The 72,089-nt window shown below is 36.4% G+C and overlaps 1 protein-coding gene across 1 annotated transcript; it reads left to right on the top strand.

Annotated features, from left to right (window-relative positions):
• Positions 1-34,698: 34,698 nt before the first annotated feature.
• On the top strand, positions 34,699-36,291 carry LOC145076795 (putative 38.1 kDa protein). The gene is made up of 7 exons (XM_079022583.1): positions 34,699-34,869; positions 35,091-35,201; positions 35,273-35,460; positions 35,552-35,608; positions 35,695-35,854; positions 35,928-35,996; positions 36,088-36,291. The coding sequence occupies exons 1-7, from the start codon at positions 34,759-34,761 to the stop codon at positions 36,262-36,264; spliced, it is 873 nt and encodes a 290-aa protein (XP_078878709.1). The 5' UTR covers positions 34,699-34,758; the 3' UTR covers positions 36,265-36,291.
• The last annotated feature ends 35,798 nt before the right edge of the window (positions 36,292-72,089 follow it).

Genomic DNA, 72,089 nt, shown 5'->3' with positions numbered 1-72,089 from the left:
CCATAGGCTTTTGTATAGGACTCCTGATTGAATCCAATATGTACCCAATGCAATTATGAGGGGGAATGACAAAGAGGACTCAATGCTCACTTTTAATGTTTAAGGTATTAGTATAAACTATAAATATGGAGAACATTTAACAATGATTATAGTAACATAAATTACCTTTGATGATATGGAGCGATAAGAAATTGTTTTCCTTGATTAATTCGCATCGCATCGCATCAACAATGTAATTTATGACAGCTTCAGGGTTTTCTTGGCAATCTGCCCAAAGAATCCTATGCGGGTTTAGGAAAAAGCATTTGTTCTTCACACGTGAGATCGAATGCAGATTCCTAAAAATAAGACAAAATCATGTTACGATCATCTAATATCTAAGCACGAGAGAAAAATATTAAGAAATTTAAGTGTACTTACATATGCCAAACCGTTAGAATGGTAACATCAAGTGTTCTTTTGTTCAACAAACGAAGAATTTCTTCTCGTGCAATCCAAAACTCAAATTTCTCGGCTTCTAAAATGCCATAATCAGCTACAACAAGAATTAATGGGTTGTTCTTTAATCGCTCACGTAGTAATTCAATTGGCTTCAATTTGTTCATTGGAGCAAGTGTGTTCTTTTTTGTACAACCCCCTACAATGTTTTGTAGCCAACTTGGAGTTGAATTATGTAGCTTTCTTCCTTGTATCTATATCCACAAACCATTGATTAAACACACTGGTAATGACTTGATGCATATATATATATATATATATATATATATATATATATATATATATATATATATATATATATATATATAGTAACTACAAAAATCAAGGATAAAAAGAATGTACCTCAGTTAGAATAATAGCATTTCGTGGCCATTGAATTATTTGGACAACTGCACTTTGAAGATTACCGACTTCATCAGTCACTACAGGAATCGGAAGACCCTGAAAGTCTTTGTTGATTTTTTCTATCAAAACTTTATGGTGGTTTTCACGCAGAGGGAGTGAGTGTATTAGCCCATTCTCGTAGGGAAAGACCACCCCACTAGCGCAATTCTTGTCCAATGCCCCATATGGTAACACCAATTTACATTGAGTAGGGTTCTGTAAGCAAGCACCTTTTGTATATAAATAACACGAATGTTGAATACCTAATTCAAAGCTAAAATACAGTATCAAGATTAAAACTCAGGCAAATAGGTATACACAATTACCGTTATCGCACCCAAGGCTGGCATTGAGTCACAACTACTATTCGGAACCCCTAGGCTCACATTATCCACAACTTGCTTATTAGACTCATGCATCATTGCCTTTACCTCTGCCACCTGTTTTGTAACCCCTGGGCTCACATTATATACAACTTGCTTGTTAGACTCCTGCATCATTCCCTTTACCTCTGCCACCTATTTTGTAAGGTCATCTATCGTGGCGCGCATCTCATTCATAGATTCTTTCACATGCATTTTCCTCTTCTTTTTATCATTCCCGTGCATGGATTTTCTCAGGCCAACAGTGTGACCAACTGCCCTAGTCCGGCCAAGGTGCTCCCTTCCTAACACCGCTGTTAACGAATCATCTCCGGGTTCAGGCACCCAATCCCCCTGGGACATTTGACTTTCGACCTCTGCCTGTTAACAAAAACAACAGGATTATGTGAATAAATACTATACCAATGTGTAATCTACAAAACCTTACATGTTGTTAAAAATTTTCAATAAGAGCAACCTTAAGTAGGCTAGCTCCTTTGTTTCATGTATTAGATGACTGATTTCATTTATATATATATATATATATATATATATATATATATATATATATATATATATATATATATATATATATATATATATATATATAAAGGTTTAAGACTATGTAATTAATTCATTATCATGAAGGCTAAGTAGATACATATATGGATCTAGGAAATTGCTACCTGATTGATATTCTCAAAAGAAATGCAATTGATGTTGTAGGGATCAATTACAACATCCACATTTTATTGGAACAAAGCTAGCAAGGCATTACCAGATAAAAAAACATTGATGTCCTTAAGCTGTTAGTTGAGACATTGATAATTAGCATTGATCTAGAATTCTATATTTCATGGTTAGCTTAACTTTATCTCACCATGCTTTGTAAATACACTAGAATTCAATTATTTCAATAGAAATTATAACAAAATTTAAAAAGGAAGAAATATCTTACAAGCTTAGTCATTGTTGGTTGTATGCTAGGTGGTGCATAATATGATCTAGACTCAGTTTTAGATAGCCTACCCATGACAATCTCTTGAATGCTGGCTTTTTATCTTGCACAATTCTAATGCCAACTCTTCTGACAACCCTCCAGATGCAATCTCTTTTTCCCACTGAGCTTGTTTACCCCGATACCCATGTGGACCTAATCGTGCAGGATATTTTTGAAGCTTCGCATTGGCTCTCGCTTTCTCACTTATTTCCTGCAAACAGAGGTAACACAATTTAAACATTTGCATTACAATAATTAATTTCATCGAAAGAATCAAATGAACTAAAGTCCAACAAACCCGAAATTCCTTTGAAGATCTCTTTTTTGAAGGTTTTCCATGTATCAGGGTCTATATATGGGTAGATTGGAATTGGATCTCTTCCATTGGCCATGAAATCACGTATGAGCCTCTTCTTGTAGGATTTCCATGCAGTGTTGCAAATTTTAAGCATATCACCTCTGCGTTTATTATTTTGAATATTCCAGCGTCTCTGTTTATGTCAAAGTAAAGATTTTAACCGTTAATAACACATTCTGACTAAATGAAACACATATAATAGGTCTTAGATATCATACTTTCATAGTTAACCACAACATTTCAAGTTCACCTTGCGACACTTTCTTCCAAGTTCGATAATTGATAGAAATCATCGATCGTGTGAGGACTCCACACTCATTGGCGAACTTAATTTCTTTATCCCCACAATGCAAACCAAAATGATTGAAATCAACTTCTTGTGGCTCTTGCTTGTCAATTAGTTGTGTGGCTATTCTCTTTTTTCTCTCTTGTGGTTGCGGTGGCTGTTATGGTTGATCATCCATTGTATACCTCAATAGTTTATTGGCTATGGCAGTGATGAAGCTAAGCATTGATGTTATTTGTGTGTATTGTTGTATTAGGGACTTAACCTAGTGGTTTCTGAGTTTTAGTAGCATAGAGGATCTTAAAAAACGCATAATGGGTCAAATGGCGGGATATCGAAAATTAATGGCAGTAATTTCTCCCCATTACACAACGTGGTTGATTGATGGTAAAAAGTAGAAACCCATTTGTTTTATAAGAAGTAGTTATGGTTAATTTTCGTTATGGAAATTTTTTTTTGATTAATTAATAAATTGTGGTGGAAAATGGTGACGTATAACGTCCATTTACCAGGCTCTCATTGTTGATAAAACTTTATCTCACAAACAAAGTTGTTGCTCATTGTACGGTAAAAAGTATGGTTGTTAGTTGGGGCCTATGACTTCATGAAAAGGGCCATCCAAAGAGTATAAAACCCGGTTACTTGATTTAAACTGGGCCATAAATGAAAAGCCCTTATTTCCCTACTAATAAAACTCGTTTTTTTTTTTTTTTTCAAAACCGGGTCATTTCTACAGGGTCCATGTACTTTTTTTGTAGTAGTGACAAATTTTCGTTTCCTTTAGTTAAACGAACGAACATGAACTATGGTCTCGCTCGTTTAATTATGTTCGTGAACGTTCATTTATATTATTTATTTATGTTTATTTATATTCGTTCATCAATGTTTCCTTTTATGTTGATATATGTTTAATTGTATTTGATTACATTACTATATCATATGTTTATTTATCTTAATATATATTCAAATTATGTTTATTTATCTTTGTTTATTTATGTTCGTTTAGCATATTCATGAAACATAAACGAACGAACATAAACAATGTAATTTATTAAACAAACGAATATAAACAAAAAAACTCGTTCGTATTCATTTATTTGTTCGGCTAACTTAAACGAACGAATATGAACAAACCATGTTCGTGTTCGTTCGATTCGTTTCAGCCTAACAACACGACACCAGGACTAAAAATAGAAAAAGCGAGATCTTCAAAGTTCAAACAAATAATTTCTTCGATGGATTTTTATCATATACTAATAACTATAATATATTATTTCTCTACGCATTTTGTATTAGTTTTATGTATATTTTTTTCGATATTTTAGAATATTTTAGATCAACGTTAACAAACCCAAATCAAATCATATCAAATTTTACAATTTCTAAATTTATTACACATCAATCTATATTTATTACACTTCAATCAATACCAAATTTAACCCTCCAAATTCTATTATAGAGTCCGAAGCTTTCTCTGCGTTAAAAAAGGTACATGTAGTATATATATATATATGAAATATATGGTAAAGCTTTAGAACACATTACATACAGACACATTCCATTTTTTAACGCTCTCTACTTTCTCTCTCAAGTCTCAACTTGATCATCGCTCGATTACGATTAGGGTTTTCCATTGAAAACCCTTTTTTTTTTCACAGATTCACTGTAAGTTTCTTCATACTATCGTTAAATCTTTTACACATACAAATGAATACGAACTGTTCTTGATGATTCATAATCACTTATTTACGTGTTTTGTTCATAGATGGGACGTGCAAAGATAGAGATGAAATACATAACGAAAGAGAAGACCCGAAACACGACTTACGAGAAAAGAAAACAAGGAATGATAAAGAAAGCCCAAGAATTGAAGACTCTGTGCGACATTGACACTGCTATGATCATAATCCCTCCAAACTCCAACAAGCCGGAGATTTGGCCACAAGACCCTGATCAAGTCAAGAAATCCATCGCTTCTTACAAATCAAAAGAAGAAAACAGGAAGAAACATTATGGCCTCAAAGAGTACTTTGAAGAACGAAAGAAAAAGGTCGAAGGTGAACTTGAGAAAGCACGAAAAAGAAACATGGAAGTTAAGTACCCGACTTGGTTTGATGAACTCGATGGGTTATCTGAAGTGCAGTTGAGACATTTCGCTATGGGATTGGAGAACAAGGAGAAGAGTGTGAGAGATTATCTTGAATTACAGAAAAGAATGAAGTTCGAGCATGTTGATTATTATCAGTATGGAAGTTCGACACATTCTCACATGGGTTTTAATCAGGTTCAAATGGTGAATCAGAACCACTACTTTATGAACCATGGTGTTGGGTGGTTCGATGGTGCATCAACGACGTCGTTTGTTCCATTGAAAAGTGAAGTGGGTGGGTTTGGTTATCCGATGTTTGAAGGGGGTATGGTTATTGGTAACTCTAATCAATGGTTGTTTCAGACGCCGGTGGTGGTGCAAGGTGGTGTGATGCCGTTAATGCCGGAGTTGGCAGTGCCAGAATACGATTCACAAGTGAATGTTGGTGTTGGGGATAATTTTGTGATGGATGATTATCAAGGAAGGTATCTAGGTTAATCCGTAGATATTTTTATGATTTAATTCTTAGAACTTTTGGACATATAAACTTGTGAGAAATTTCGTTTTCTTTATTTGATTCCAGTGATTTATATATAGTTTTTTTATATGTTTTTGTTATGGATATTTGTTTTCACGAAACAATCTATATGGATTAGTTTAATGTATTTATTTGGATTGTGGTAACTGTTAATACATATGCTTCTTCTTCGTTCTTCAAATATGGCATGCAAATTAACACGTCGAGTTTTTGTGTGATGAATATTTATTCAATTTCTTTATTGAATTTGAGAGTCAACTTTATGACATTTTTGTATTATCAGTTAAAATATGGTTAATTAAATGCAAGAAACCGTATTATAGTTTGAACAAATTACTGATAAATTGCCTTTGTGTTTTGTTCAAAATTGCTTATTTCGTCTCTATTTAGGCCGCAAAGGAAAGAAAAACACAACAAAATCATATCATTATCATGAGGACGGTCCGAATGCACAAATAAATAAGGGACCGAACACACAACACTGACTAATTTCATTAATTTGGTTTTATATTTTTAACTACAATATTATACTTTTATTTATTTATTATGTAACATTATATTTATAATTTAAGAATTTTAACTAATTATAACAATATTATTCAAATATAAAACTACTTTGATAAAAAAGCTTGCGATAAAAAGATGATAAAAATGTAATACGCGCTATCAATCTAAACCTAAATACGTTAATATAATTGTAATTTTCATATATTCGAATCCATATTGAACAATATCAAACGGGTGGGTTCAACTAGCACCGATTTTATATTTATTTTTGAATCGGAATAAATTAGCCAGCTTTTACAAAAATCCGGTTGAATCGATTAAATTAAATAAAAACATATGAAAATGAATCGTTTTCATAACAAGCTTTAGTTTTTTTTTTCGCATCTATTTTGGATTTCTTTGAATAAAAACTTGTAGTGTATGTTATAAAGTTTTTTACTGCGTTTGTGTTCATCTAAAACTATATTTTGTTTGTGTATTATACTTTATTTTATTTTTGATCTGATTATGTAAAACTTACTATTATGTGTTTTTAAGGTATTTGGATTAATATTCAACTTGTATTTATGTGTATTTTTAATGTTTAAACTTGTGGATGTCTATGTGTGTAGGAAAATAGGAAAACATATGAAAATTATAGAAACCGGTTGAACCGACGATTGAACCGTGAATTGGTCACCATGTCGGTTCAATTAAAAAACCGATTTTTTAAATATTGGTATAGCCATACTTCATTAATCATATATTTATGTTCATCACAATCAAAGTTAGATTATTAATTAGAAATCGAAAAAAAAAATTCTCACAATGAAAACAAGATACTTATGAGAAGAAGATAAGTTGTAATCATTAGACAAAATTGCAAGAATGGTCCTTGTGGTATGTCAAAACTAGCAAGTGTGGTCCAAAATGGGTTTGGCCTGCAAGGATGGTCCAATAGTTTCGTTTTGTTGCGAGTTTGGTCCAAAAATTTTAAAACTTTTTATAATGACAAATTTGCCCTTGGTATTTCCCCTTTTCAATTTTTTTATTACAGAAATAAAAAGAAAAAAGAAAAAGAAAAAAGAAAGTCTCTGTGTGTGTGTGTGTGTGTGTGCGCGCGCCCTTGTATGTTCTTAACAAATCAAGACTCAACCTCGATTTCATGAACTAAATAACGAACTTCAAGAACTCAAGAACAATCTTCAAGCTGTAAACCTAGATGAAATTGACTTTTAAGGTCAAAGTAGATGCGAAATCTTTCAAGATCGAACTATGTGTGTAACTCTTCTTATCCCTCTGATGAACATTTTTCAGTGAGTGTAGAACACAACACACACATAAACACACAATGGGTGTTACGCGTTCTTGATTTTGGATCTGAAATAAAACCCAAATCCAAAAGTCGAAGGTGAGTATGTTCTTGGTTCCAAATCTGAAACGAAGATGAAGAAGGGTAGATTTGAAACAAAAACCGCACACAAAACCCTACCCAAAATGAAAACCCACCATCAATTCGAACGAAAGGTAGATCGACGAGAGCTCCGATGCAGCTGAGAAATCGCGATGAAGTGCAAGGGGGTCCGTCAAGAACGACAACCCTCTGTGGGTTTACTCTTCGTCTTCGCTGATCGGGAGAGGGAAGAAGTAATACGAATGGAAGTAGTCAAAATGGTGGTCTGGTGGTCAAACAAATCATGAGAAGGGATTCGATTTCCGGCGATCTCCTATCTCTCTACTCTCTTCGTTAGCGTCCACAAATCAAGGGGGAAAGGGAAACGACTGGATCGAAGGGAGAAGGAAGAAGAATGAAATCAGAATAGAGGTGTTTGGTTGAGGGAAAGAAATGGCAAAGTAGCAGCTGAGAGAAGCGGCGATCTTCATGGGGTTCTTTCCGATCGACAACAAGGAGGGGTGGAGAAGGGTTGTCGGTGCACCTTTTTGTCATCGGTGGTGTATAGAGAGAGAGAGAGAGAGAGAGAGAGAGAAAAGAGAGAGAGAGATTATTTTATTTTTGTTTTATTTCTAATTAATTTTTAATTGTTGGTACTAAAATAAAAATGAAAAAAATAAATAATAAGGGGTAAAATCGTCTTTACAAAAAAGTTCAAACCCAATTGGACCAAACTCGCAACAAAACGAAACTATTAGACCATCCTTGCAAACCAAACCCATTTTGGACCAAACTTGCTAGTTTTGACATACCATAGGGACCATTCTTGCAATTTTGTCTAATCATTAACCCTACGATACCTAAATCAAAACTCAAAGACTAAATTTCAAATTTGGTCCCTATGGTTATCAAAAAATTGTGGATAGAGTCCAAAATCTTTTCAACTTGCACCATTGGTCCAAAATCGAATTCTTTTTGTGGTCTTAGTCCCTAGAAAAGTTGAATTGACTTTTTTGCCCTTTTAATTTTATTTTTGAATTTCTTTACTCTTTTTTAATATTTAAAAAAATGAAAAAGAAAAAAGAAAGTGGCCCACCCACACCATATGTACCCTCATGTGTATTTCTCTCTCTCTCTCTCTCTCTCTCCCTCTCTTTCTCTTCCCTATCTATCCTGTTTTTTCTGCCTTGTATCCCCAATTTGGAACATGATAACTCATCAAACTCCTTCACTTTACCACTTCTTCACCTAATCAAAATCCAAAAAACACTAAAATCAGAACCAACAAGAAAGCTGAGATTCCAGCACCGACCCATTTCGTTGTCCCCAAGGGATGTACATGATGCAAATGAGGGAGGATCTGGTGGTGTTTTCCAAGGAGCATATAACAAAGGCAATCGATCGAAAAGAATACGGATCAAATGGCGATTGACCAGAGCCCGCAACTAGTAGGTATGTAGAGGCCGAAAACGAAGATTGTTTCTACTTTATTACCTGCATCTTGATCAGTTCCAATGCTTGAGAAGTTGTTGACAAAAACCTAATTTTTCTATTTTGGGTTTCTTGATTATGTTAATCATAAGTGGGGCTTGCTTCAACTATTATCTCCGTTGAAGAAATCTCATTTTTACCTGATTAGGTTATGTGTGGCATCTTCAATTTGGGGATTCTTGAGGAACCAATTCTCTTCAGTTGGTTGTTGGTGTTTGGGTAACCAACAACGGGAGAGTAGAGGAGGGAATGGAGGAGGCAGGGACAAGAACAGGCTGGGGGTGGGAATCAGTTTGTTTACTTCTTCCCCATTGTTCTGATACATCTCATAGTTTTTTTTTGTGCTTCATATCTTAGAGATCAGTTTCTACCATTTTCCGGAGAGGTTGAATAGCTACGAAAAATGTTATAGGTTGGTTTCTAGCATGGATAGTTTATATTAACCTCCCACCGTTCCATGATATTTTGGTGTAGTCATCGATCATATTAATTGTGTTGTAAAAGAGATTTTGCAGATCTAAGAGAGAGAGGGAGATACAGGGCAGGGTGGGTTTTATTTTAAGTTGTAGGTAGGTGTATCTACATGTGAAGTGTTTTTTGTGTTTTGATATTTCATCAGTGGTTGTGAAGAACGTGAACAACATTGGTAAGTTTTGCAAGTTAATGTGCTTAACATAGAGAAAGTGAAGGGATGAAGACAACAATAGCGGTGGTAGGAAGGAGAAGAGGGGGGGGGGGGGAGTCAAAGAGATGAAGAATGTAAAAATGAGAGCAGGGTTACGGGTGGGTAGAATATTGGCCACTTTATTTTTTCTTTTTCTTTTTTTAAATGTTAAAAAAATTGTAATGAAATTCAAAAATAAAAGTAAAAGGGCAAAAAAGTCATTTCAGCTTTTATAGGGACCAAAACCACAAAAAGAATTCAATTTTGGACCAATGGTGCAAGTTGAAATTTTTTTGAACCCTATCCACATTTTTTTGATAACCACAGGAACCAAATTTGCAGTTTAGTCAAACTCAAAATAAAAAGTTGTTAGGCCAATAAAAAAACGTTTTGAAAACCTTAAAAGATCTCGAATGACCGAAAAGCATCATACATCATCATATTTTCATTCCTTCTAGTGCTGATATCATTAAATCGTGCATCAACATTTGTAACACTTTATCGTATTTTTTTTAAATAGAATATTTAAATATAATAATAACCAAACATTTTATTAAATAAAAAATTGAAATACTTTTTAGAAAAATATTAACCAAATTAACTCGTGTCATGTCATTCTTTATTGATTCTTGTGCTAGTTTAAATATTTCTGGTTTATCGATTGTTTGGATAAGCAAATGATAAACACACGTAAATCTGAACTCGACAAGTGCATCCATTTGTAAAGTGTATTGAGAAGGTTGTATATATTAAGAAAAGTATGTGTAGTTTAAAGATGTAAAATGTATTTATACACTACAATAAATCTCGTTATTGCCGACGACGTCTTTATCGGCGACAAAGGCTTTCAGCAGTGACCGTAGCTTGTGTTGCCGCTAAAAGTCTTTGTTGGCAGTAAAGACTTGGAGACCAAATCCGTGTGAGCCTTTCTGGCAAACCCCAACCGTTCGATCGATATTCTAATCCAACGGATGAGACTCCTTTTCCCCTAAACCTAATTGCGGCGACATCAATACAAATGATTTTTGTTGTTGCTAAAGGTTGTCGATCAATCTTTATTTGGATGGTGGTTTATTTTTTGTGTCTAATTCTAAGGTCTTGAAGTCATAAGGGTTTTGAAATTTCAATGGTGATATCATTTATTTGTCTTAATAAACTATTCATTCATTCCTAATTTTCGTTTTTAATGAGAAATCATCTGACTATCTTAATAAACTATTCCCTCATTCCTAATTTTCGTTTTTAATGAGAAATCATCTGACTATAAGCAGTTTCTATTTCCTTTTTTTAGGAAAGAAATCTATAATGTGAAACATCTTTGTTATAACGATTCCTTCTTTTTATATTCATCATCAACAAAGACCCTCTTGGTTTGTTTTCTGATATCATTTTGGTGTTTTCTGTCTCTAAAACATATTGTTAATGGTTCCAAAAATTAGATTTTAATTTTACTTCATTTCATAAAAGGAAAAAAGAAAAAAATTATACTTCTTTGAATTTTTGTGTTGTTGCATCTTCTTACCCCAACTAGCTTTTTAGTTTTAGTCTTTTTCCACCTTATAAAATTAACTAGATGAATCCCCACGCGTTATGCAGAAACACCTATATAGTTGAAATCTTTACAAATATATGTTTTTTTTAATATAATAATAACATTATTGTTAAATTTGATATAATAATTCGTATACTAAATTGATATAATATATTGATTATTTTGAATTATACGATAATATATATACATTTATTATAACTGCATAATCTCAATCGTTTGAATGACTTCTACCCGCGAGTTACACATGTATAAAATTAAATATAATATATGGTTTAATGTTATTTATAGTTGTTGTCATTGTTAATTAATTTTTTAAAATTTATTTTCTTAATGTTTTAATTTCTATCATTATAATTATTTAAAACATCAAATATTGTTTTTTGATTTTAAAGGTAACAATATAATCACTTATATAGAGTTACTTTTAAGTATTGTTATTGTAAGTTATTTTAAGCTATTTACTTGAAAACTTTTAACGATTATAAAAATATCTTTAGGAAATATTTTAGTTAAATTGAGATTACAATTTAGTTTTTGCATTTATCACTACACTTTATCACTTTTAACTCTTTACAAAATATTCTTTGGTTTTTTAAGTGGAACTGAAATTTATATTTAAGTTGACATTGTAATGTTATATTTAAATTAATAATTTAAGCATTTTGTCTAAATTGTTCAAAGGTTGTAGTTTTAAACTGATAATGGTTTACATACAACAACATTTTAAATATAATAAATTAAGTATAATTTGTTAAAAGTTAAATACATAACTTTATAAGTAGAAGTAAAATATTATTTTGAAATTAAAATTTAGTTTATTTATGATTACACGTTAGGTTTGATATTTATTTAACCTTATTAACCAATTTATAATTATTATTAGAAAAACACTACAATTTATCACTTTTAACTATTTACAAAATATTTTTTAGGTTGTTTAAGTTAAACTAAAATTTATATTTAAGTTGACCATGTAATGTTATATTTAAATTAATAATTTAAGTATTTTATACAAATTATTCCAAAACTATATCTTTAAAATGATAATGGTTTATATCCAACAATATATTAAAACTAATAAATTAAGTATAATATGTTAAAAATTAAAAAATATAACTTTATAAGTAGAAATGAAGATATTATTTTAATATGTAAATTTAGATTATATATGATTACACTTTAGGTTTGATATTTATTTAACCTTATTAACCAACTTATAATTATTATTAGAAAAAAATTGAAAAGTAATGAGAGTTTCAAATGAATGTGGTAAAAGGAAAAATACATGGGAGTTTCAAATGAATGTGATGAAAAGAATAATATTTCTTATGTAAGTATCTATAGATATGGGGGACCGTTCTGTTATTTGGGTAGAAAACGAGGCCCTCTAGGTTTAACTGTTAGATATGGAAGAAGCATAAATCCATGATTATGCTCAACTCACAAGAAGAACTAATGAATGACAAAACTGAAAATAAAAATATTGTCTTAGGAGATGTATACCACCGAAAGCTGTATAGAAGAGAAGCCATTATAAGATGGAGGGAAAAGAGAGGTAAATGTCATATGCTATCTTCTGATTTTGTTGACAAGAGGTGGTATAAGAGAGATGCTATTATAATATGGAATTTAAAAAGAAATAATCATACAAGTGCATTGAAGTTTACCATTTCTATTTCGGGTGAGGCCTTAAAAGTATTTTTTGATGTTTTAATGGACATCATGGCTTAAAATTGAGATAAATAGAGAGAGATAGTGGGGCTTCACAATTTAGCAAGTATTTTTGGGTGATTTTTGCGGAATTTCGATTGAATTTTAATTGAACTTTCCTTGTTAAGTCGGCGTGTATTTTACTTGGGCTTTTCTTGGCGCTTGAAAAAGACCTGAAGTCTTTCGTGAAGTATAATCCCTGCTTCACCACCTTCTCTACCAATACGTCTCTTCCCCAAGATACCACCATCTATACCCTCTCAATTCTCTCTCTCTCTCTCTCTAAAAAAAAACGACCGCCTATAAATTATCATCTTCTTCTGGTATGAATAAATTATCTCTCTGTACCCACCACTTCTTTGCTCTTTCCTTGTAGAAATCAATCTGAGATGGTATGTATCACACAAATATGTAATGGATGCAATCGATTCTTTCTTAACCCGTTCCCAAGTTGTAGCAAGGAAAAGAAGAGAAGAGAAAAGAAAGTAAGGAGAGAAAAGAAGAGAAAAGCAAAGAAAATAAATTTGTCTTTTGTGTTTCCGAGTTGGAGAAAAGTAGAAGGAAAGTTAAACATTTTGTTCTTTCTCTCCAAATTCTTCCAAATTAGAAGGAAAGTGATCCTTCAATTTCTTTCCACTTTCTTCCTTTAATGAAACTCGGGAACACCAATTTCTTTTACTTTCCTCTTACTTTCACCAATTTCCTTTCTTTTTTCTTCTTAAATTGAACTCGGGAATGGGGTGTAAAAACTATGGATTTATGTATGATGATATTATTTCTTTCTCATTATTAGGTTAAAAACATTACCTGCTTTATAGGTTTTGTCGATAACTCAATCTAAACTGGTCAAGTCTCTATTTGACTCTTAATTTCTCTCGCCAGAAAACATTCAACTCCAGGAGCCATTTTATCCATAATTTTTCTCCACCGCTCTATCTTTCATCGTTGATTTTGTTCATATAGGCAGTGTTTGGTATGTGGGATTAGATTGGACACAACATAACTGAATTGGATTGGACAGAACTGAACAGAACAGAACAAACTTTTTTCATAGTGTTTGGTAAACATAGAACATAACAACAAAATGTCAAAATTACTAGATTGTCCTTGATCTCAGTTAATAAAATACAAGCAATCTAACTTAATAATTAAATGATTAAGTAAGAACATAAACCCTAAATCGTTATCCAGCGAATATGAGATTCGATTATGAAGAATATTCAATACTACGTCAAATTTAATCCAACAATGAAAACTCTCAATAGCCACCGGTAGTCTCATTAGTCACTGAATCATGGTAACTAAGGGGCTGTTTAGCAGGATCTGAATTTTTAAGATCTGAATTTTTAAGATGTCTGAATTTCTAAGAGGGTCTGAATTTTTAAGATCTGAATTTTTAAAATGTTGTTTGTTTGGAACATCTGAATTTTTGTGTCAAATAATAAAAATGACCATTTTACCCTCTTAACAAAAACAACTTGAAATACATATAAAATTGACATGTTCTAAAATCTAATAATATATATAAGCAATTTTTTGTCAATTAAAACTAAAATTAATATCAAAGCATACACAAAAATCATATCCATATGTATAGTTATAATTTCTTCACCATAACATAAATAACTTCTCTCGAGCATTCCATCGAACACCTCATGTGCATAATTCATTATATAAAATCGAATAGTCCTACATACACAATCAACAAACCAAATACCTTCAAAAAATTATGTGAACACTAAACACCTTTATAAAAAACAATTTACAGATTGTATCCTTTAATCTTTGGATAATGGAAATAATAAACAACATTTGTATAACGAAATTCATCTATAACGGAATGATAGTTTGGGAACCTTGCTATCTCATGTTTTCTACCTGGAAATTTACATCAAAATTAAGAAACAATATGAATGAACGAAATCATCAGAAATTGTTATATGTTAAAAATGGTTCCACATTTTTGTAGAATAAACAGTAAAAATTTTACTGCAATTGAGGGGAAGGAGTAGGCAGCGGCGGTCGGTGTGCGAGGGGAAGAAAGGCGGCGTCTCTAGCCGGAGGGAGGCAGAACGGAGTGGGGGTGAGTGGGAGGAGAAGGGGGCGGTGGTGTCGACGGTGACCTACGACAGAGGTGGTGTGTGCGCCGGCCGACAATGGTCCTCTGTGAAGTGCAACGGAGAGGATGAAGGCGAGTCTTTTTGAGGGCTGCAAGAAAAAGAAAGGAGGGTGAAGACTGAAGAGGATAGGTTAGGAAAAGTGAAATACGCGTGCCTCTTTTTTCTTTTCAGATGCATACTCATATCTGAAATATTAAGAGCCTTTTGAAAAATTAAGAGGCAAAAAATAAGATGCTGCCAAACACTCTTAATTGAAAAAATTCAGATATCTCTATTTTTAAGAGGCATTAAGAGGTAAACAAACAACCCCTAAGTAATTATATTGTTGAATGGTGGAGGAGGTAGACGACGCACCAACGGTGCTCAATAAAAAACAATCTTACATGCTTTATAGATTTCCTAAACCAACCTCAGGGGGACGTTCTTAAACTCGAAAGAACCCTCTTGTATTGCTATCTACTTTAGGTGGTCCAATATATATAAATTTCCACAAGATGGTTAACACGTAAGCATTTTATATCTAAATTTAAGTCTATTATTTTGGGTATTTCACATGGCTAAGTCATCCACAAGAATCAATATTAGAGCAAATTCCAAACCAAAGGACCCTCTTGTGACAAAAAAAATTAGGTTTGCCTTAAAACTGTTGATTTTTATAAACCAAAAGGACTATCATTGTAATTTACTCTTTAAAAAATAATCATATGTCACAAAAAACATTTTTCTTTGCATTGCAATGCTATTTATCCACAAAGTCGTGTTTGTGTTCAAAATTTGACACAATTTTAACATGAGTTTTCATGTCTTTTATTATTCTTTATGAATTAAATAAGCTAGAGATTTGTTTTATTTTATCTTTTTGTGTTACTTGTGTTTATAGTCTTTTAACTGAGTTATTTTTGTGTCGATAAAACAAAACACGTCATCATGCCATGTTATTTAACAAATTATCATGTTGTGTTAACTAAAATGGTGGTGTCAACTAGAATCTAGATGATGTGATGGTGTGAAATGTAATGCAAGTAATATTTGGAAACTTGATTAGACAACAACGAATGTTGAAGAAAGGACTTGCATGTCATTACACTGCCTATGGGCCATGAAAAACGCTCGTAATTAGAGAAGAGAAAATTAGTTCTATGATTTTGTTAAGAAAATAATAAGGCTTTTTGTGTTATGAAATTGTGGACTGTGTTTGATGATATTAGTGGGAGAAAGATGGCGAGAGGCAAGATGATTAGGTTGCGGGCTTCATTTAATCCTAAATGCCATGGGTATGTAAGAAGAATCAAAGAGATAGGTGTCATAAGTTATGTTTGTTCATTTTGTTAGGGTATGTTCGTTAGGGATTATTTTCTCTTTATGTCAATAGAAAAAGAGAAAATTGCAAAAATAACAACATACTTGTCTCTCTCTGAGCATAATTTAGTTAAATTTTTAGCTATAATATCAACTTACTGTTTTCTTTCAATTATAACTATTAGTTCCAATTAGTATGAAAAGATTGAAGAAGGTAAGGAGGACGGATGAATATGTTTTTAAACCCAAAATTTTCAATCCGAAAACAAATTGACGAACACAATTGTTGGGAGAAAACTTAAGATAGATAACTTTAAATTTCACGGGTTTTATAAAAACGAAATGTAAAAAACCCTCACGTTGATTTCTTTATCAACGCTTGACGAAATGAACCTTAAGATCTAATACTATGTAAGCCTCACAATGAATAATACAATATTTGTCTCTTTTCACACAAGCAAATGAACACGTGCGGAGTATTTTACTCTTCTAAAAACAAATTTGGTTATAACCAAAAATATTCATGCCAAGTCACTTTTGTGCTGCCAACACTTGCCGAGTCAATACCTAAATTGAACACAAATTGGTCACATACATATTGTGATCAAACAATCAGGTTCTTTGCTTGAGCTGATATACATTGCTTGTTAGCTTTTCTTGAACACAAGTTTCCCTAGTAGCTTGAGTTTTATCTTAAGAATGCTAGAGGACGATTTGTACAATTTGGTATACAATTCACACAAACATAAACCGATATGGATACAAATTATGATCGAAAAATATGAATATATTTTCCTAACATAGAAAAAGAAAAAGATGGCCAAAACTCTTTGTTACAAAAGTCGATATGGGAAGTAATAGACTTACAAGGTAGTTAGTTTTATGCTTTGTACTATTTTTGGAAAACATACTATTTGAATTGTCTTCAAGTCGCCAACAAACTAAACGTGCTATAAAAGTTAACGAGCTATAAGTTTTTGTTTTTCCACATGTTATATTAGGGCATATAATATCCATTCAACTCTCCTAAAAGTTGAATTTGAATGGACTGCCAACCAGGAGAAATAACTCCAAAATTTCTTTAAACTCCACCATTTTACACTAGAATATCTCATGATGCGTTCAATACATACACATTGAACTTTATATTTTCTCTCTTCTATATTATATTCAATTATATTCTATTCAAACCATTTTGAACCTTCATTATAATGCCCTATAGCAGGTCAAATGTTCACTTTTATACTTTTGACGAAAATTTTAAATTTTATTATTGTTACACCCCAAAACCAAGAACGCCGGAAACGTTCAGGGGTGGAGGACGACATGTGAAGTATCATAACAGTGTAAAGTAGTAAAGAAGCAACAACATCATCCATTGCATCAAAAGTAAAGTTTTAATACATGTGTGTTTTTTCATTGTAATAAGACACCAAAATATGTAATCAAAATAAAAGACGAGTCTTGTCTGTGCTCCGTCTTCTTGAAACCTGGTCATTGTACCTGTCTACTGGTGACCTGAGAATACAAGTTATTTTGAAAGAGTAGATCAGCATAAAGCTGGTGAATTCATAAGTATTTAAGCGTCATTACTCTGTTTTGGAAAGCTGTTATGAATGTCATGTAAACCTTTGAATGAAACATTTGATATAAGTGTGAAAACCCTAGAAAATCCCATATTTCCTAATGCCCTAAAAGTAGTCTTCTACCAAGACCCGAATGTTTTGAAAGTAGTCTTCTACCAAGACTTGAATGTTTTGCTGTAACAAAGATGGTTTTTCCCCTGTATGACTACTATTAACAATATATAGTCTACCTCATCGTTTATGTGAACGTATCACAAAATAAAAGTAATAGGGAAAATATAGCCATATAAGTATTATCCTTTTGTATTAGGATAAACACGACATCGCGACTGCCGAAAACTATTAACCTTGAACCTCCGTAGATGTTCATTTTCCTCTGTAGCTAACAGCAGGTCGAAGGAATGGTTAGTCCCATAAAGGTACCCCTAGTATAAGTATTAACCGTAGGCATCCGTAGATGTTCATTACCTCTATTGCTAACACTTGGGTGTCGGAATGGTTAGTCCCGCATAGTATCCTTTTGTACTAGGATAGACAGAACTAATCTACACGTATAGTATGTAATAGTATCTCATCATATAGTATCTAGGCACAAGTACCCATGTATGTGTATCCATGTAAGTGTATCCATGTAAGAGGATCCAGGTAAGTGTATCTCCTCATATAGCATTTAGTATAGACTCATGAATGAACTAAGTCCGGTGTGATTCCTTGTAATAGGAGTAATGTTTTGTATCCCCTAAACTAACCCTATAATAGTTTACTGGAATGTATTTGTGGTCCAAGAAGGTTTATACACCCTTGCTACTCAAGAGTGTGGGAACTGAATGAAGAATGAAAGTTTTCATATCAATACATATATATATATATATATATATATATATATATATATATATATATATATATATATATATATATATATATATGAACATAAGTGTATAGATATAGATTTGATCAAGGACATGAAAGAGGTTTTGTAAAACATTTAAGAGTTTTGAACAATAAATAACAATGACTTGATGTCATATAATAAAACATTTCAAAAGTAATTCATTTGATAACCAAATATTTTAAGACAGAAAACCATTTCATGTATCACATTTTGAAGTATGTGAGATCAGTTGGTTGAAAACACAGTTATAAATCACATGTGATTGATTCTATAACATATTGTTTTCTACTTGTATTCCCCCCACCCCCCCCCCCCCATTAAAGAATTTAAAATCATTTAAAACATTGATTAAGGGGTATGAACTCACCTGTAGATGGTGGTTTGGATGAACTGAATGATGTAGGATTGCTAGGTGTCAAGTGAATACTTGTACACACTCAAAGATCCTAGTTAACATATAATAACACATGTATGTATCCAATTAGTCTTTAAACTACTAATTGAAAAATTTAAGACATCCTAAGACATGTAAAACTCCTTATATAAGTGTTATAAGTCCCAAGGAGTGCATCTAAGTGTTGTAGGATAAAGCTTTTGAGCTTAGGGTTCAAGGGAACCCCTTAAATGAGTTTACGCTTTCTTGACCATAACTCAATGAGTTTACGGTCATAAACCCATGAGTTTACGGCCGTAAACTCATACCTCTTTGACCATTTGTTTATTTGAAGGTTTCTAAGTCCTTAGAAGTGTTTCCTCTTGAAGTATAAGTCTATAGAAGAAGTTAGGGCACCATTTCACTCCTAAATGGAGTTTACGGCCCTAAGACCATTTCCCTTTGGGTTTACGGTCGTAAACCCCTATGGAATATGGTATTTTGGTGTTTTCAAGTCCTTAACATATCAATGAAGGGATCCATGATAGTTACTAAGGCATAGGAAGGGACTAGGGTCACTTTGGCCCCTAAAGAAAGGTTTACGGTCCAAGGTGTTCTTGGACCGTAAACACCTTTGATCATGGTGTTTCCTTGTGTTTTCTAGATGTAAAGAAGTGTATCAAGCCTCAACATACTCTAGGATAGAAGTACTTACAATATAAGAAGCTCGAAATGAGCCAAAAGTCCAAGAACACTAGTGTGTTCTTGGTGAAACTTGAAGATTCACCCTTTTGGAAAGATCTAACGGATAGAAGTGTGTTAAATCACTAGATTAAGTGATATACTAACTTGAAAGGGTTAGAAACACTTACTAGATGAAGATTTGGAAGAAATATTTGGATGATACTTGAGAGAGTTTGAGATTTGATCTTGAAAAGGTGGAAAAATGCTAAAAATGGCTAAGTGCCACTTTTGTACCCCTCCCCTTTAGGGTTTACGGACGTAAACACCAATTTTAGGCCGAAAACTCTAAACTTTTAAAGTGTCGGGACTTTATTGTTGCACAATAAACCCTAGGGCATCCTCTCTCCTGATATCTCCTAAAGTGTTACCTAAAGTACTCAAACTTATTCTAAAAAGTCTGAAAATTAACAGTACTTGTTTTGACTTCTATTGACTTGAAATGTTGTATAGAATAGAAATTTTGGGTTGTCACATCATCCCCCCGTTAGAAGGAATTTTGTCCCGAAGGTAGAATTTAAGCAAATAAGTAGTTACAATTAACTAAGCAAAAAGATGAGGATATTTCAGTTTCATCTAATCCTCTCGCTCCCAAGTGAATTCTGGTCCTCGCTTGGCGTTCCAACGAACCATCATTATCGGGATACGACTTTTCTTAGTTTGCTTGACCTCTCGGTCCATGATCTCTACCGGTTCTTCCACGAAGTTGAGGCTATCGTTGATCTCGATCTCGTCGAGTGGGATAACAAGAGTCTCATCGGACAAACACTTTTTCTAGTTCGAGACGTGGAAGGTAGAATGTACGTTACTGAGCTCGCGCGGTAGATTGAGTTTGTAAGCTACTGGGCCGATTCGGGCAAGAATTTCGAAAGGCCCTATGTATCTTGGATTGAGCTTCCCACGCTTTCCGAAGCGTATCAAGCCCTTCCAGGGTGAGACCTTCAGTAGAACGCGGTCGCCCACCTGGAATTCCAATGATTTCCTTCGCTTGTCAGCGTAGCTTTTATGTCGGTCTCTAGAGGCTTTCAATCGTTCACGAATTTGAATGATCTTCTCTGTCATTTCCCGAATGATCTCCGGACCAGTGAGAGTGCTTTCAGGAACTCGTCCTTTAGCTAACTGGGTATCACCCACCTCAGCCCAACACAGAGGGGATCTGCACTTTTGGCCATAGAGGGCTTCGAAAGGATCTGCCTTTATGCTCGTGTGATAACTGTTGTTATAGGAAAATTCGACAAGGGGTAAATGAGTATCCCAAGCTTTCCGAAAGTCAATCACACAGGCTCGCAACATATCTTCTAAGGTTTGGATAGTTCTCTCACTTTGTCCGTCGGTCTGTGGGTGGTAGGTTGTACTCATGTCTAGCCTAGTTCCTAGGGAACTTTTTAGCGATTGCCAGAACCTAGAAGTGAATCTACTATCTTTGTTTGAGATAATGGATATGGGAACACCGTGCAATCATACAATCTCCCTAATGTAGGTTCTCGTAAGTTTCTCCATTTTGTCAGTTTCTTTGATGGGTAGGAAGTGTGCAGACTTGGTCAATCTGTCGACGATGACCCATATGGAATCAAGTCCACCTGTTGTCTTGGGAAACTTGGTTATGAAGTTCATAGTGATCCACTCCCACTTCCATTCTGGTATCTCCGGTTGCTGCAGAAGACCGGAGGGTTTCTGGTATTCGATCTTTACCTTCATGCAAGTAAGGCATTTACTTACGAAGGTAGCAATATCTGATTTCATGTTAGGCCATCAGTATAACTTTTTAAGATCCAGATACATCTTATCTGAACCTGGGTGGATGGAATAACGAGTGTTGTGTGCCTCGGTCATGACCAAGTCTTTGAAGCCACCGTGCTTCGGTGTCCAGATCCGATCCATGAGGTATAAGGCTCCGCCACCCTTGACTTCTAAGTTCTTATCCATCCCTCTCAGGGATTCACCTGCAACATTTCAGGTTTCAAAGCGTCGAGCTGATCCTCCTTAATTTGCGTGGAGAAGTGTGAATGGATAGCTAGAGTCAAAGATTTGACTCTACGACCAGAGTATTCTTTCCGACTTAGGGCGTCAACCACTACGTTGGCTTTACTCGGATGATAACGAATTTCGCATTCGTAATCACTGAGTAGCTCGACCCATCGTCGTTGTCTCATGTTGAGCTCCTTTTGGTCGAAAATATGTTGTAGACTTTTGTGGTCTGTAAAGATCGTGCTTTTTGTACCATACAGGTAGTGTCTCCAGATCTTCATAGCAAACACAACTGCTCCTAGTTCAAGATCGTAGGTGGTGTAGTTAACCTCATGTGTCTTCAGCTGTCTCGAGGCATAGGCGATGACCTTACCTCGCTGCATCAGAACACATCCGAGTCCTTGATTTGACTCATCGCAATAGACAACGAAGTCTTCTATCCCTTCGGGGAGGGATAGTATTGGTGCGGTGCACTAGGCTCGCTTGAGCGTTTGGAATGCTCTTTCCTGTTTCTCTTCCCAGTCAAAGGCCACGCCCTTCTGGGTCAATGTCGTAACAGGTTTCGCTATGCGGGAGAAGTTCTGAATGAACCTGCGATAGTAGCCAGCGAGACCTAGAAACTGACGAATTTATGTAGGGGTCTTCGGTGCTAATGTCACACCCCAAAACCATGAACGGCGGAAACGTTCTAGGGCGGAGGACGTCATGTACAGTATCACAACAATGAAAAGTAGTAAACAAGCAACAACATCATCCATTGCGTGAATAATATAATTTTAATACAAGTGTGTTCTGTCAATATATAATAGACACTAAAGAGTAAATCAAAATGAAAGATACGTCTTGAACGAGCACCATCTTCCCTGAACCTTGCATCAGTACCTGTCTATGGTTGACCTGAGGATACAAATTATTTTGAAAGAGAGTATCAGCTTTAAAGCTGGTGACATCATAAGTATTTTAGTGTCTTAATTTGTATGTAGGTATTTGTATGTATATGAACTGCAAGTATTGAAAATGTATATGAACTGTAAGTATTGAAAGTGTATATGAACTGTAAGTATGAAAATGTTCTGTATGATCCTAGGAAGCCCTATGTTTCCTATTAATCGTATCCTTCTACCAAGGCATCTAGTGTCTGTGTGTGTGGCTCTTGTAAGAGTGTGTATTTTCCCAAATCTGACTATCATTAACCAAAAATATAGTTTCTACATTACCGTGCGTCGTGTGAATGTTCACGAAGTGAATGTAATGGGAAAAATGAAATAGTACTATGGTGTAGTGTCGAACTACAGTCGTACTAATTACCTTAAGTCTAGGGTAATTCTTATAAGTACTGTAGCATTTGTAATAAATGACTACTTCTGTACTCCTATTGCCTTATTTGAGGGATAAGGTATAATGTGATGGCTAGATCCCAGGCTAGACGCTCCCCTGTCAAAGGGATTTTGAGACCTTTAAACGCCCATGCATATATGCACGCCGTGAACATCCACATTACTATGATCATGTATACCTGATATAACTATCACAATGCTTTGCGATTCATCGGTATAGTTAGATCCTGAACTTGTTCTGTGCTATAGCACCTAGTGACGTCTGTCCTATTATCGTATATGTAAGCGTACCCATGTAAGTGTAATCATGTAAATGTACTCATGTAGATGTATCTATGTAAATGTATAGTAATGTACTGTAATGTTCTACGTGTGCTAGTTGTAATGTGTGTTCTCTCTCTATCTAGCATGTATAGTAATGTACTGTAATGTTCTACGAGTGCTAGCTGTAATGTGTGTTCTCTCTCTATCTAGCATGTATAGTAATGTACTGTGTGTACTAGCTGTAATGTATGTTCTCTCTATATAGCAAGTATTGACTCATGAATGAACTGACTCATTGTATGATATCGCGTTCTAGTAATAGTTCTAGTATCTTCCTAAACTACGCATATGGTAGCTTACTAGTAATATAACTGGTACGTACGAACATGGAAGTATACCCTTGCTACCCAAGGGCATTGGATGAACTGGAAGGACCTTTATGACTATATATGTACATATGATATATAACTAATATTTAAACAACCTTCGGACGGATACCCGATGTCCCACCAGACCACATCTCAAGCGCGAAAAGGAAATAGGGTGGATAGCCTTCCTAAGTCTTTTAAACATTTCTTATATAACTATACATATAGAGGCATGCAATTGATAATATAAAACCATAAAATAAGTTTTGTAAAACCTTTGAACATAATTATTATCTAAGAAAAGATCGACTTGATGTCAATCTATAAAACGGTTTTAAAGCATGGGTTTGATAAAACAGTTTAAGTATAAAGAAACATTTGTTTGAAACACAATTGTAAATAAGTTTGAAATGAAACATACATAGTAAAATGTACAGTTTAATAAGGAGTTTTAAACATATAAAGTATTTATGAAGATCATTTGAAGGAAACTGTTTGGTAAAACGGCTAATGAATAGTAAATCATTTGAATGCTGCTTATTAATCACATGTGATTGATATAATAAGTAGCATGATTCTACTTGGATCCCCCCATAAAGCATTTAAAAACATTTAAAACATTGATTAAGGGGTATGAACTCACCTGTTGTGGGTGATACGGATGAACTGAAGAGGTAGGACTGCTAGGTGTCAAGTGAAGTCTTGAACACACTCTATGATCCTAGTTAACATATAATATCACATATATGTAACAAATTAGTCTATAAACAACTAATAAATAAGTCAAGACACCCTAGGACATGCTAAACACCTTTATCAAGTGTTATTAGCCTCTAGGATTGCATCTAAGTGTTTGTAGGGGAAGCTATTATGTGTAGGGTTCAAGAAAAACTCCATAAGGGAGTTCACGGCCCTAATGGCACTACCAAATGAGTTTAAGGTCGTAAACTCATGAGTTTACGGCCGTAAGCTCATACTTATGTTTCCATTTGATGTTTGATGCATTTTAAGGCCCCAAGAAGCAGTTCTACTTAATGGCTTGGTCTATGGAAGAGTTTAGGGCATTATATAACTCCTTTTAGGAGTTTACGTCACTGGAACCAATTCCCATGGAGATTACGGCCATAATCTCCCTTGGAAGGGTGTTTGTGGTGTTTTCAAGTCCCTAATTTAACTAGGAACTAAACTAGGCTATTGTACAAGGCTTTAGAAGAGGTTATAGCATCAATTGACCTTATTGTTTGGAGTTCACGGCCCTGGAACTTCTTGGGCCATGAACACTTTACTCTTGATGTTCTAATGGTGTTTGCTAGTCCTAAACTCATTAGGTACATGTCTAAACTAGTCTCTTGGCTTAAGGAAGGCTTTTAGGGTGTTTTGGCACCTAAAAATGGAGTTCACGGCCCAAGAACATCCTTGGCCGTGAACTCACTTCTAGCCTTTGTTTCTTTTGATTTTGTGGTCTAAACATGTCATGGTAGTTTCTAGGTTGATTTCTAAGGCTTGGAGGGACATTGGGCACACTTTGGCCCTTTTAAAAGAGTTTACTCCCCAAGGTGTTCTTGGGCGGTAAACTCTCAGATATTAGTGTTTTCCTATGATTTCTAGTGTATTAAGCATATAAGAAGCTTTAAAACAACACTAGATAGAAGTACTCACTTTCCGAAACGAAAGTCCGAAGATTCTTGAGAGAGAATTCGGCTTTTCTCTAGTTGGAAATGTAACTAATGAATAAACATGGTTCAGAATTCTATATATAGTCCTGGGATTTTTGGCAGAAAATATTTTATTCCCGAAATGAACTCTAATATCATAGAGTTTTGGAATAATAGTGTTGCACAAAACCCTAGTGCATCCACTCTCCTAATATCTCCTTAAGTGTAAATCCTGAAATACTCAAACTTATACCCAAAAGTCTGGAAATTCTCTGTAACTATTCTAATCTTCTACTGACTTGATATGGTTTGTATAGAATGGAAATTTCGGGTTTTCACAGTTGACCAGTTCTCAATGGCCTTGATTTTGGAAGGGTCCACGTGTATTCCCTCTTCGCTAACAACGTGGCCCAAGAATTCGACTCTTCGAATCCAAAATTCGCACTTAGAGAACTTCGCGTAGAGCTTCTCCGATCATAATGTTTCTAAGACTCTGCGGAGATGTTGACTATGCTCTTCCTTACTTCGGGAGTAGATGAGTATGTCATCAATGAAGACAATGACGAACTGATCCAAGTAAGGACGACACACCCTATTCATCAGATCCATGAATACTACGGGCACGTTAGTTAATCGGAATGGCATCACTACAAACTCGTAGTGTTCATAACGAGTTCGGAAGGCTGTCTTGGGAACATCCTCCTCTAGCACTCGTAGTTGGTGATATCCGGATCGTAGATCTATCTTCGAGAAGTAGTTGGCTCCTTGAAGTTGATCAAATAAATCGTCTATGTGGGGCAAGGGATAACGATTTTTAATGGTAAGCTTGTTGAGTTCCCTGTAGTCGATGCACATACGAAATGATCCATCATTCTTCTTGAAGAACAAGACCGGTGCTCCCCATGGTGAGAAGCTTGGCCTAATGAATCCCTTCTTGAGAAGTTCATTAAGCTGACTGGAAAGTTCCTGCATCTCTGCCGGCGCCAAACGGTAAGGAGATTTGGCTACAAGAGTAGCCCCTGGCACTAAGTCGATTCTGAACTCGACTTGGCGTTGTGGTGGTAATCTGGGAAGTTCTTCTGGAAAGATGTCGGGAAAGACGCATACTTCGGGGATGTTCTGAATGTCTTTTACTTCTTGACTTGTATCGACGATGTGTGCGAGGAATGCATGATATTCCTTTTGTAAGCACTTCTGGGCTTGAATGCACGAAATGATGTGAAGGCTCGTACTAGGTTTGTCGCCATAGATAACTAAGGTTTCGTTGTTAGGAAGGTTAAGACGAACTGGTTTTTCAAAGCACATGATGTCGGTGCGAAGAAGACTCAACAATTCCATGCCGATAATAACGTTGAAACATTTAATTGGGACCGGCATGAGGTCTATCTCAAAAGTATGACCATCTAAAGTTAAAGTACAACCTACGTATATGCAATTAGTACTTTCTGTTTTCCCGTTTTCCATTTCTATCGTGAATGATTTATCTAATGCACATGGTTTTTGTTTAAGTAGGTGTGCAAATTTATGGCTTACGAAACTTTTCTCTGCTCCACTGTCGAAAAGTATGCAAGCATAAGAGTTATCAAGGAGAAACGTACCAGTAACTATCATAGGATCAGCTACGGCTTCCTCGTGGCCTATGGCCATAACTCTTCCTACTCTGCCAACCATCCCCGCCTTAGGGCAGTTCCTCTTGTAGTGGCCCACCTCGCCACAACCGTAGCAAGCTTGGCCCACACCGGCTTTAGGAACTTGGGCGGTCGGCCCTGCTGGAGTTTTGCAGAAACGAGCTGTATGCCCCTTCCTTTTGCAGTTAGAGCACTGCATTTCCTTGCAAGGTCCGTGGTGATGGAAGTTGCATTTGTTGCACCTCGGAAGATTTCCAGCATAAGTTTTTGCTGGTATGGGGTTTGCAGGGACAACAGGGGCTACCATGGCAGCATTGATTGCCACAAGTTGTTGTCTCTTTGAGGATTCTTGCGAAGCTCCTCTTTTCCTCTTGTTCCACCTCTTCTTCTTGTTGTCGTTGTTGTTTCCCTTTTATAGCTGGGGTGTAGGGATTGTTGGGTTCTGGTGTTTCCCGTGATCTATGAGAGATTGTGCCAGCTCCTTTACCCTGTCAAAAGTGACAGACTTGGATGCTAACACACTTGAATGGATCTGGGGCGACAGTCCCCAGATATATCTCTATTTTCTTACTCTCGAGAGCAACCATATCATGGCATAGAATTGCCAGATCACAGAATCTATTCGTATAGGTTGATATGTCGGAACCAACAATTTCTAGACCCCAGAGTTCCTGTTCGAGTTTTTGGATTTCCCCTCGAGGGCAGTACTCCCTCATCAGCATGGTTTTCAAGTTTTCCCAGCTGATAGAATTTGCCACCACAATAGTCAGAGACTTAACATGGCCATTCCACCAAGTTAGCGCTCTGTCTGAAAAGGTACAAGTAGCAAACTTGACCTTATTGCCCCCCGGGCAGGCGCAGATTTCAAAGACCGCTTCCGTCTTTTCAATCCATTTCCTTAAAACCATAACCCACCAGTTCCATTAAAGTTTCGGGGTTTAGCATTTGTAAAGTCCTTGTAGGTGCATTCCCTGGGATGGCCATGGCTCTCGCCATGGCTGGAAGGATGTGCACCTGTTCCCGATCCACTAGGGACAGGAGTATTGATGGCTGACACGGTAGCTGCTACGGCTGTTGTGAAGGCTGCCTAGAACATAGTAGCGTTGAAAGGAGGAGGTGGTTGAGGTGGTGGTATCGACGTTTCGTTATTTGGGTTACGCCTTGGATTTCTACGCGGCGACATCTTTTAACTGTAGATTTAAAAAGATGACAACATGGATAAGAATAAATGAATAATGAGAGAGACTCATGGACTAACTCTCCATAGTCCAACAGCATAATGAATAGTATGTTTGAATGAATATGATTGCATTTGGATAATAACTTCCATATGATTAGATATCTGTCAACAATACTGGAATTACAAATGTAATAAGTTTGGGAAAAACGTGGCCTAGAAGTAGGCCTTACATCAACCAAGATAGGAAAATTTTGACAGATCTATGACTAGATCAAGACCTAACGGGTCTAATATTTACAAGGATAGGAAATTAGACCAAAGTTTTTACATAAATATTTCTCATTTTGTATACATTTAGTCCTTAATATTCTTTTTGTTGCAAAATAAGTCATTTTTATTTTTGTGCTCGTTTCGGTACTTATAAATGATTTTTTTTAATTTTTCTTATGACATCTAATGAGGTGTTTGTGGGTTTTGATGCTTATGTCTATCAAGATCTCGACTACTTGGTTGCTTAGGTCATGGATTCTGAACGTCATGACTTCTTCATACGATCTCAGATTTTAACGATCTTTATATCCATGTGTTCGTATTTTAGTTTAGGACAACATTTGTTTAGATTACTACCGTTAAAACATAATATATTTTTTTACTCACGATCTTTATATCCATACGTTTTTTATGAATGCATGTATTAATGTTTTTTTTCCTATAAAATCGTAAGTAAAAATTTATTACATTTTAACGAGAATAATCTTAACGAAAGTTGTAGTATACTCAAAAAACGAACATGTAGATATAAAGGTCGTTAAAATTTGATATCATATGAAGAAGTTACGATGTTTAAAACACAAGATCTACGCAACTAAACAGTTGAGATCGTGATGGACATAAACATCAACAGTTTAAAGAAATAATTCATAAGTACTGAATGAGTACAAAAATAAAAAAGACTTCATTTGAAACAAAACAATATTAAAGACTAAATGTGTACAAAAATATTAAGGACTAAATGTGTATAAAATGAGAAATATATTACCATATTAAGTCATTTTTCCAGCTAACTTGGAGTAACCGGTCATAAGGACTGGATGTGTACAATTTAACAATTTAAAGGGTAAATGTGGACGAAAAAAAATTCAACGATTAAATACGTATAAATCGAAAAATATATTATATTTTTAAATCATTATCCCTAAAAAATGCATATAGGTGCATGATAGCTGTTCTAGGAAACTAATTATTTTACGAAAATACAAAAATTAAAATTATTTTTTTTTGGTGAATACCACATATTTTCGTTCGTTCCCATGTGCGGCAAGAGAACCACACAACTTACCATAAACGGATCTCACATTGACATATTTTTCATAAAAAAGTTATTTGTTTATAAAGATGAAATATTTTATAACCGCAAGTTCTAGTAAGATGCTAGAAAAGTGATGTTATTTGCACTATATATATATATATATATATATATATATATATATATATATATATATATATATATATATATATATATATATATATATATATATATATATATATATATAGAGAGAGAGAGAGAGAGAGAGAGAGAGAGAGAGAGAGAGAGAGAGAGTTCAATTGAGAAAAAAAAAGTTGAGAATGGGGGAATCATTCTCAGCCAATCATTTAATTAGCACCTTAACATAAAATACACGGTGGCAAACTTGTAAATATGATATGATGAATTACTACTCGATTGTTCATCATCCAAATTTCTTCCCAAACTTCAACGATCATCCAGATTTCTTTAATTAAATCCTCGATCAACATCATCCAATGTTAATCAATCATCCATCTTTGTCAAAAACACGTTCATCAACGTCATTCAACAATAGACAAAAAAAATTCGTTTTTGGTTCTTTCAATCCAACCTTCAATTTTGCTTGAATACGAGCATATCTTCAACATCTACGCTTAATTATACTCCCAGTGTCATTAGATCAACATCATCGATAATCAACAACAGCTTCACTTCATATCATTCATTCAACATCGATCATCAAACAAAAATTCGAAATTAAGGTTAGAAAAACATCAAATCATTTTTTTTTGAAAAAATTCATATAATTCTCTATCAATCTACTATTTTGTAAGTTTTAAATAGTCAAAGTATCATGTTTTTAGCATTTTTGAAAAAGCTTACTTGTATGCATTCCAACTGTTTGATGAAATGCATAGACTAAATTACCACGTTATATTCACATATGAATATGTTTTCGCACCTTAATCAGTATATGATTATTAAAACACAAAACAAATATATAATTTTATATGTTATTCATATGTGAATAACATATAAAAATTATATATATTTGTGAATATACCTTGTAATATTCATATGTTAATATCTTGTGTAATATTCATATGTGAATAAACTGTGTAATATTCACATATGAATATATCATCTAATATTCATAAGTGAATATATTATATAATACTTACAATTGATAATACTATGTAATATTCACAAGTGAATGCATCGTTTAATATTTAAATATGAATATATTGTATCATATTCACAAGTGTATATATTATCTATTATTCATATGTGAATATACTGTGTAATATTCATGAATGAATATACCATGCAATATTTAGATGTGACTAGAATGTGTAATATTCACAAGTAAATATACTATATATTATTCACATGTAAATCTACCATATAATATTCATATGTGAATATACTATGTAATATTCATTTGTGAATATACCATGTAATATCACATGTAAATATACAATATAAACAACATATATCATATAATATTCACATATGATTATACATTCATGTGTGAATATATCATGTGATAATTAAAATGTGATAAATCGCTATTATTATGAACTAAAAGTATATTTTTAACATTTTTTTATGTGTATTCACATGTTTTTCAGGTATCGTTATAACTCAATAAAAGAATACATTTCAATCAATGGTTTGTTCATATCCTGGTGGTTAACAATTGGTTGACGTAATTGAGAAGATATCATTGACGAAGACAATATGTTTTTATATTCATGTGTAAATGTTATACAATTTAATATATTCTTCATTTTGATCGTGTTAAATTCAAATTCAAATGCAAATGATATTCATTAACCAATACAATGTTGTTTGTCTTAGTATAATGTTGATTTTACATGTAAATAATACTGTTACAATATACAAAAAAAAAACTATTCACAAACCAATTCTTATAGTGTATTGTTTATTTTTATATATAAAGGTTGTATTCACAAAATAAATAAATATACATGTATAGTTTACTCACATAAATACAAATAACAGATTACAATGATGTTTTTACTAGTGGGATGGAAGTTAGTAACATCAACAGTAAATATGTCGTAATGATTTCTAAATTTTATTCATATATGAATACATAGCATGTCATGATGATGTCATCACTAGTAGGAATGAAAATTTAGTGACATCATCAAAACAATTTGCCGCAATGAAGTTTAGTCTCGGAATTTGACGAAATTCGCATATTTGATGTAAAATGGTGCGATTTACCAAACTCACTGATTCGCTGTGACGTGCGGTGTTTTTCGGCCATTCGGGACTGTTTAGGGCCTCAAAATGACGTTTTTCTATTTTTATAATTTTTCGAAAAAAAAAGTTATCATTTATTCACAAATGAATATAACATTAATAAAATATATATTCACATTTGATTATTACATATATATTCATTTGTGAATATTACATATGTTCACACACAGATATAATTTTTATATGTTATTCACATATGAATTACAAACTTGTTTAGGACCTCAAAACAATGTTTTTTTTTTTCGAAAAAAATACATTATCATTTATGAATATTACTTGTATTCATTTGTGAATATTACATGTATTCGCATTTGAAAATAATTTTTATATGTTATTCACATATGAATTACATAGTTACTCTGTATTTTTAAAAGACATACATTGATTCTCGTGTAAAGACATATTCACTTGTGAATATTACGTGATATATTTAGTTTATGCATTTCATCGAACAGTTGGCGTGCAAATAAATTAACTTATATAATTATGGTAAAAAAATTAACAATTGAAGCCAATAATTACAACACAAATCAAATCCTATCAAAATTTATCAATAATCAGTAGGTTTAGATCAAAAATTGTGAAATTTTTTATGAAAAACAAAGTTTTTGAAAATCGATTTAAAAAGAAAATCTTCAAATATATGGTTATCTTGATGCACTTTCGATTGCTATCTGTTTTTTGATATTGGTGAAGGTTCGATTGATGAAGTTTCGATGACTGGTGATCGCAAAATGATGTGACATCGATAAATATGGATTATGTTTATCGATTTTGCTTGACATCAATGAAACTGGACAAGATTGAATCACGACTTACACTTAATAGTACAAATAAATGTTTTTGATGATGAATCACAACATTTTGAAGAAATAACGAAGATATTTGATGAAGAATTGATGTTTTATAAAGTGTCGATGTTTTTTGATGATGAACAGGTGACGTTGATGTTTTTTTGATGAAGAACAGATGACGTTGATGAAGAACAGATGATGTTGATTGAGAAGATATGATGTTGATGAAGAACAGAGGAACGATCCAGATGAATGAATAACAGATGTTGTTGATGAAGAACAAATGAATGATTCAGAAAAACAACGTGTCTTTAATGACTTAATCTAAATGTGTTTTACATATATAAAATGATTGGCTGAGAATGATTCCCCCATTCTTAACCTTTTATTTTTTTCTCAATTGAATAGTTTCTTTCAAGCAATTTATTCCATTCGAAGACATGTTATATTTCTAAGAACACTTGCACCATTATCGATCGTTTTCACAAAAATAAAAAGTGCAATGCCAAAACCAAAAAATATTTTGGTGGTGGATTCCATGGAGGAAAAGGAGATGAATATTTGAATTAGTCTCCAGTCAACTATATTTTATGCAAAAAATTAGGGAACTCCAATTTGAATGAGCTTTTAAATTTCAAACAATTTGTCGAAAAGAAGTGTTTCAGATTTTGAATGCACCAGATACCAGAGAAGATATATTTTAGGAGTACAAGTTGGGTCAAAATTGATGAAAATAATAATTCAATCCCTAAAAATAAGGAAATACTAATTTAAATGTGTTTTTAATACATGTATCCCTAGCATTATCATTTGTAAGATATATATATATATATATATATATATATATATATATATATATATATTATAATATTATTATATTAATAGTTGGTTGTACTTTAAACTTAAAGACTTGAACGTCTTATAAAAATATTATTATTATATTGATTCTATTTATAGAAATAGTAAAGTGAGATTTCTTTTATTTATATATATATATATATATATATATATATATATATATATATATATATATATATATATATATATATATATATATATATATATTTCAAATGCCTAAAATAATCACTAGCGCAAGAAATATTTTTTGAATTCCAATGCAAATGGGCAACAAGTGACAAGTACCCACAATAATTTTCTTTACGGCCAATGCTGTCCTGAACCACCAACCGCCACCACTATCGGTGGCGACACTGGTGATCAACCACTTAGCCACCACGGCGTTTCTTCATCCACTGTCGGTGTCTCCGCCCTTGCCCAACACCTCTATCACTTTGAAATCACCTCCCAGGTTCACTTCACTTTCACGCCTTTCTTAACTGGATCTATCAAAACCAACCCTTTTTATTCGTGCATGGGTAGAAAAACTCGATTCACTCGTTTGATTTATGATTTATAGTTTCCTGAAGATCTGAGTAAGCATGTGAAAGCCCAGTCCCATTAGTAAATAATAAATTTCCCAACTATTACTACCTCTTTACTACACCTTTTTACCTTCTCAAAGTCAAAATTGTCGAAATCAAAACTCAAATAGCATTGAGTTTCCATTGTTGTTGATTGATCTTGTTGAACTAAGACCATCTCCAATGCATTGAACTCTTAAGAGTTTAATGGATTGCCACATCAGCATTCCACTAACTATATCATTTTATCCATTAAACTCTACACTCCATTAAACCCTTAAGAGTTTAATGAATTTCCACATCAACATTTAATTATATCTTTTTATAAATAATATTGTAAAACTGTAATATTACATTGATTAGAAATTAAAAGTTACAAATTGTAAATTATTAATTAATGATTGTTGTATATGTTATTGTTTTAAAATATTTTGAAGATTTAAATATTTTTTGTTTAGAATATTATAATATAAATTACCTTGATGATTTAAATTATTCAATATAACATAAAGTAAACTACAAATATTATAAATAAGAAAATAATGACATATACCTTATGTATATATATGTAGGGTATAATTATTTAAATAAAAAGTTTTATTGATGAAATGATTTTAAAAAACAAAAAAAAAATACATACCAACATTCAATGGGATTAAACCCCACCTCATTGAACTCCACCACAATGTCCATTAAACTCACCGTTAAATCCCAATGAATGGCCTAATGAATTGAAGGTATATGAAACTATCAAAAGCATGGAGGGAATCAAAGCCTCCACCAAAGACACCTGAAGAGGCTTCCATGCTTGTAATTCACACTCTACACAGACCTCAAACAGCTGATCTTCAGGTTCTTTCTCTACCAAACAACTTTTCTTGAAGAATGATGCGAATTAAAGCTCCATTAACAAAACCTCGGGACCCGGACCCGGACCCTTTCTGGATCCTTCTCATTAGCCCTATAAATCTTGACCCGGGTTTAACCTAAAGGAACAAATAGGTCACATAATGCATCGACTAACTTATGTAAAAAAGATTTGTAATTTATGTGTTGTGTTTTTCGTTTTAAAGGGATTATTATCATTCTATGGTTTCCCATTTCTTGATTCGCTAGCTGAAGCCACCGCCGGTGAAACTCCGCCGCTTTCCGACGGTTTCAAGTTCGAGTTGCACACGCTTCCGGTAAGAACAACTCCCCTCTACACCGACAAATTCAATTTATTACTGATTTTTCACTCTTGCGATTGAAAAAGGTGGATCCAAGGGCAGTAGCAGATGGCGATGGTGTAACAGTGTATGTTAGAACGTCAGATGCTCGGGAGTCGACACGTGTCCCCCCGGAGATACAAATGGCAGCAGTTGAACGCAAGGAAGCACGTGCTAAAAGGAACTACGCTAAAGCAGACGCACTATACACCGTAATCAAAGATGCAGGCTATGGGTAAATAAGTAAATGTCACACAAATCTAGCTTTTTAACTTTGACAACAATGACAATGTTATTTTTTATGAATTGGGGTATATTATATACAGGGTGCTACATATAAAAAACGAGGAAATTCTAGCCCGAAAGTATAGGATCAGACTAAGGTATTTCATAACTCCATATTTGGATTATAAAAAATTAATTTTGTGAAGCGTTTGTATTTTGGGGTGATATGAGTAAATGGAAACAGGGGAATAGATGCACCTGAAAATGCAATGCCTTATGGGAAAGAGGCGAAGGATGAATTGGTGAAGATAATTGATGGGAAGTGTTTGAAGATTTTGATTTTTGATGAGGATCAATATGGGCGTTTTGTTGGGGATATTTACTGTAATGGCATATTTGTACAGGTGATTTTGATGCTGATTTAGTACCTAAATTTGTAAAGCAACTAATATGGAAACTCGATTCCAATTTCCACAGGAGTTAATGTTGAAGAAAGGACTAGCATGGCACTACACTGCCTATGACAAAAGGCCAGAATTAGAGAAGGTAAGTTTAGTTATATGTGATTGTGTTAAGAAAAATAATTGAGGTTTTGTTTTGAGGTTTTAATTGGTGGAATTGGTTTTGATGATGTTAGTGGGAGAAAAGTGCGAGGGATAAGAGAATTGGGTTGTGGGCTTCATCGAATCCTGAAATGCCATGGGAATGGAGGAAGAATCGAAGAATGTATGTGAACTCGGATAGGTGGCTTAAGTTATGTTTGTTCACTTTGTTAGGGGCTATTTTGTCTTTCTATATTTCGTTAATCAAATAGAAAATGACAAATCGCATGAAATAGTAATATATATTGTGTTTTTTTTTTTTTTTTACGGATACGAGTAATCTACATTGGTTTCTATCCATAACAACAACATAGTTACGATTATAGCAACTTTTAACCTAAATAATGGTTAAGGGTTTACAACCCGACTTTGAAATCTTTTGTGTATGTGGCCATAAACAATGTTGATGTGTTGATTTTGTTAGAAAGAAAATAAATTCAATTACAACTTTTGGACACTATGCTCCCTGAAGAATTATTAATTTAGTCTCGATGATTAATTTGTTGCAAGTTGTAAGGATGGTTCCTATAATGTACAAAGTCAGATCTTTACTGAATGCATATAACGACTAATTTATTCACATCTTCATCTCCTATATATATAGCACGCAGCTATAATAGTTTGGTTAGACGTAAATACAATTCTGGTTTATTGGCTTTCATGATCAGAACACAATGGGATAAAGATTTTAGTCACCAATGATATATCCCTTTTCATGATTACACTAGAAGCAATTTTGATACAAGAGTTCCAAAAACTACAAGTCTGAATAAATTATTACGACATAAACAAATTTTACCTTTTTGAGAAATCAAAATAGATAAGACAAGCGCCTTTTTCGACTTTTGTCTACCGCCTAAGCTCCCCATAAGGTTGGAGTAAATTTTCCGACTTTCAGACATTTTGAGAATAACAAGTTTCCATTAAGTCAAATCAAGCGATATCACAGTTGGTGCGTTGTCATTTCAGCTTTTTATCTACCACCTAAGCTCCACATAAACTTCATCTTGATTTACCATGTAAAGGAAAATAGGAGTGGGCACATTGATATGCCATGGTGAGGAAGAAGAGAGTGAAGAATTATAAGTAAAAGGGAGGAGAGGGACTCAACATACCCTTGTCGTGGAGGATGTCATGATGAAGCAACGGGCAATGTTTGCCAAGCCTACATAGGCCACGGTGCAGGGGCGGAACATGCCTATTATGATTAGGGGGCTGAAACCAAAAAATCAAAAGAAATTTATATAAACAATTTTTTGTACCGATTTACAAACCCTTTAAGAGAATATTGTTTATTTATGTTGATGCGCAATAATACATAACAAAATTAATTAACAAAAGTTTTCAATGTTATATATTCTAAACGTATATTTATAATGTCATAACAAATTGTTTTATTTATTTGCTTTTGTACCTTGACAAAAGGTTTTGATGATAAAAAGAAAACACAATTGTTAATACAACACATGTATATATACACATTCTGATTTTATTCATTTCGCTTTCTAACCAATAAATTGTAATATATTTTAATGATTTTTTATTGTTTACAGAAATCTTATATACACTTAATAATTACCGGAACGAGTTGATTTTTTTATAATAAAGTAATACATGCCTCTTTTAAGTGTTTTGTAGCTTTAAGTCTAGACTATTGTTTTTAAGTGTTTTGCAACTTTTAGTCTAGACTTTTGTATATTTAGGTGCTGTTTGTTTTTTTAAAAAAACCACTTCAGACCACTTATTGCTGCGCCGCGCAGCACACGTGCAACACTTGGTTTTTCGCAACTGTTTGTTTTCCTGAAGACTTCTGACTTAACAATTATTGCGCGACCAACTGCTTCAAACCTCTTCGCGCCTTACTTTAACTTACTGCAGCAGTCTGCAGACGTTAAAAAACAAACATACTTTTTATTAAATGTTGCAGCCTTTTGTTCCACCTTTTCTGCTACAGATGATTGCAGAGGTGGTTCGCAGACTTAAGACATTTTCACTTCGAAAAAACAAACAACACCTTAGTCTTTTCGTATAGATATACGAGATATACCCACTATTACAATCTTATTTAATAACTGTGAGAGAAAGAAAGATATTGAGAGGGAAGAGACAACTTACAACTTCTGATAGAGAGGAGACGGGAGAGAAATTAAAGCGGCCGCAAGCATAGTTTCAAGATTAGTAATCTAGTGAACACTAGATGAGAGAAAGCTCACGAAGAAAGAAATCAATCTGGCGACCGGTGGAGAGGAAGCAGAGAGGGCGCATGGAGAAAGGTCAAGAGATGAACTTTCCGATGACTGTCTTATTCTTCGGGTAGGTTTCAGAAATTCTTTTCCGATGGTACCAATTATTTTTTAGGGTTTACTGATTTATTTAAACTCAAAGCTTGAGTTAATTGTAAACTAGACACGATTATGGTTTTTTGTAGAGTTTAACATTTACATAGTTGAAAGAAGGATTGTTTTGATTTGTTAGTGATTTTCCGATATATTTGTAATTTTGTTAATGAGTTATATTGTCTTCTGCTTTGGTTGATAACTTTCCAAAAAAAAAAAAAAATTAACTTATCTATAGACGCATGTAAAGCTTAAAATCAAGGGGGCCATTAGTCCATTTGATGAATTTTTATTGTTAAATAACCCTATATGTACCTGTTCTAACCCTTAAAATCAGGGTGCCATGGCCCCCTCTGGCCCATAAGAGCATCCGCCACTGCAGGCCACGCCCCAGCCTAAAAAACAACATACCAACATGAGGATTAAAATTCATTAACGAACTTTTAATGAATTTATTAAAGGGTTGTTCCATCTTCCTTCTTAATGAAAGTCACTCCCACCCCACCCCATATATATATATATATATATATATATATATATATATATATATATATATATATATATATTGAAGGTGTTAATTCTATATTTCATTCAGTGGCGGACGCAAACTGTTTTAGTAGGGGTGTCCCTCGTACTTCAAGCCGGTGCACCTAATAGAAAAAAAAATTACACTACGTGCCGGAAATTGAGCTGTGGCCCGGGACCCCAATGCTCCACTAAGGTTCGCCACTGAGATAAGTCATACATGTGTAGATAATTGTTGTTGTAGTTGTTCCAGATCCTAGAGTTACAGCTAAGTAATTGATAGTTTGGTTGAAATCTCTTGTATAAATATGTTCTACTGTAACCTAATTAGAATATATGAAAAACGGAAAACTCTTCCACCAATCTCTCGTATTCTTTTTTCACATGGTATCAGAGCATACCTAATCCATTCGAACAATCTATTGAAACCCTCGAAACCATACCGAATTCGTAGAACATGAGTGACTAAGCAGGAACTTCAAACTCTCCTCAATTCATCGTTCACACTGATGCACCGTTTCCCACTGGAGGAGTTATTCTCGATGACTCGAATTTTCACCTATGGTCGCAATTAATGGAGATGAGAATCGGAGCTCGAAACAAATATAACTACATCACGGGCAAAACAACGAAACACACAGAAGGAGAAAAGGAGATTGAAACCTGGATGATCGAAAATAACAAAGTCAAAAGCTGGTTGATTGATTTGATGTCCCCATCGCTCATTCAGCGGTTCATATGCCTCCAGACTGCAGCAGAAATTTGGGAAGCTGTATCCCAAACTTTTTATGATGGGTCTGATGAAACTCAATTGTTTGAATTGAACAGGAAATCATTCAACATGCGACAAATTGGACGTCCCCTGGCAACATACTACAACGAACTGATAAGCATCTTTCAAGAAATTGATGCTCATTTAACTACTCAGGAAGAAACTGTGGATGAAGCTGTCTCTGCAAACAAAGCCATGTCACGATTCCGGGTCCATATTTTTCTGGCAGGATTGGACTCAGAATTCAACCAGGCACAAAGTGAAGTACTGAGAAAGGATCCACTATTAAGTTTGGAAGCATGTTACGCCTACATACAAAAGGATTGGAATCAAAGACAAACCACAGAAGAAAAGGTACATGAGCCTGATGGTATGGTTCATCTGGCTACTCGAAATCGGCCTAAAAAAGGAAAAACCTCGAACAAAAAATAAACACATTCTCGTGTACCCACTGTGGCGAAGATGGACATTCTAAACTCAAATGCTACGAGATTATCGGTTACCCAAATTGGTGGGACTTTACAAAGAAGCCAAGGAAGAAAATCAGTCGAGCCACGATAGCCACTACAGCCCCGACCAATGAAACGAATATCCCAGTTGTTGCTCACACATCTACTGGTATGTACCCACATAATTTTACAAAGAATGATACTTAGATTATAGATACAGGGGCCACTGATCACATGATTAACGATTTGTCCAAGTTAGCCACTTCACATGTTCCAAAACAACAAAAAATACACACTGCAAATGGTGATGTGACATAGGTAACTGGTGAAGGTCCAGTGAGATTGACAAGGTCAATGGATCTCAATAAATTTCTTGTGGGTCCATCCCTATCCTCAAATTTATTATCAGTTAGTCAGATTACAGAAGCTTTGAATTGTTATGTGATTTTTTGGCCGAATGAATGTGTATTTCAGGATATAGTGACTCATCGGATTCTTGGCTTTGGTACTAGACGTGGGCGGTTATACTACCTTGAAGAGAATCATGAAGGTAAAGCTTTGAATACTAGAGTGAAGCAAGCAAATAAATCTGTGGCATGGTTATCGCACATGAGATTAGGGCATTTGTCTTTTACTTATCTTAAGAAGTTGAAACCTAGTTTATTTTTAAATGTAATGGATCATGAGTTTAAGTTTGGTGTGTGTGAGTTAGCCAAAAGCAAACAGATCTCATATGGTTCTAGTGATAATAAATCTTCTATTCCATTTATGGTGATCCACTCTGATGTATGGGGACCCGCTAAAGTGCGTACACCAAATGGTGCCCAGTACTTTGTTACTTTTATTGACTAATGCACAAGAATGATTTGGGTATCTATTCTAAATACTAAAGATGAGGTTTTTCAGGCTTTTCAAGAATTGCATCATACTGTGAAAACCTTATATCAAAAAGAAACCCGAATACTTCAATCGGATAACGAAGGCAAATATATAAACCACAGGATGCAGCAATTATGTAAAGAAAATAATATCCGACACCAAACCTCATGTGCAAAAACACCTCAGCAAAATGGCTTAGCTGTAACGCCCGTAGATCTGGGCTAGTCAATTTAGAGACGATAAGCGTCAAAAATGACTTTTTGATAAAAGATTATTTAGAATGAATAATCTTAACTAAGTTGTAGTATATGTTACAAGGATTCCGTACATATAAAGAGCGCCGAAATCCGAGTTATAACGAAGAAGTTATGACATGTCGAAGTTTCGTGACAGAACCGGCACGACACAGCGCGACGTAAAAAGTGAATTTACGTTAGAGCGATATTTAGCCTTATCAATCTAAATGAAAGTCGTAGAATACATTAAACCATGAGCGTGCATAAAAAGAACGCCCAAATCTGACTTCGTCTGAGGAAGTTATGATTTTTCGAAGTTTCGACTTAGCGGTATGCAGCCCGAATGCTCGATTTGAGACCGAACGGTTTTTAGCCGAAACAATCTAAATGAGAATTGAAGATCTCATTAATTGTAGTAAAACGATAAAAAGATAGGCGAAAACGGACGTCGGATGAAGAAGTTATGATTTTATAACGGAGTTTTCCTGTCCCGGCCTACTTAAAATAACTTCAAAATTAGCCGACGGAGTCTAAACGAAAGTTGTAGATCGTAGTCTCACCTACGTGTGGATATAAAGAACGTCGAAAATGGAGTTTGTATGAGGAAGATATGAATTTTTAAAGTTTATTAAATATTTTCGATATTTATTTATATATATATATTGGCCGATATTATCCGAAGGGGGGGAGTCAGCGATCCAATCCAGGTTACGCCCCGCGTAACTAGGATTTACACCCTGCGTAAATCGACCTTCCAGCCCCTATAAAAGGGAGTCGAGTGCAGCCGATTCAATTGCTCATTTCTCTTCTTTCTCTCGCATTTTTGCATCGTTTTTCGTGCAAGAATTATCCCGAGCCCCGAAGCAAGTCCCGAGGCCCCGAAGATCCCGAGAAGTGAAATTCCCGAGCCGAAGCTCTGCCCGCGAGGAGTCCGGTTTTTGTGAAGATCTTCCAGATCTACCGAAGAATACTACTTTTACAAGCCGTAGTGCTGTCCGATCATCTTCTGATCAAGTGAGTGTATAGTTACTTTCTTCTAACACATAGATATCAAGTATTAGCTATGAAATACGTGCTATGTGTTATATATTATTTGTCTATTTGAGATGGGCTTGGAATTGATGTTTTTATACGGGTGTTAAATGATTTAAATTGTGCTTGTATTTATATCTACAAAAATGTTGGGTAGAACATGGGTAGATGGAATAGTTGGTGACGATGTGACTTCGTGCCTATTAAGTAAAGCTTTGGTGACGATGCGACTTCGTGCCTATTGAGTAAGCTTTGGTGACGATGCGACTTCGTGCCTGTTTGATAAACCTTGGTGACGATGTGACTTCGTGCCGGTTGCGTAAACCTTGGTGACTATGAGACGTAGTGCCTATTGTATGAACCCTGGTGACTATGTGACGTAGTGCCTGTTGTATAAACCGTGGTAGCAAATAGACCTTGTGCCAATTCCTTAGGTAAATCCTTAGAGAGGAATGAATAAAGGATAGTGGATTCTTAGGGTAAACCCTTGAGAAAATAAAGGAGATATGGGGATGGGTATTTTGGTTGATTGTTTGATAATTGAATATAATAAATGTATTATTATGGGTTGAAAACCCTATATGCTCACCAGGCTCCCAAGCTTGACCCACTCGGTTTTCTTTACATTACAGGTGATGGCACAAGAGTATAAGTTGGTGGACTTGACGAGAGATTTTGGATTATAAATCAGTAGTTATGAATAACTGTTGTAAGGTTTATTTTATATTGTTTATGCTTTTGGTCTGTATCGAACATGACATCCCGAGATTTTATTATTTAATGAAAATACATTCTCTTTGAGAAACGTTTTGATAAATTCTATCATATTTTATTTTGGGAACAAATTCCGCAACTCTTTTAATCAAAAGATTACTCTGATTTTATAAAAATAAAGCATAAACAAATCGGTCTTTTCTGGCCGTGAAATTGGGGATGTCACAGTTGGTATCAGAGCATTAGTTTAAGCGAACTAGGAATTTGTAGGAAATTTCTAGACTTAAACTTAGAATGCTAAGTAATGATTGAGAGGAGTGTGTCTAAAATATGTTAGGTAGTACACCTAAATTGACACAAGCACTAGTTTATTTTAGGAGTGATGCCTAAAATGTTTTTATATGCTAAATGTTATATGTTGCCATATATGATATTATTTGTTCGGATCTATGGTCTGTTGCCGACCGGATCTGGAAACCTTATGTGTTTAGGATTCTAAGTGTGCGTCTACGATATTAGAACTAGCATGTAAACGTTTCGGAGTGATAAGGATGATTTGAATATCTATCGTGAATAAGGATCTAATTTCACCTTGTTCGGTGTATAGATCAAAAATGGTGAGAACGAGGAGTGGAGTTAGAAATGCTGATGAAAACAGGAATCAAATACCAGTGATTGAAAAAATACCTGTTGTAGCAGCAGCGCCTGAACCAATGACAATGGCCGGAGTTCAAGTGAAGATCCAAGCAATGTTGGATCATCAGATGGAAGAAACCAGACGTCTGATTAGGCAGAATTGCGAAGAATTGTCAATTCAAGTTGAAGAGCCCGAAGTAAATGGAGGGCATTCTGAAGGAGGAAACTACAGTGGGACCGTTGGTCAAGCCAACCCACCAATAGTTCGCCAAAACAACCAGGATGGAGGAAATGACGGACATGGATGCAAGTACAAGGATTTCATGGGATCCAAACCACCGTGCAAGTCATGGACTGGATCTCCGAGATGGAGACAATGTTCGAAAGTTGCGAGTGTAGCAACAGACAGAAGACCGCTCTTGCAATCCCTCTGTTAAAATCTAGAGTACTGAGCTGGTGGAAGTTACTGGCCGGTTCAATGCCCAAGGGGGAAGCTAGCAAGATGCCTTGGGAAGAGTTCGTGGAGCAAATGAAAATGCAATACTGCTCTGAGCAGGATTTTCTGGAAATCAACAATGAGTTCCAAAATCTAAAGAAAGGAAAATTGAGCGTTACTAAATACGCTACAAGCTTTACGGAGAAGATGAAGCTTATTCCATACCTAATTCCAACTGAACTTTTCAAGGTCAACAAGTTTGCTAATGGATTACCTGCGGACTTTGGTCTGATAGTCAAGCAAGCAACCACTCTGAAAGCCGCCATCTGGGCAGCCAAGAATGTTGAGACCCAAATAAAAGAAAAGGGTCTGGAAAGAGCTGAAGTTGGAGAGAAAAGGAAGCATGAAGGATCTTCAATGATCAACAAATAAACAAAATTCTTGAAATCTGGAGGGAGAGATGAAGCTAAGTGGTGTGAGAAGTGTAAAAAGAAACACTTCGGGAAGTGTAACGAGGAGACGACCTGCTACAAATGTGGGAAGGCAGGGCATTTCGCCAACAAATGCGCAGCTAACAAAAAGGTGTGCTACGGATGCAACGAAGAAGGGCATGTTTCTAGAGACTGCCCAAAGAAAAGCGCACCGCCACAGCCAAGGGCATTCCACATGTTCCTCGACGAAGCAGAAAAGGATGGGAGGATTAAAATATGATGACTTCATATTAATATATAAAGTCTGTATCAGGAAGCATAGCGTGGTAGAGGCATAGTATAAGGTGAACTTCAACTTTTGTGTACTAGTTTCAAGAATTAATATAAGCCCTGGTTTTGTTATCTGATGTGTTGAATGATTATATGATTTATGTATGGTGACTTGGTTAACTGCGAGACAATACTTGGGACGAGTATGAGTAGGTGTGAATGGTAGTAGAGATCTATACTACCGGAAGCACATGACTCACGCTTGGATCATGGGAAGTCGCAAAGTTACCAAGAAGCTAGTAATTAATTCCGTTTTATTCAAGTATGTCATTACCATTGTTTCGGTAATGACTAGTAAGATAGTTGTTATTTCGACCCTAGTGGTCATATCAATTGAGTCCGACTATGATGAGAGGTCATCGGGACACGACCCATTGGCTAGTTACAATAGATAAATGAATGTATTTATCCTAAGAAGAAGAAGGAGTCCACAATAAGGATTTATTTTGTAACTTGAAGGTTACGATTGAAAGTCCAACATAGTATGAAAAGCAGATGAAAGATTGAGCATCACGGTTATTAATAAGGATGGAAATTTATCGTAAGGACTGTTTCGTTGATGATTCCGGGACGTAATCATCCAAAGGGGGAGATAATTGTAACGCCCGTAGATCAGGGCTAGTCAATTTAGAGACGATAAGCGTCAAAAATGACTTTTTGATAAAAGATTATTTAGAATGAATAATCTTAACTAAGTTGTAGTATATGTTACAAGGATTCCGTACATATAAAGAGCGCCGAAATCCGAGTTACAACGAAGAAGTTATGACATGTCGAAGTTTCGTGACAGAACCGGCACGACACAGCGCGACGTAAAAAGTGAATTTACATTAGAGCGATATTTAGCCTTATCAATCTAAATGAAAGTCGTAGAATACATTAAACCATGAGCGTGCATAAAAAGAACGCCCAAATCTGACTTCGTCTGAGGAAGTTATGATTTTTCGAAGTTTCGACTTAGCGGTATGCAGCCCGAATGCTCGATTTGAGACCGAACGGTTTTTAGCCGAAACAATCTAAATGAGAATTGAAGATCTCATTAATTGTAGTAAAACGATAAAAAGATAGGCGAAAACGGACGTCGGATGAAGAAGTTATGATTTTATAACGGAGTTTTCCTGTCCCGGCCTACTTAAAATAACTTCAAAATTAGCCGACGGAGTCTAAACGAAAGTTGTAGATCGTAGTCTCACCTACGTGTGGATATAAAGAACGTCGAAAACAGAGTTTGTATGAGGAAGATATGAATTTTTAAAGTTTATTAAATATTTTCGATATTTATATATATATATATATATATATATATATATATATATATATATATATATATATATATATATATATATATATATATATATTGGCCGATATTATCCGAAGGGGGGGAGTCAGCGATCCAATCCAGGTTACGCCCCGCGTAACTAGGATTTACGCCCTGCGTAAATCGACCTTCCAGCCCCGATAAAAGGGAGTCGAGTGCAGCCGATTCAATTGCTCATTTCTCTTCTTTCTCTCGCATTTTTGCATCGTTTTTCGTGCAAGAATTATCCCGAGCCCCGAAGCAAGTCCCGAGGCCCCGAAGATCCCGAGAAGTGAAATTCCCGAGCCGAAGCTCTGCCCGCGAGGAGTCCGGTTTTTGTGAAGATCTTCCAGATCTACCGAAGAATACTACTTTTACAAGCCGTAGTGCTGTCCGATCATCTTCTGATCAAGTGAGTGTATAGTTACTTTCTTCTAACACATAGATATAAAGTATTAGCTATGAAATACGTGCTATGTGTTATATATTATTTGTCTATTTGAGATGGGCTTGGAATTGATGTTTTTATACGGGTGTTAAATGATTTAAATTGTGCTTGTATTTATATCTACAAAAATGTTGGGTAGAACATGGGTAGATGGAATAGTTGGTGACGATGTGACTTCGTGCCTATTAAGTAAAGCTTTGGTGACGATGCGACTTCGTGCCTATTGAGTAAGCTTTGGTGACGATGCGACTTCGTGCCTGTTTGATAAACCTTGGTGACGATGTGACTTCGTGCCGGTTGCGTAAACCTTGGTGACTATGAGACGTAGTGCCTATTGTATGAACCCTGGTGACTATGTGACGTAGTGCCTGTTGTATAAACCGTGGTAGCAAATAGACCTTGTGCCAATTCCTTAGGTAAATCCTTAGAGAGGAATGAATAAAGGATAGTGGATTCTTAGGGTAAACCCTTGAGAAAATAAAGGAGATATGGGGATGGGTATTTTGGTTGATTGTTTGATAATTGAATATAATAAATGTATTATTATGGGTTGAAAACCCTATATGCTCACCAGGCTCCCAAGCTTGACCCACTCGGTTTTCTTTACATTACAGGTGATGGCACAAGAGTATAAGTTGGTGGACTTGACGAGAGATTTTGGATTATAAATCAGTAGTTATGAATAACTGTTGTAAGGTTTATTTTATATTGTTTATGCTTTTGGTCTGTATCGAACATGACATCCCGAGATTTTATTATTTAATGAAAATACATTCTCTTTGAGAAACGTTTTGATAAATTCTATCATATTTTATTTTGGGAACAAATTCCGCAACTCTTTTAATCAAAAGATTACTCTGATTTTATAAAAATAAAGCATAAACAAATCGGTCTTTTCTGGCCGTGAAATTGGGGATGTCACAGTTGGTATCAGAGCATTAGTTTAAGCGAACTAGGAATTTGTAGGAAATTTCTAGACTTAAACTTAGAATGCTAAGTAATGATTGAGAGGAGTGTGTCTAAAATATGTTAGGTAGTACACCTAAATTGACACAAGCACTAGTTTATTTTAGGAGTGATGCCTAAAATGTTTTTATGTGCTAAATGTTATATGTTGCCATATATGATATTATTTGTTCGGATCTATGGTCTGTTGCCGACCGGATCTGGAAACCTTATGTGTTTAGGATTCTAAGTGTGCGTCTACGATATTAGAACTAGCATGTAAACGTTTCGGAGTGATAAGGATGATTTGAATATCTATCGTGAATAAGGATCTAATTTCACCTTGTTCGGTGTATAGATCAAAAATGGTGAGAACGAGGAGTGGAGTTGGAAATGCTGATGAAAACAGGAATCAAATACCAGTGATTGAAAAAATACCTGTTGTAGCAGCAGCGCCTGAACCAATGACAATGGCCGGAGTTCAAGTGATGATCCAAGCAATGTTGGATCATCAGATGGAAGAAACCAGACGTCTGATTAGGCAGAATTGCGAAGAATTGTCAATTCAAGTTGAAGAGCCCGAAGTAAATGGAGGGCATTCTGAAGGAGGAAACTACAGTGGGACCGTTGGTCAAGCCAACCCACCAATAGTTCGCCAAAACAACCAGGATGGAGGAAATGACGGACATGGATGCAAGTACAAGGATTTCATGGGATCCAAACCACCGTGCAAGTCATGGACTGGATCTCCGAGATGGAGACAATGTTCGAAAGTTGCGAGTGTAGCAACAGACAGAAGACCGCTCTTGCAATCCCTCTGTTAAAATCTAGAGTACTGAGCTGGTGGAAGTTACTGGCCGGTTCAATGCCCAAGGGGGAAGCTAGCAAGATGCCTTGGGAAGAGTTCGTGGAGCAAATGAAAATGCAATACTGCTCTGAGCAGGATCTTCTGGAAATCAACAATGAGTTCCAAAATCTAAAGAAAGGAAAATTGAGCGTTACTAAATACGCTACAAGCTTTACGGAGAAGATGAAGCTTATTCCATACCTAATTCCAACTGAACTTTCCAAGGTCAACAAGTTTGCTAATGGATTACCTGCGGACTTTGGTCTGATAGTCAAGCAAGCAACCACTCTGAAAGCCGCCATCTGGGCAGCCAAGAATGTTGAGACCCAAATAAAAGAAAAGGGTCTGGAAAGAGCTGAAGTTGGAGAGAAAAGGAAGCATGAAGGATCTTCAATGATCAACAAATAAACAAAATTCTTGAAATCTGGAGGGAGAGATGAAGCTAAGTGGTGTGAGAAGTGTAAAAAGAAACACTTCGGGAAGTGTAACGAGGAGACGACCTGCTACAAATGTGGGAAGGCAGGGCATTTCGCCAACAAATGCGCAGCTAACAAAAAGGTGTGCTACGGATGCAACGAAGAAGGGCATGTTTCTAGAGACTGCCCAAAGAAAAGCGCACCGCCACAGCCAAGGGCATTCCACATGTTCCTCGACGAAGCAGAAAAGGATGGGAGGATTAAAATATGAAGACTTCATATTAATATATAAAGTCTATATCAGGAAGCATAGCGTGCTAGAGGCATAGTATAGGGTGAACTTGAACTTTTGTGTACTAGTTTCAAGAATTAATATAAACCCTGGTTTTGTTATCTGATGTGTTGAATGATTATATGATTTATGTATGGTGACTTGGTTAACTGCGAGACAATACTTGGGACGAGTATGAGTAGGTGTGAATGGTAGTAGAGATCTATACTACCGGAAGCACATGACTCACGCTTGGATCATGGGAAGTCGCAAAGTTACCAAGAAGCTAGTAATTAATTCCGTTTTATTCAAGTATGTCATTACCATTGTTTCGGAAATGACTAGTAAGATAGTTGTTATTTCGACCCTAGTGGTCATATCAATTGAGTCCGACTATGATGAGAGGTCATCGGGACACGACCCATTGGTTAGTTACAATAGATAAATGAATGTATTTATCCTGAGAAGAAGAAGGAGTCCACAATAAGGATTTATTTTGTAACTTGAAGGTTACGATTGAAAGTCCAACATAGTATGAAAAGCAGATGAAAGATTGAGCATCACGGTTATTAATAAGGATGGAAATTTATCGTAAGGACTGTTTCGTTGATGATTCCGGGATGTAATCATCCAAAGGGGGAGATAATTGTAACGCCCGTAGATCAGGGCTAGTCAATTTAGAGACGATAAGCGTCAAAAATGACTTTTTGATAAAAGATTATTTAGAATGAATAATCTTAACTAAGTTGTAGTATATGTTACAAGGATTCCGTACATATAAAGAGCGCCGAAATCCGAGTTATAACGAAGAAGTTATGACCTGTCGAAGTTTCGCGACAGAACCGGCACGACACTGCGCGACGTAAAAAGTGAATTTACGTTAGAGCGATATTTAGCCTTATCAATCTAAATGAAAGTCGTAGAATACATTAAACCATGAGCGTGCATAAAAAGAACGCCCAAATCTGACTTCGTCTGAGGAAGTTATGATTTTTCGAAGTTTCGACTTAGCGGTATGCAGCCCGAATGCTCGATTTGAGACCGAACGATTTTTAGCCGAAACAATCTAAATGAGAATTGAAGATCTCATTAATTGTAGTAAAACGATAAAAAGATAGGCGAAAACGGACGTCAGATGAAGAAGTTATGATTTTATAACGGAGTTTCCTGTCCCGGCCTACTTAAAATAACTTCAAAATTAGCCGACGGAGTCTAAACGAAAGTTGTAGATCGTAGTCTCACCTACGTGTGGATATAAAGAACGTCGAAAACGGAGTTTGTATGAGGAAGATATGAATTTTTAAAGTTTATTAAATATTTTCGATATTTATATATATATATATATATATATATATATATATATATATATATATATATATATATATATATATATATATATATATATATTGGCCGATATTATCCGAAGGGGGGGAGTCAGCGATCCAATCCAGGTTACGCCCCGCGTAACTAGGATTTACGCCCTGCGTAAATCGACCTTCCAGCCCCTATAAAAGGGAGTCGAGTGCAGCCGATTCAATTGCTCATTTCTCTTCTTTCTCTCGCATTTTTGCATCGTTTTTCGTGCAAGAATTATCCCGAGCCCCGAAGCAAGTCCCGAGGCCCCGAAGATCCCGAGAAGTGAAATTCCCGAGCCGAAGCTCTGCCCGCGAGGAGTCCGGTTTTTGTGAAGATCTTCCAGATCTACCGAAGAATACTACTTTTACAAGCCGTAGTGCTGTCCGATCATCTTCTGATCAAGTGAGTGTATAGTTACTTTCTTCTAACACATAGATATCAAGTATTAGCTATGAAATACGTGCTATGTGTTATATATTATTTGTCTATTTGAGATGGGCTTGGAATTGATGTTTTTATACGGGTGTTAAATGATTTAAATTGTGCTTGTATTTATATCTACAAAAATGTTGGGTAGAACATGGGTAGATGGAATAGTTGGTGACGATGTGACTTCGTGCCTATTAAGTAAAGCTTTGGTGACGATGCGACTTCGTGCCTATTGAGTAAGCTTTGGTGACGATGCGACTTCGTGCCTGTTTGATAAACCTTGGTGACGATGTGACTTCGTGCCGGTTGCGTAAACCTTGGTGACTATGAGACGTAGTGCCTATTGTATGAACCCTGGTGACTATGTGACGTAGTGCCTGTTGTATAAACCGTGGTAGCAAATAGACCTTGTGCCAATTCCTTAGGTAAATCCTTAGAGAGGAATGAATAAAGGATAGTGGATTCTTAGGGTAAACCCTTGAGAAAATAAAGGAGATATGGGGATGGGTATTTTGGTTGATTGTTTGATAATTGAATATAATAAATGTATTATTATGGGTTGAAAACCCTATATGCTCACCAGGCTCCCAAGCTTGACCCACTCGGTTTTCTTTACATTACAGGTGATGGCACAAGAGTATAAGTTGGTGGACTTGACGAGAGATTTTGGATTATAAATCAGTAGTTATGAATAACTGTTGTAAGGTTTATTTTATATTGTTTATGCTTTTGGTCTGTATCGAACATGACATCCCGAGATTTTATTATTTAATGAAAATACATTCTCTTTGAGAAACGTTTTGATAAATTCTATCATATTTTATTTTGGGAACAAATTCCGCAACTCTTTTAATCAAAAGATTACTCTGATTTTATAAAAATAAAGCATAAACAAATCGGTCTTTTCTGGCCGTGAAATTGGGGATGTCACAGTTGGTATCAGAGCATTAGTTTAAGCGAACTAGGAATTTGTAGGAAATTTCTAGACTTAAACTTAGAATGCTAAGTAATGATTGAGAGGAGTGTGTCTAAAATATGTTAGGTAGTACACCTAAATTGACACAAGCACTAGTTTATTTTAGGAGTGATGCCTAAAATGTTTTTATATGCTAAATGTTATATGTTGCCATATATGATATTATTTGTTCGGATCTATGGTCTGTTGCCGACCGGATCTGGAAACCTTATGTGTTTAGGATTCTAAGTGTGCGTCTACGATATTAGAACTAGCATGTAAACGTTTCGGAGTGATAAGGATGATTTGAATATCTATCGTGAATAAGGATCTAATTTCACCTTGTTCGGTGTATAGATCAAAAATGGTGAGAACGAGGAGTGGAGTTAGAAATGCTGATGAAAACAGGAATCAAATACCAGTGATTGAAAAAATACCTGTTGTAGCAGCAGCGCCTGAACCAATGACAATGGCCGGAGTTCAAGTGAAGATCCAAGCAATGTTGGATCATCAGATGGAAGAAACCAGACGTCTGATTAGGCAGAATTGCGAAGAATTGTCAATTCAAGTTGAAGAGCCCGAAGTAAATGGAGGGCATTCTGAAGGAGGAAACTACAGTGGGACCGTTGGTCAAGCCAACCCACCAATAGTTCGCCAAAACAACCAGGATGGAGGAAATGACGGACATGGATGCAAGTACAAGGATTTCATGGGATCCAAACCACCGTGCAAGTCATGGACTGGATCTCCGAGATGGAGACAATGTTCGAAAGTTGCGAGTGTAGCAACAGACAGAAGACCGCTCTTGCAATCCCTCTGTTAAAATCTAGAGTACTGAGCTGGTGGAAGTTACTGGCCGGTTCAATGCCCAAGGGGGAAGCTAGCAAGATGCCTTGGGAAGAGTTCGTGGAGCAAATGAAAATGCAATACTGCTCTGAGCAGGATTTTCTGGAAATCAACAATGAGTTCCAAAATCTAAAGAAAGGAAAATTGAGCGTTACTAAATACGCTACAAGCTTTACGGAGAAGATGAAGCTTATTCCATACCTAATTCCAACTGAACTTTTCAAGGTCAACAAGTTTGCTAATGGATTACCTGCGGACTTTGGTCTGATAGTCAAGCAAGCAACCACTCTGAAAGCCGCCATCTGGGCAGCCAAGAATGTTGAGACCCAAATAAAAGAAAAGGGTCTGGAAAGAGCTGAAGTTGGAGAGAAAAGGAAGCATGAAGGATCTTCAATGATCAACAAATAAACAAAATTCTTGAAATCTGGAGGGAGAGATGAAGCTAAGTGGTGTGAGAAGTGTAAAAAGAAACACTTCGGGAAGTGTAACGAGGAGACGACCTGCTACAAATGTGGGAAGGCAGGGCATTTCGCCAACAAATGCGCAGCTAACAAAAAGGTGTGCTACGGATGCAACGAAGAAGGGCATGTTTCTAGAGACTGCCCAAAGAAAAGCGCACCGCCACAGCCAAGGGCATTCCACATGTTCCTCGACGAAGCAGAAAAGGATGGGAGGATTAAAATATGATGACTTCATATTAATATATAAAGTCTGTATCAGGAAGCATAGCGTGGTAGAGGCATAGTATAAGGTGAACTTCAACTTTTGTGTACTAGTTTCAAGAATTAATATAAACCCTGGTTTTGTTATCTGATGTGTTGAATGATTATATGATTTATGTATGGTGACTTGGTTAACTGCGAGACAATACTTGGGACGAGTATGAGTAGGTGTGAATGGTAGTAGAGATCTATACTACCGGAAGCACATGACTCACGCTTGGATCATGGGAAGTCGCAAAGTTACCAAGAAGCTAGTAATTAATTCCGTTTTATTCAAGTATGTCATTACCATTGTTTCGGTAATGACTAGTAAGATAGTTGTTATTTCGACCCTAGTGGTCATATCAATTGAGTCCGACTATGATGAGAGGTCATCGGGACACGACCCATTGGCTAGTTACAATAGATAAATGAATGTATTTATCCTAAGAAGAAGAAGGAGTCCACAATAAGGATTTATTTTGTAACTTGAAGGTTACGATTGAAAGTCCAACATAGTATGAAAAGCAGATGAAAGATTGAGCATCACGGTTATTAATAAGGATGGAAATTTATCGTAAGGACTGTTTCGTTGATGATTCCGGGACGTAATCATCCAAAGGGGGAGATAATTGTAACGCCCGTAGATCAGGGCTAGTCAATTTAGAGACGATAAGCGTCAAAAATGACTTTTTGATAAAAGATTATTTAGAATGAATAATCTTAACTAAGTTGTAGTATATGTTACAAGGATTCCGTACATATAAAGAGCGCCGAAATCCGAGTTACAACGAAGAAGTTATGACATGTCGAAGTTTCGTGACAGAACTGGCACGACACAGCGCGACGTAAAAAGTGAATTTACATTAGAGCGATATTTAGCCTTATCAATCTAAATGAAAGTCGTAGAATACATTAAACCATGAGCGTGCATAAAAAGAACGCCCAAATCTGACTTCGTCTGAGGAAGTTATGATTTTTCGAAGTTTCGACTTAGCGGTATGCAGCCCGAATGCTCGATTTGAGACCGAACGGTTTTTAGCCGAAACAATCTAAATGAGAATTGAAGATCTCATTAATTGTAGTAAAACGATAAAAAGATAGGCGAAAACGGACGTCGGATGAAGAAGTTATGATTTTATAACGGAGTTTTCCTGTCCCGGCCTACTTAAAATAACTTCAAAATTAGCCGACGGAGTCTAAACGAAAGTTGTAGATCGTAGTCTCACCTACGTGTGGATATAAAGAACGTCGAAAACAGAGTTTGTATGAGGAAGATATGAATTTTTAAAGTTTATTAAATATTTTCGATATTTATATATATATATATATATATATATATATATATATATATATATATATATATATATATATATATATATATTGGCCGATATTATCCGAAGGGGGGGAGTCAGCGATCCAATCCAGGTTACGCCCCGCGTAACTAGGATTTACGCCCTGCGTAAATCGACCTTCCAGCCCCGATAAAAGGGAGTCGAGTGCAGCCGATTCAATTGCTCATTTCTCTTCTTTCTCTCGCATTTTTGCATCGTTTTTCGTGCAAGAATTATCCCGAGCCCCGAAGCAAGTCCCGAGGCCCCGAAGATCCCGAGAAGTGAAATTCCCGAGCCGAAGCTCTGCCCGCGAGGAGTCCGGTTTTTGTGAAGATCTTCCAGATCTACCGAAGAATACTACTTTTACAAGCCGTAGTGCTGTCCGATCATCTTCTGATCAAGTGAGTGTATAGTTACTTTCTTCTAACACATAGATATCAAGTATTAGCTATGAAATACGTGCTATGTGTTATATATTATTTGTCTATTTGAGATGGGCTTGGAATTGATGTTTTTATACGGGTGTTAAATGATTTAAATTGTGCTTGTATTTATATCTACAAAAATGTTGGGTAGAACATGGGTAGATGGAATAGTTGGTGACGATGTGACTTCGTGCCTATTAAGTAAAGCTTTGGTGACGATGCGACTTCGTGCCTATTGAGTAAGCTTTGGTGACGATGCGACTTCGTGCCTGTTTGATAAACCTTGGTGACGATGTGACTTCGTGCCGGTTGCGTAAACCTTGGTGACTATGAGACGTAGTGCCTATTGTATGAACCCTGGTGACTATGTGACGTAGTGCCTGTTGTATAAACCGTGGTAGCAAATAGACCTTGTGCCAATTCCTTAGGTAAATCCTTAGAGAGGAATGAATAAAGGATAGTGGATTCTTAGGGTAAACCCTTGAGAAAATAAAGGAGATATGGGGATGGGTATTTTGGTTGATTGTTTGATAATTGAATATAATAAATGTATTATTATGGGTTGAAAACCCTATATGCTCACCAGGCTCCCAAGCTTGACCCACTCGGTTTTCTTTACATTACAGGTGATGGCACAAGAGTATAAGTTGGTGGACTTGACGAGAGATTTTGGATTATAAATCAGTAGTTATGAATAACTGTTGTAAGGTTTATTTTATATTGTTTATGCTTTTGGTCTGTATCGAACATGACATCCCGAGATTTTATTATTTAATGAAAATACATTCTCTTTGAGAAACGTTTTGATAAATTCTATCATATTTTATTTTGGGAACAAATTCCGCAACTCTTTTAATCAAAAGATTACTCTGATTTTATAAAAATAAAGCATAAACAAATCGGTCTTTTCTGGCCGTGAAATTGGGGATGTCACAGTTGGTATCAGAGCATTAGTTTAAGCGAACTAGGAATTTGTAGGAAATTTCTAGACTTAAACTTAGAATGCTAAGTAATGATTGAGAGGAGTGTGTCTAAAATATGTTAGGTAGTACACCTAAATTGACACAAGCACTAGTTTATTTTAGGAGTGATGCCTAAAATGTTTTTATGTGCTAAATGTTATATGTTGCCATATATGATATTATTTGTTCGGATCTATGGTCTGTTGCCGACCGGATCTGGAAACCTTATGTGTTTAGGATTCTAAGTGTGCGTCTACGATATTAGAACTAGCATGTAAACGTTTCGGAGTGATAAGGATGATTTGAATATCTATCGTGAATAAGGATCTAATTTCACCTTGTTCGGTGTATAGATCAAAAATGGTGAGAACGAGGAGTGGAGTTGGAAATGCTGATGAAAACAGGAATCAAATACCAGTGATTGAAAAAATACTTGTTGTAGCAGCAGCGCCTGAACCAATGACAATGGCCGGAGTTCAAGTGATGATCCAAGCAATGTTGGATCATCAGATGGAAGAAACCAGACGTCTGATTAGGCAGAATTGCGAAGAATTGTCAATTCAAGTTGAAGAGCCCGAAGTAAATGGAGGGCATTCTGAAGGAGGAAACTACAGTGGGACCGTTGGTCAAGCCAACCCACCAATAGTTCGCCAAAACAACCAGGATGGAGGAAATGACGGACATGGATGCAAGTACAAGGATTTCATGGGATCCAAACCACCGTGCAAGTCATGGACTGGATCTCCGAGATGGAGACAATGTTCGAAAGTTGCGAGTGTAGCAACAGACAGAAGACCGCTCTTGCAATCCCTCTGTTAAAATCTAGAGTACTGAGCTGGTGGAAGTTACTGGCCGGTTCAATGCCCAAGGGGGAAGCTAGCAAGATGCCTTGGGAAGAGTTCGTGGAGCAAATGAAAATGCAATACTGCTCTGAGCAGGATCTTCTGGAAATCAACAATGAGTTCCAAAATCTAAAGAAAGGAAAATTGAGCGTTACTAAATACGCTACAAGCTTTACGGAGAAGATGAAGCTTATTCCATACCTAATTCCAACTGAACTTTCCAAGGTCAACAAGTTTGCTAATGGATTACCTGCGGACTTTGGTCTGATAGTCAAGCAAGCAACCACTCTGAAAGCCGCCATCTGGGCAGCCAAGAATGTTGAGACCCAAATAAAAGAAAAGGGTCTGGAAAGAGCTGAAGTTGGAGAGAAAAGGAAGCATGAAGGATCTTCAATGATCAACAAATAAACAAAATTCTTGAAATCTGGAGGGAGAGATGAAGCTAAGTGGTGTGAGAAGTGTAAAAAGAAACACTTCGGGAAGTGTAACGAGGAGACGACCTGCTACAAATGTGGGAAGGCAGGGCATTTCGCCAACAAATGCGCAGCTAACAAAAAGGTGTGCTACGGATGCAACGAAGAAGGGCATGTTTCTAGAGACTGCCCAAAGAAAAGCGCACCGCCACAGCCAAGGGCATTCCACATGTTCCTCGACGAAGCAGAAAAGGATGGGAGGATTAAAATATGAAGACTTCATATTAATATATAAAGTCTATATCAGGAAGCATAGCGTGCTAGAGGCATAGTATAGGGTGAACTTGAACTTTTGTGTACTAGTTTCAAGAATTAATATAAACCCTGGTTTTGTTATCTGATGTGTTGAATGATTATATGATTTATGTATGGTGACTTGGTTAACTGCGAGACAATACTTGGGACGAGTATGAGTAGGTGTGAATGGTAGTAGAGATCTATACTACCGGAAGCACATGACTCACGCTTGGATCATGGGAAGTCGCAAAGTTACCAAGAAGCTAGTAATTAATTCCGTTTTATTCAAGTATGTCATTACCATTGTTTCGGAAATGACTAGTAAGATAGTTGTTATTTCGACCCTAGTGGTCATATCAATTGAGTCCGACTATGATGAGAGGTCATCGGGACACGACCCATTGGTTAGTTACAATAGATAAATGAATGTATTTATCCTGAGAAGAAGAAGGAGTCCACAATAAGGATTTATTTTGTAACTTGAAGGTTACGATTGAAAGTCCAACATAGTATGAAAAGCAGATGAAAGATTGAGCATCACGGTTATTAATAAGGATGGAAATTTATCGTAAGGACTGTTTCGTTGATGATTCCGGGATGTAATCATCCAAAGGGGGAGATAATTGTAACGCCCGTAGATCAGGGCTAGTCAATTTAGAGACGATAAGCGTCAAAAATGACTTTTTGATAAAAGATTATTTAGAATGAATAATCTTAACTAAGTTGTAGTATATGTTACAAGGATTCCGTACATATAAAGAGCGCCGAAATCCGAGTTATAACGAAGAAGTTATGACCTGTCGAAGTTTCGCGACAGAACCGGCACGACACTGCGCGACGTAAAAAGTGAATTTACGTTAGAGCGATATTTAGCCTTATCAATCTAAATGAAAGTCGTAGAATACATTAAACCATGAGCGTGCATAAAAAGAACGCCCAAATCTGACTTCGTCTGAGGAAGTTATGATTTTTCGAAGTTTCGACTTAGCGGTATGCAGCCCGAATGCTCGATTTGAGACCGAACGATTTTTAGCCGAAACAATCTAAATGAGAATTGAAGATCTCATTAATTGTAGTAAAACGATAAAAAGATAGGCGAAAACGGACGTCAGATGAAGAAGTTATGATTTTATAACGGAGTTTCCTGTCCCGGCCTACTTAAAATAACTTCAAAATTAGCCGACGGAGTCTAAACGAAAGTTGTAGATCGTAGTCTCACCTACGTGTGGATATAAAGAACGTCGAAAACGGAGTTTGTATGAGGAAGATATGAATTTTTAAAGTTTATTAAATATTTTCGATATTTATATATATATATATATATATATATATATATATATATATATATATATATATATATATATATATATATATATATATATATATATATATATATATATATATATATTGGCCGATATTATCCGAAGGGGGGGAGTCAGCGATCCAATCCAGGTTACGCCCCGCGTAACTAGGATTTACGCCCTGCGTAAATCGACCTTCCAGCCCCTATAAAAGGGAGTCGAGTGCAGCCGATTCAATTGCTCATTTCTCTTCTTTCTCTCGCATTTTTGCATCGTTTTTCGTGCAAGAATTATCCCGAGCCCCGAAGCAAGTCCCGAGGCCCCGAAGATCCCGAGAAGTGAAATTCCCGAGCCGAAGCTCTGCCCGCGAGGAGTCCGGTTTTTGTGAAGATCTTCCAGATCTACCGAAGAATACTACTTTTACAAGCCGTAGTGCTGTCCGATCATCTTCTGATCAAGTGAGTGTATAGTTACTTTCTTCTAACACATAGATATCAAGTATTAGCTATGAAATACGTGCTATGTGTTATATATTATTTGTCTATTTGAGATGGGCTTGGAATTGATGTTTTTATACGGGTGTTAAATGATTTAAATTGTGCTTGTATTTATATCTACAAAAATGTTGGGTAGAACATGGGTAGATGGAATAGTTGGTGACGATGTGACTTCGTGCCTATTAAGTAAAGCTTTGGTGACGATGCGACTTCGTGCCTATTGAGTAAGCTTTGGTGACGATGCGACTTCGTGCCTGTTTGATAAACCTTGGTGACGATGTGACTTCGTGCCGGTTGCGTAAACCTTGGTGACTATGAGACGTAGTGCCTATTGTATGAACCCTGGTGACTATGTGACGTAGTGCCTGTTGTATAAACCGTGGTAGCAAATAGACCTTGTGCCAATTCCTTAGGTAAATCCTTAGAGAGGAATGAATAAAGGATAGTGGATTCTTAGGGTAAACCCTTGAGAAAATAAAGGAGATATGGGGATGGGTATTTTGGTTGATTGTTTGATAATTGAATATAATAAATGTATTATTATGGGTTGAAAACCCTATATGCTCACCAGGCTCCCAAGCTTGACCCACTCGGTTTTCTTTACATTACAGGTGATGGCACAAGAGTATAAGTTGGTGGACTTGACGAGAGATTTTGGATTATAAATCAGTAGTTATGAATAACTGTTGTAAGGTTTATTTTATATTGTTTATGCTTTTGGTCTGTATCGAACATGACATCCCGAGATTTTATTATTTATTGAAAATACATTCTCTTTGAGAAACGTTTTGATAAATTCTATCATATTTTATTTTGGGAACAAATTCCGCAACTCTTTTAATCAATAGATTACTCTGATTTTATAAAAATAAAGCATAAACAAATCGGTCTTTTCTGGCCGTGAAATTGGGGATGTCACAGTTGGTATCAGAGCATTAGTTTAAGCGAACTAGGAATTTGTAGGAAATTTCTAGACTTAAACTTAGAATGCTAAGTAATGATTGAGAGGAGTGTGTCTAAAATATGTTAGGTAGTACACCTAAATTGACACAAGCACTAGTTTATTTTAGGAGTGATGCCTAAAATGTTTTTATGTGCTAAATGTTATATGTTGCCATATATGATATTATTTGTTCGGATCTATGGTCTGTTGCCGACCGGATCTGGAAACCTTATGTGTTTAGGATTCTAAGTGTGCGTCTACGATATTAGAACTAGCATGTAAACGTTTCGGAGTGATAAGGATGATTTGAATATCTATCGTGAATAAGGATCTAATTTCACCTTGTTCGGTGTATAGATCAAAAATGGTGAGAACGAGGAGTGGAGTTGGAAATGCTGATGAAAACAGGAATCAAATACCAGTGATTGAAAAAATACCTATTGTAGCAGCAGCGCCTGAACCAATGACAATGGCCGGAATTCAAGTGATGATCCAAGCAATGTTGGATCATCAGATGGAAGAAACCAGACGTCTGATTAGGCAGAATTGCGAAGAATTGTCAATTCAAGTTGAAGAGCCCGAAGTAAATGGAGGGCATTCTGAAGGAGGAAACTACAGTGGGACCGTTGGTCAAGCCAACCCACCAATAGTTCCCCAAAATAACCAGGATGGAGGAAATGACGGACATGGATGCAAGTACAAGGATTTCATGGGATCCAAACCACCGTGCAAGTCATGGACTGGATCTCCGAGATGGAGACAATGTTCGAAAGTTGCGAGTGTAGCAACAGACAGAAGACCGCTCTTGCAATCCCTCTGTTAAAATCTAGAGTACTGAGCTGGTGGAAGTTACTGGCCGGTTCAATGCCCAAGGGGGAAGCTAGCAAGATGCCTTGGGAAGAGTTCGTGGAGCAAATGAAAATGCAATACTGCTCTGAGCAGGATCTTCTGGAAATCAACAATGAGTTCCAAAATCTAAAGAAGGGAAAATTGAGCGTTACTGAATACGCTACAAGCTTTACGGAGAAGATGAAGCTTATTCCATACCTAATTCCAACTGAACTTTCCAAGGTCAACAAGTTTGCCAATGGATTACCTGCGGACTTTGGTCTGATAGTCAAGCAAGCAACCACTCTGAAAGCCGCCATCTGGGCAGCCAAGAATGTTGAGACCCAAATAAAAGAAAAGGGTCTGGAAAGAGCTGAAGTTGGAGAGAAAAGGAAGCATGAAGGATCTTCAATGATCAACAAATAAACAAAATTCTTGAAATCTGGAGGAAGAGATGAAGCTAAGTGGTGTGAGAAGTGTAAAAAGAAACACTTCAGGAAGTGTAACGAGGAGACGACCTGCTACAAATGTGGGAAGGCAGGGCATTTCGCCAACAAATGCGCAGCTAACAAAAAGGTGTGCTACGGATGCAACGAAGAAGGGCATGTTTCTAGAGACTGCCCAAAGAAAAGCGCACCGCCACAGCCAAGGGCATTCCACATGTTCCTCGACGAAGCAGAAAAGGATGGGAGGATTAAAATATGAAGACTTCATATTAATATATAAAGTCTGTATCAGGAAGCATAGCATGCTAGAGGCATAGTATAGGGTGAACTTGAACTTTTGTGTACTAGTTTCAAGAATTAATATAAACCCTGGTTTTGTTATCTGATGTGTTGAATGATTATATGATTTATGTATGGTGACTTGGTTAACTGCGAGACAATACTTGGGACGAGTATGAGTAGGTGTGAATGGTAGTAGAGATCTATACTACCGGAAGCACATGACTCACGCTTGGATCATGGGAAGTCGCAAAGTTACCAAGAAGCTAGTAATTAATTCCGTTTTATTCAAGTATGTCATTACCATTGTTTCGGTAATGACTAGTAAGATAGTTGTTATTTCGACCCTAGTGGTCATATCAATTGAGTCCGACTATGATGAGAGGTCATCGGGACACGACCCATTGGTTAGTTACAATAGATAAATGAATGTATTTATCCTAAGAAGAAGAAGGAGTCCACAATAAGGATTTATTTTGTAACTTGAAGGTTACGATTGAAAGTCCAACATAGTATGAAAAGCAGATGAAAGATTGAGCATCACGGTTATTAATAAGGATGGAAATTTATCGTAAGGACTGTTTCGTTGATGATTCCGGGACGTAATCATCCAAAGGGGGAGATAATTGTAACGCCCGTAGATCAGGGCTAGTCAATTTAGAGACGATAAGCGTCAAAAATGACTTTTTGATAAAAGATTATTTAGAATGAATAATCTTAACTAAGTTGTAGTATATGTTACAAGGATTCCGTACATATAAAGAGCGCCGAAATCCGAGTTATAACGAAGAAGTTATGACCTGTCGAAGTTTCGCGACAGAACCGGCACGACACAGCGCGACGTAAAAAGTGAATTTACGTTAGAGCGATATTTAGCCTTATCAATCTAAATGAAAGTCGTAGAATACATTAAACCATGAGCGTGCATAAAAAGAACGCCCAAATCTGACTTCGTCTGAGGAAGTTATGATTTTTCGAAGTTTCGACTTAGCGGTATGCAGCCCGAATGCTCGATTTGAGACCGAACGGTTTTTAGCCGAAACAATCTAAATGAGAATTGAAGATCTCATTAATTGTAGTAAAACGATAAAAAGATAGGCGAAAACGGACGTCGGATGAAGAAGTTATGATTTTATAACGGAGTTTTCCTGTCCCGACCTACTTAAAATAACTTCAAAATTAGCTGACGGAGTCTAAACGAAAGTTGTAGATCGTAGTCTCACCTACGTGTGGATATAAAGAACGTCGAAAACGGAGTTTGTATGAGGAAGATATGAATTTTTAAAGTTTATTAAATATTTTCGATATATATATATATATATATATATATATATATATATATATATATATATATATATATATATATATATATATATATATATATATATATATATATATATATATATATATATTGGCCGATATTATCCGAAGGGGGGGAGTCAGCGATCCAATCCAGGTTACGCCCCGCGTAACTAGGATTTACGCCCTGCGTAAATCGACCTTCCATGAGACGTAGTGCCTATTGTATGAACCCTGGTGACTATGTGACGTAGTGCCTGTTGTATGAACCCTGGTGACTATGTGACGTAGTGCCTGTTGTATAAACCGTGGTAGCAAATAGACCTTGTGCCAATTCCTTAGGTAAATCCTTAGAGAGGAATGAATAAAGGATAGTGGATTCTTAGGGTAAACCCTTGAGAAAATAAAGGAGATATGGGGATGGGTATTTTGGTTGATTGTTTGATAATTGAATATAATAAATGTATTATTATGGGTTGAAAACCCTATATGCTCACCAGGCTCCCAAGCTTGACCCACTCGGTTTTCTTTACATTACAGGTGATGGCACAAGAGTATAAGTTGGTGGACTTGACGAGAGATTTTGGATTATAAATCAGTAGTTATGAATAACTGTTGTAAGGTTTATTTTATATTGTTTATGCTTTTGGTCTGTATCGAACATGACATCCCGAGATTTTATTATTTAATGAAAATACATTCTCTTTGAGAAACGTTTTGATAAATTCTATCATATTTTATTTTGGGAACAAATTCCGCAACTCTTTTAATCAAAAGATTACTCTGATTTTATAAAAATAAAGCATAAACAAATCGGTCTTTTCTGGCCGTGAAATTGGGGATGTCACATTAGCCGAGAGAAGAAACAGACAGATATTCGAGATTGTAAGGGCTTCCTTGTTTGACATGAAAGTACCATAGAAATTCTGGGGAGAAGCGGTTTGATCGACAACTTACCTAATGAATAGAACACTATTGAGTGTTATTGAATTTAAAACTCCATTAGGAAAGTTACAAGAGCTCAATAATTTTCCTATATATAATGAACTGGAACCTCGGGTGTTTGGTTGCAGTGCGTATGTTCACCAAAATATTGGTAAACTTGAACCACGTGTTGTTAAATGTATGTTTATTGGATATGCAGAAAAAAAAGGGTATAGATGTTACGATCCCAAGACTGGTACAATGCATGTAACACGAAATGTTGCATTCCATGAGTCTGAACCCTACTTTGGAGATGTGTCTCCGCGTCAGGGGGAGAGTATAGATGAAGCAAACACGCATCAAAGAAGGGTAGACATAGATGAGCTCACGATAGATACTCCAGGAGAAACGCAAATCAAAACTCCATCAGGAGAAACCTTAATCGAAGAAGAAGAGGAAGGAGTACAAGATAGTACAACCACCACCATGCTAGAACCGTCACAAGAAGTGACAAATGATAACAATAATGAATTTTTTGTTGATAATGTTGATGGGTTTTGGCCATATGAACATCCCTATGTGCACATGCAAACCCTAATGCTTGGATCTAGGTTTCTCTAATTAAACATGCTTTCAATCCAATACTTCTAATGACTAATTAGGTATAAGAACAATACAAAATCAGATCTAGAAGTTTACTTTTGAATCTCTTGTTTGATCTTGTTGTCTTGGAGCTCTAGAGTCACAATTGTCACTCCTCTAATGGCTTACAAACACCAACTAGCAAGTGGATGATTTGAGAGAGAGGAGAGGGACTAGAAATCAGCCAGGGTTTCTTTGCTTTAGCAGAGGTGCCGATTTCCCTTGCCCTAGGGGTCTATTTATACTTGTAAGGCTCCTAGGGTTTCACCCTTAAACCCTAGTTGGATAATCTTTACTCAAAACAATCCTAATCCTTACCAAAGATAAGCCTTGGACGAATTTGAGGCTATCCCAAGCCCTAGAATTCGTTCAACATCTATCCTTAAGGATTTACAGCCCAAAGTGCAACTATCAAACAATTGACAGTTTATACCCTCTTATTTAATTAATCTCTTTAAGTCACTAAATTAATACTAATTAATTTTTGACTTATATTAATCAAATAACAACATTATTATTCCTTATATTATTCTCATAATATATTAATAATATATATTCTCTCATAATAAATCATCCTGTCAAGTTGCTATGGTGAAGGCAACCCAAAAGGACCATGCACAATCGGATCAAATACTTGCCTAATATAGTTGCAGCCTTAGACACTATTCCAACAATCTCCCACTTGGATAAGTCTAGTAACTATATGAACAAGTACAATTCGATTTGCAATCGTAGCTCTCAAAGACGCTGTTAAACTCTGATCTAATCAATTTTGTCCTTTAGATAAGGGATCGTACAGTCCTTTGTTAGATATCATGCTGACAATTTTATGGAATAATTTGTCTAGCATTTGGTTTCTCGATCTCCGGTTTATTCGACATAGAACTTAATCGAACACATCAATTCAGTTCTGACCGGGCCCGACACATAAGTCAAATCAAATCATCGAGTGGCCGAGATATCGCTTTTACCTTCTTGGAATAAAAGTTACAGATAAACTTCGACTTATATGCATTTACTTATTCATTAACCAACTATACACAACAATGCGTTTTATAACACCGAGTTACTGATGCGTTTTCGCATTATCAATGTACAATCAATTAACAAATAACAAACCATATATCTAGGTTTTAAGACTATATGATATTATCGTCTTGCGATCACCCTTTTATATCATATTCCATAAAGTGATTCCAGCAAGCGCGGGTTTATTCCAATGCTCAAAACTAGTTCATAAGCACTCATGAACGTTGCAGCAACCTTTTGCTATGTCTAATACCATTTAGACAATCTACACACCAATTCATGACAATCTTCATTCATATCTACTTCCAACATATGAACGATTGTGGACAATTTGAATAATTCGATTATTCTTAATAAACTCAATTATTCTGGAAGTGAAAACATGCAAAATGAAACAACAGTTAAACAATTAACATAAGACAGTAACATTACTCATAAATAATACTCTTTTATTTAATCATCAAATGTTAATTACATTTATCTATTACACGTTTCTACTACTATCTAATCTATACTAATATCATCCTTCAGGCCAATACTCCTAGCATGCTGCAAGTGCTTAAACCTACTCAGTCCCTTCGTAAACGGATCTGCTGGGTTATCCTCCGATGATATCCTCTTCACTACGAGTTGTCCTTCTTCTACACGATGTCTAATAAAGTGATATTTTCTGTCGATATGTCGTGATATACCATGATCTCTCGGTTCCTTGGTCAAGGCAACCATTCCTTCATTATCACAGAAAATCTCCATGGGCTCATTTATGGCGGGTACAACTCCAAGATCACCAATGAAGTTCTTCAACAATATTGCCTCCTTCGACGCTTCGCTCGCTGCAATGTACTCTGATTCGCACGTTGAATCAGCTACGGTTTCCTGCTTGGAACTTTTCCAAGTCACTGCTCCTCCATTCAGGGTAAAGACCCATCCCGACTGCGAACGATAGTTGTCCCTGTTGGTCTGAAAGCTGGCGTCACTATACCCTCACACCTTCAAGTCATCACTCCCTCCGAGAACTAAAAACCATTCCTTCCTCCTCCGAAGGTACTTAAGGATATTCTTCACCGCAATCCAATGGGCTCTGCCAGGGTTCCCTTGATATCTACTAACCATGATCAAAGCAAAGGCTACATCAGGGCAAGTACAAGTCATAGCATACATGATTGATCCAACTGCGGAAGCGTATGGTACTCGGCTCATTTATGCTATTTCAGCTTCGGTACTCGGACTTTGAGTCTTACTCAACTTGGCATTACTTTGTATCGGTAATTCTCCCTTCTTCGAGTTTTCCATACTAAAGCGTTTTAGTACCTTATCTAAGTAAGTGTTCTGACTAATTCCTATTAGTCTCTTACTTCTCTCTCTTACTATCCTTATTCCCAAAATATAGGAAGCCTCTCCAAGGTCCTTCATAGCGAAGCACTTTTCGAGCCAGGACTTAACCTCCTGCAGAGTCGGGACGTCATTTCCTATGAGTAGTATGTCATCGACATACAAAACGAGAAAGCTAACTATGCTCCCACTGGCTTTGACATATACACATGATTCATCTTCGCTTCGTACAAATCCAAACTCTTTGACTTTCTCATCGAAGCAAAGATTCCATCTGCGAGATGCTTGCTTAAGTCCATAAATGGACTTCTCAAGCTTACACACTCTATTCGGATGCTTCGGATCCACAAACCCCTCTGGCTGAGCCATGTAAACATCCTCAGCCAACTTCCCATTAAGGAAAGCGGTCTTGACATCCATTTGCTAAATCTCATAATCATGAAATGCGGCAATAGTTAGCATCACTCTAATAGATTTTATCTTCGCAACTGGTGAGAAGGTCTCATCATAGTCAACTCTGGGAGTTTGAGTAAAGCCCTTCACGACCAATCGCGCTTTATATGTGTGTACATTTCCGTCCACGTCGGTCTTCTTCTTGAAGATCCATTTGCACCCAACGGTCTTACGTCCGGGCACATTATCAACCAAATTCCAAACTTGGTTATCATACATGGATTGGATCTCGCTATCCATTGCCTCTTTCCATTTCGCAGACTCCGGGTCTGCCATGGCTTCCTTATAGCTATTAGGTTCATCAAGGTTTATTAGTGTACCATCACTAATATACGTGTCCCCTTCGGTAGTAATATGAAAACCATAAAACTGGGGTTGAACTCTGACTCTTTCGGAACGTCTAAGAGGTAAGGACTCGTCAATCGGTTCAACCGGAGTTTCCTCCTCAGGTTGAGTGCCAGCGGTAGAGGTTCCTTCATCTATCGACTCTTGAATCTCTTCAAGCTCGATTTGCCTCCCACTGTCTCCTTGGCCTATGAGTTCTCGCTCTCGGAAAACTCCTCTCCTCGCAACGAAGACAACATTGTCCTTCGGTCTATAGAAGAGATATCGTAAGGATTTCTGCGGGTAGTCGATGAAAATACATCGCTCACTACGAGGTTCGAGCTTGTCGTGAGTATCTCGTCTTACGAAATCCTCGCAACCCCAAACCTTGATATGTGCCAATGAGGGAGCTTTCCCTGTCCACATCTCGTGAGGTGTTTTGGCAACCTTCTTTGTAGGGACTCAGTTAAGGATATGGGCGGCAGTCTCTAAGGCATACCCCCAAAAAGAGATTGATAGTGAAGCACGACTCATCATAGAGCGAACCATATCCAATAAGGTTCGATTACGCCTTTCTGCCTCACCATTCATTTGCAGTGTCCTAGGAGGCGTCAATTGTGAAACTATTCCACACTCCTTGAGATAATCGTGGAATTCAAGACTTAGGTACTCTCCTCCTCGATCAGATCGAAGCATCTTGATTTTCCTGCCCAATTGATTCTCCACTTCATTCTTGAACTCTTTGAACTTTTCAAAAGTTTCTGACTTTTGCTTGATTAAGTAGATATACCCATATCTACTATAGTCATCGGTAAAAGTCACGTAGAAGCGGTTCCCATCCTTCGTGGTTAATCTAAACGGTCCACATACATCGGTATGTATTAGGTCCAATAGACCCTCACCCCTTTCGCAAGAACCAGGGAAGGGTGACTTAGTCATCTTTCCAAGCAAACAAGACTCGCATGTGTCATCTTCCCTAAGGTCGAATGACTCCAACACTCCATCCTTTTGGAGTTGGGCTATGCGTTTCTTGTTGACATGTCCAAGACGGCAATGCCACAAGGATGCTTTATCCATACTATTGGAAGAATCTATGTTCAAAACATCATTTCCTAAGTTATCTACAATCATAACAGTTTCATAAATTCCATTACACGGTATTGCTTCAAAATAAAAGACACCATTTAGATAAGCCAAAATAGAACCATTCTCATTATTAAAAGAAAATCTAAAACCTTGTCTAAACAAACCATGAAATGAAATGATGTTTCTAGCCATTTCTGGCGAATAGCAACAATTGTTCAAATCTAACCTTAAACCATTCCTAAGCACTAAAGAATACACTCCAATCTTGGTCACAGGCGACGATCTTCTGTTCCCCATGATTAGATTAATCCTTCCATGCTCCACGTCCCTATTTCTTCTTAGTCTCTGCACATTAGAACAAATGTGGTAACCACAACCGGTATCAAGAACCCAAGAAATAGCATGAGATGAATCGTTAGATTTAATTGTGTATATACCTGCGAAACATGGCTTGACCTTTCCTTCCTTGATGGCTTGCAGGTACTCTAGGCAGCTTCTCTTCCAATGTCCTATCTTGTGGCAGTGGTGGCACTCTGCCTCCTTTGGGTTAGGGCAGGGCTTAGCAGGATCAACTTTGGTCCCACTAGAAGAGGCACCATCTCGGGCTTTAACCTTGCGATAGTTCTTAGACGAAGCCTTCCTCTTCTTTCCCCTTCCTTGTCCAATGGCCAAGACAGGAGCAACGGGTGGATTGGGAGTTGGTGCAACTGACTTGTCCTTGAAGTTGCTCTCAGCGACTCTCAAGAGACCTTGGAGCGTGCTTAGGGTGACCTCTTCTTTGTTCATGTGGTAGGTCATCCTAAATTGATTGTAGCTTGGAGGCAAAGAGTGAAGCACCATGTTGATCGCCAAGTCTTCCCCAAAGTCAACATTCAACTTGCAAAGATGGTAGACATACCTTTGCATCTTTTGCAGGTGCACGGTAAGCGACTCTCCATGACCCATCTTAGCGGAAATCATGTTAGTGAAAATCTCATAACGCTCTTGTCTCGCGTTTTGGTGGTATCTCTCCAATAAGTCTTGGTGCATCTCGTACGGGTACATGTCCTCATAGGACTTTTGGAATTCGGAGTTCATAGTGGCTATCATGATGCAATGAACCTTCGTTGCATCACGCTCGTGAGTTTCAAAGGCGGTCATCTCCGCCGGAGTAGCGATTTCAGGGTTGATTTTCTCAAGCTTCTCATCGAGGACATAATCTTTGTCCTCATAGCGAGCAATAGTGCGAATGTATCTTATCCATTCGCTAAAGTTCGTCCCATCGAAAGTGACCTTTTGACAAAGGCTCATCAATGTGAATGAACTAGCAGCAGCGTTGTTTGCGTTCGACATCTACAAATAGAAAGGACAAAGATAGATTAGAAAATGAATCCCTAATTATCTCCCAATAAGAAAAATTAGGGCTAGGATCCAACAACAATAGTTGCATATTAGAAAAGGGATGCCGTAATCTAACATGCAAACAATATGAAGGTAAGTGAATGACGATTCACTAATTCTCCACCATGAAAACCTAACTTTAAGTTTGATGAGTTTAAAAATAATAACTTTTAATCTATAAAGATCGATTAGATCGGGAACAAGTATATGAATATGAAACGCAAGAACACAATATAAATAACAAGGCAGAACGAAATAATAAGAACAAACAGCTTGAATCAAACGTGTCGAATGATTAAACAAAATCCTTAGAAGAGCTCGATTAAGAACATCAACTGTAAAGGATTGGAAGATTACAATAGCACAATTTCGTAAACTCTGGAACGCTAAAACAGAAATCTTGAATCTTAAATCTTAACCTAATATGCATGCAAGCGATAACTTATATACTATACATAAAAGGCTCTCGGTTGGACAGGCCCAAACCGGAGAATACTAGGCTAATCTACGAGCCCAAAAGACGCAATACAAAACAGAACTTCAGCCCAACAATCTCCCCCTTTGCGTCAATTTGGAGCGAGACTATCACTTCTTACTTGGGCCGGCGGCTGAAGCTGGTACCTTCTTCTTCACGGTACTAAACAGACATTTGGTTATGGAAAGGATGGTCTGTCTAAACCGGATGTACCAATTGATCATATCTTCAAAATATTTGATGTCATCAGCCGAATTGTCCTTACACCTCTTGACGATAGATAGGACGTGTTCCAAGCAGGGAGTGGTGTAGAGGTGCTTGTCAGCTAACGCGAACAGACATTTCTGTCCTTCGGCTCTGGTGAACATCACAGAGTTTCGCCTCGAATCTATCTTGCCCATTTTCATCGTGTTTAGATCACTGGCCGATCCCACAGGCTTGACTTTCGGTTTCTTCTTAAACACTGTGGCAACCTCCTGATCCATTAGGGCCACCTCCATGATATAGCATGCCAGCATCCTTTTGACATGGTCTAAGATGGGACCATATTCGGCTTCGTTTGTCAGCAAGATGTTGTACAAGACTATCCAATCATGAGGGTTCAGATTGGGCAGATCCGCCAGAGAGATCATGTGAGCAGTTCTTGCAGATCCTCGGATAAGCTTGAACTTGACGTTGGTGAATCTCCCCATGGCAAACGGCTTCATCACCCGAACACTGACAATCTTCTGGGCGCTCCATGTAAGGAATTGAGGGCGAGCGGCCTCCAGATAAAAGTCAATGAGCTCCCTGTCAAGCTCATCGTTCGGATGCGGGACTTCGAAAATGTTGGAGAAGGCGTGGAAGATGAACGCCTTTCGAGTCAGCGGCATATCAAATTGCGAATCGACCGAGTTGATGCAGTCGAATGATATCACCGGCTCGAGCCATAGTATACTTGGAGTCTCTATGGCCTCCTTTATCAGTCGATCCCTGGTCCAGGCAGGGAAGAGCAGCTTTCGGCTCTCAAGGAGATCGTTGGCTTCTTTTTGTTTACGTTCGGCTTCTTCAGCTTCACGTGCCACACGACTGACATCGTCATCAGTATTGCGACTGTTCTTTCTCTTTAACATGTCCGCAATAGTCTCCTTGTCTTCATCTTCATCTTCATCTTCATCTCCTCCCTCTGCAATGTTTTTGCCCTTGTCCTTCACACCCGAACCCGAGGCATGACCAGTTGGGGGTGGTTCGGTTGTGTGA

The sequence above is a fragment of the Lactuca serriola genome, chromosome 9, assembly GCF_051521515.1.
Source record: "Lactuca serriola cultivar US96UC23 chromosome 9, Lser_US96UC23_V15, whole genome shotgun sequence".
NCBI lineage: Eukaryota > Viridiplantae > Streptophyta > Magnoliopsida > Asterales > Asteraceae > Lactuca > Lactuca serriola.
Note: the sequence above shows the minus strand (reverse complement) of the source record. Positions and strands in the feature narration are given on the sequence as shown.

What these genes read in the sequence shown, in the direction of transcription:
- LOC145076795 (XM_079022583.1), top strand. Translation starts at nt 34,759, where the DNA reads ATGAAACTATCAAAAGCATGGAGGGAATCAAAGCCTCCACCAAAGACA. An exon ending in GTAATGGCATATTTGTACAG is followed by an intron (nt 35,855 to 35,927) that starts GTGATTTTGATG and finishes CAATTTCCACAG; the next exon opens with GAGTTAATGTTGAAGAAAGG. An exon ending in AAAGGCCAGAATTAGAGAAG is followed by an intron (nt 35,997 to 36,087) that starts GTAAGTTTAGTT and finishes TGATGATGTTAG; the next exon opens with TGGGAGAAAAGTGCGAGGGA.